General features: G+C 47.8%; 2 protein-coding genes and 2 pseudogenes across 2 annotated transcripts; all 4 read right to left on the bottom strand.

Annotated features, from left to right (window-relative positions):
- Positions 1-19,688: 19,688 nt before the first annotated feature.
- LOC103651566 (F-box/FBD/LRR-repeat protein At1g13570) lies at positions 19,689-21,940 on the bottom strand. Its single transcript, XM_008677218.4, has 3 exons — positions 20,728-21,940; positions 20,470-20,613; positions 19,689-20,336 (listed from the first exon to the last, which is right to left on the bottom strand). The coding sequence occupies exons 1-3, from the start codon at positions 21,715-21,717 to the stop codon at positions 19,953-19,955; spliced, it is 1,518 nt and encodes a 505-aa protein (XP_008675440.1). The 5' UTR covers positions 21,718-21,940; the 3' UTR covers positions 19,689-19,952.
- A 6,539-nt stretch (positions 21,941-28,479) lies between these two features.
- Positions 28,480-47,443, bottom strand: LOC109945227 (uncharacterized; annotated as a pseudogene).
- LOC103652614 (uncharacterized) lies at positions 46,904-49,702 on the bottom strand (annotated as a pseudogene).
- Positions 49,703-50,919: 1,217 nt separating this feature from the next.
- On the bottom strand, positions 50,920-55,277 carry LOC103651565 (probable esterase KAI2). Its single transcript, XM_020550579.3, has 3 exons — positions 54,870-55,277; positions 54,477-54,718; positions 50,920-51,896 (listed from the first exon to the last, which is right to left on the bottom strand). Exons 1-3 carry the CDS (start codon positions 54,987-54,989, stop codon positions 51,323-51,325), a joined length of 936 nt encoding a protein of 311 aa, XP_020406168.1. The 5' UTR covers positions 54,990-55,277; the 3' UTR covers positions 50,920-51,322.
- Positions 55,278-72,089: the final 16,812 nt, after the last annotated feature.

Genomic DNA, 72,089 nt, shown 5'->3' with positions numbered 1-72,089 from the left:
CCATCAACTAGCTCCAAAGTCTAAAGAAAAACACTGAAAATTCAGTTTCAGAGGTCTGAAACGGCATACACTAATTCTAACAGGGCAAGTTTGGGAGCAATTTTACTCACAACCTTGTACAGTACCAGGCCCACTCACTTCAAGAGACATGTTCCCCTTCATATGGACTTTGACTTTACTACAGAACGCTTAACCAAAATCTCCGTAGATTAATTATCATAGAGCTCCAAACTGGGCAACTTGCTGCCATTCAGGGTTCAGAACTGAATAAAAATTCAGTTATTAACCAACCTGACAATCCAATCTTTGAGCAACTATTTCTACACTTTTTGTATGGGATCAGGTCCACCACCCTATAAGAAAGTTGTTCCACATTATATGGTCTTCACTTATTTTACAAACACCATAACACAAAACCTTATAGAGTAGCCACAAATAGGCTTCAAAACTGCTATCAAAACACTGAAACTCAGTTTCAGTTACTGTTTCCAATCTGAAAATTCAGAAGTAAAGCAGCACCACTTGGAACCACTCTTTTTTCTGGGTTCCAAATGTTTTTAGGGTCAAGTTTCTTAATAAAGTTTATACTCCTCTAGTTCCTCTACAAGTTTGATTTAGTGACCATTAACCAAAACCTCTTAAATTCCAAACTACAATAGCCCAAAGTTTGCTCCAATTGCTGAAATTCAGAATCTGAATTTCACTAAGTCTGAAATCCACAATTTTTGACAGCTTTACTTTGGACCAGTTTTACTCAAAGTTCCATATAGTTTTAGAGCTATATGACTTAACCAAACTTAAACTCCTCATGTAGCTCTATAACTTTGTTATAATGATCATCTTCAAAATGGTTCTAGATCAAAAGTTACAAGAGTCCAAAGTTGTCTAGTTTATATTATTTTCAGCAATTCTAAAATGAACCCAAAACTGAATTTTTGTACTTAACTCCAAATTCTTCCACACAACTTAGGAATCTCCAAATAAGAAACATATCCACTTTTCCAAGCTCCACAACTTTGATATATGGACTTTTGTCAAATTATTTCCAGATTTTTGAATTCCTCTTTTGGGCTAGTTTTAGGATTTCAAATGAGTTTCATTTGTATTTCAGCTTCTTCCAGGGATTCATCCCTTTGATCCATCCATCAGAAACAAGGTTACTCTCTAGTCTAAGATCCAATCTTTGATACACATAGCTCATATCCAAAATGTTCTGGTTTAGAATTTCCTTTACTTAACCATCTATTCCAAGCAAAGCTCAAGTTAAGGTTTGGAGTTATTCCAGCTTCTTAAGCGCTTCTTCCACTTGACCATCATTCCAAAACAAGTCTACTCTAGGCTCTAAGACTTACCTTTAACATTTAAGACTCCAAGTCAACTTGTTACTTGCTTAAGAGATGACCTACCCCTGTTTAGCTTAAGCCAAGTCCTTAGACTAAACTCTAAACCCAACACACAACATCACACTTTTGAAAAAGTTTAACCTAGTGAATGCATTCTAGGTGTAACAAGCACATTAATGCAGATGCTTATGATGACATGTCAGATTTTTAGTTTACGTAACACCAGGGGTGTTACAGAAATAGAATGGTCAGGTGATATAACAATTTTACCAAGTCACTTGACCAAACCTTGATTTCCATCCCCGAATGTAATAGCTCTTTGGGGATCTTCGTTTTTCTCGTAGGAGGAGAACATCATTTTCTCCCCTGTCATGTGGTTTGTGCACCCGCTATCAATTATCCAACTTGAGCCCCCGGATGCATAAACCTGCAAAACAATTTAGGCCTTGTTCTTAGGTACCCAAATAGTCTTGGGTTCTTTGATGTTAGAAACAAGCACCTTGGGTACCCAAACACAAGTCTTGGAGCCCTTGTGTTTGCCCCCAATATATTTGGCAACTACTTTGCCTGATTTGTTAGTGAGCACATAGAAAGCATCAAAAGTTTTGAATGAAATATTATGATCATTTGATGCAGTAGGAGTTTTCTTTTAGGCATTTTAACATGTGTAGAATGCCTAGAGCTAGATGCCTCATTCTTATACATAAAAGCATGGTTAGAAACAGAATGAGATTTCTTAGCATGAATTCTCCTAATTTTGTGCTCAGGATAATTAGCAGGATATAAAATGTAACCTTCATTATCTTGAACCATGGGAGCTTTGCCCTTAACAAAATTAGACAATCTTTTAGGGGCATTAAGTTTGACATTGCTTCCCTATTGGAAACCAATGCCATCCTTGATGCCAGGGCATCTCCCACTATAGAGCATGCTCCTAGCAAATTTAAATTTCTCATTTTCAATTTCATGCTCATTAATTTTAGCAGTTAATTGAGCTATATGATCATTTTGTTGTTTAATTAAAGCAAGGTGATCATTTATAGCATCAATATTAACATATGTACATCTAGTACAAATAGTGACATGATCACTAGTAGATGTAGAGGGTTTGCAAACATTTAATTCATCTATCTTAGCATGTAATATGGCATTCTCATTTCTAAGAAAGGATACAGAATCATTGCAAACATTTAGCTCTTTAATCTTAGAAACTAAATTGTCATTTTCAGTTCTAAGACTAGCAATTGAATCATTACAAGCATTTAATTTTTCAACCTTAGCAATTAAACTAGCATTCTTAGTTCTAAGGTTTGAAATAGTGTCATGGCAAATGCTAAGCTCTTTAGACAATTTTTCACATTTCTCAACTTTCAGAGCATAAGCATTTTTTACTTTAACATGCTTCTTGTTTTCTTTAACGAGGAATTCCTCTTGACTATCCAAGAGTTCATCCTTCTCATTAATGGCTCCTATTAATTCATTTAATTTTTCCTTTTGTTGCATGTTAAGATTGGCAAAAAGAGTAAGCAAATCATCTTCATCATCACTAGAACTACCCTCATCACTAGGTGTAGTATACTTGGAGTGGTTCTAGATTGTATCTTCTTCTTTTTGCCGTCCTTTGCCATGAAGCACTTGTGGCCGACGTTGGGGAAGAGAAGTCCCTTGGTGACGGCGATGTTGGCGGCATCCTCGTCGGAGGAGGAGTCGGTGGAGCTCTCGTCGGAGTCCCATTCCCGACACATGTGGGCATCACCGCCCTTCTTCTTGTAGTATCTCTTCTTCTCCTTCTTCTTTCCTCTCTTGTCGTCGCCCATGTCACTATCACTAGACATAGGACATTTAGCAATGAAATAACCGGGCTTACCACATTTGTAGCTCACCCTCTTGGAGCGGGGTTTGTAGTCCTTCCCCCTCCTTTGCTTGAGGATTTGGCGAAAGCTTTTGATGATAAGCGTCATCTCCTCATTGTCGAGCTTGGAGGCGTCGATGGGGAGCCTACTTGATGTAGACTCTTCTTTCTTCTCTTCCGTCGCTTTGAATGTGACGGGTTCCACCTCGGGTGTTGAGGTGGCGCCTTGCTCCAAATTGACAATGTGTTTGGAGTCTTTGATCATAAGTTCAAAGCTCACAAACTTGCCAATTACTTCCTCGGGAGACATCTATTTATATCTAGGGTCTCCAAGGATTAGTTGCACTTGAGTGGGATTACGAAAAACAAGTGATCTAAGAATAACCTTGACCATTTCATGGTCATCCCACTTTGTGCTCCCGAGGTTGCGCACTTGATTGACCAAGGTCTTGAGCCAGTTGTACGTCGCTTGTGGCTCCTCTCCTTGGTTGAGGACGAATCGACCGAGCTCTCCCTCGATCGTCTCCCGCTTGGAGATCTTGGTCACCTCATCTCCTTCGTGCGCGGTCTTTAGGACGTCCCAAATCTCCTTGGCACTCTTTAACCCTTGCACCTTATTATACTCTCTCGACATAAAGAGGCGAGGAGTATAGTGGTTGCTTGGGAGTTAAAGTGTCGTATTTGGGCGACCTCATTCGAGTCATAGCCCTCGTCTCCCGTCGTAGGTACCTGCGCTCTTCAACAATGTCCCATATGCTTGCGTGGAGTGAGGTTAGGTGATGCCTCAATTTATCACTCCACATGCAATAATACTCACCATCAAAATATGGTGGTTTGCCTAATGGAACGGAGAGTAGAGGAGCACGCTTAGAAATACGGGGATAACGAAGTGGCATCTTACTATACTTTTTGCGCTCATGGCGCTTAGAAGTGACGGACGCCACGTCAGAGCCGGATGTGGAGGGTGACGAAGAGTCGGTCTCGTAGTAGACCACTTTCTTCATCTTCTTCTTCTTATCACCACTCCGATGTGACTTGACACGGGGAGGGGATTCCTCCTTTCCTTTGGCGCTGGACTCCCTTAATGGAGCCTTCCCGTGGCTTGTGGCCTTCTCGCTGGTTTCCATCTCCCTCTTGGCGGATCCTCCCGACATCACTTCGAGTTGTTAGACTCTAATGAAGCATCGGGCTCTGATACCAATTGAAAGTCGCCTAGTGGGGGGTGAATAGGCAGAATCTGAAAATTATAAACTTAAGCACACACAATAAACCGAGGTTAGTGTTAGAAATGAATTCGAGTCCAAAAGAGAGGGAAAACAAATCAACCAAGAAATAAAGCGGGTGAACATGGTGATTTGTTTTACCGAGGTTCGGTTCTAAAGAACCTAGTCCCAGTTGAGGTGGTCACAAAGACCGGGTCTCTTTCAAACCTTTCCCTCTCTCAAACGGTCACCTAGACCGAGTGAGCTTTCTCCTTAATCAAACGGGTCACTTAGACACCGCAAGGACCACCACACACTTGGTGTCTCTTGCCTTGATTACAAGTCACTTGAGAACAAGAATGAGGAAGGGAAAAAGCGATTCAAGAAACAAGAGCGCAAAGAACACGAACAAACTCTCTCTCAAGTCACTAGGTGAGTTGAATGTATTTGGGACTTGGAGAGGCTTTGATTCTATTGAAAATGTGTCTTGGAGTGAATGCACTAGCTCTTGTATTGAATGTGAAGTGTTGGAAACTTGGATGCTTGGAGTGGTGGTGGTTGGGGGGTATTTATAGCCCTCAACCACCACATAGTCGTTGGGGACGGCTGCTGTCGATGGGCGCACCGGACTGTTAACCGTTAGGGTTCGGGAGCAGTTAACCGTTAGAGGCTTGTCTTCATGCGGCACCGGACAGTCCGGTGCCGCACCGGACACGTACTGTTCACTGTCTGGTGCACCTCTGACTTCTGCGCTCTGACTCTGCGCGCACTGTTCTTCACTGTTCAGCGGTCAGCGCGGCTTTTGCAGTCGACCGTTGCGCGAGTAGTCGTTGCTCCGCTGGTGCACTGGACAGTCCGGTGGCACACCAGACAGTCCGGTGAATTATAGCGGAGCGCGCCCTGAGAAACCCGAGAGTGGAGAGTTGGACATTGTACGGTCCTGGTGCACCGGACAGTCCGGTGCGCCAGACCAGGACATACTCGGTTTCTTTGCTCCTTTGAATTTGATCCCTAACTTCAATATTTTATTGGTTTGTGTTGAACCTTTATGCACCTGTAGAATATATAATCTAGAGCAAACTAGTTAGTCCAATATTTGTGTTGGGCATTCAACCACCAAAATTATTTATAGGAAAAAGTTAAACCCTATTTCCCTTTCACATGCAAAAGCGATACAAGTAAGGATAAAAAAATAACACAAAAGGCTTCCCCATCAATTCGCTTAGGTGTGCTAGGAACTAGCCTACATATTCGTGTGTGCTTCTACCACCTTCACCAGAAAATTTGGAGAACTCTGGTATCCTTGCCCCTTGCGGGTATGGGACTGTGTCGAACTGGTGATCACATAACTTTTGCTATGTTTGCCCTACTTTGGCTATACTAACTTCGAGCCTATCTCGAAATAGTTCAGTCATCTCTTCCCTAATTTTCTCCAATGCGCCATGTGGCAGACCACCAGACCCTGGTAGGGCTGACAATGGGCTATAAATTTTGCACTATAAGATTTAAGGATCGAAGCGGGTTAGGATCGGGCTCTATTTCTAGTCATTTTTGAACTATAATTTATTTAGGGCCTTGACATTTTGTGAAAAACTATTTGGATCATGATCCATTACCACCCTTAGACCCTGGGCTATGGGGTACATTCGGTCGGGTGTTGCTATGCCGACCTTCTTGTCGTGACCGATTTATGACGTTGATCGGCCTGTGATCATACGGTGCGCTATGGTTTAAATAGGTAGGGGGACGAACATACAGATGTTGTGGTGTGTAGTAAATTGGTGCATAGTGTGCAACACTAGGTTCTACGTATGCGTATTCGGACTGTCTGGCCCAGGCGGTCGGACGGTTCGACACGATGGTGGACTATCCGATGGTAAATCCGGACTATCGAATGGTAAATCCGGACTGTCTGGTTGTGTTCGCTACTATCGGGGCGCCACGTGGTGCTCATGGTGCAGTCCCGGACTGTCCGACAGGGAAAGTTGGACAGTCTGCGTAAGGCTTGGACGGTCCGACCGTTTCTAAGGGCACCGATCTGCCAAGAACGGATGGCAGTGGTGGTATTTGCCCTAGATATGAATTCATCAGCATACCATATAATGGTTGGAGCTGCGAATCCCCATTTGTTGCCGATGTACTAGACATAGACATCCTGTTACTAGTGTTGGAAAACTAGGAGCAATAGTTTTCTTCGATGAACGTGTTAATTTTCTAATTGATTATTCAAACCCTCCAATCTGTTGTTTCATTTGATTCTGCTGCTAATCTACATACTGTTTAATAGATTGGATGTCGTCGGGTTTACTTACGTTGGGGATTTGAAGCGAAGATAGAAGAGATGCGACATCAGTCTCTCCATGTTTGGCAACCTTCTGGTGGCGATCCACCGTGAATTGTGACAAGAATTTCTCCTTCGCTTGACGCATGTAGTCTTCGTACTACTGTTGCTCATCGGTCGTTAGGCTTTCAACAACCGACTTCAGGATATTGTCTGGGAAGATATCGGTGTGTCCTTTAGAACCGACCATTTGAGGGTCTGATTTTTAGTAGATCTAGACACCTGTTCCTTAGCGGAGTCACCAAAAAGTGTGTTGACGCCGATCTGGACACTAAACGTCGGAGATGGACCGCCTGGCGGTGCTCTCTGCGGAGGCACGAACGGACCGCGACCCTGGCTAGATGGTCCACAACCTAGGCGCAGGAGCGGCTCCTCTGTGCGTACGTCCAGACGGTCCATGCCTAGGGCTCGGACGATCCGCGATGGTGCAGAGGGTCATCTTCTTCACAGCAGTCCTATATCTTGCCTCACGAGAGGTACCCCGTCAGAGAGAAAAGATTCTAGTGTGTGTCTTGGCGTCGGCAGGCCACCCAAGATGCCTCTAGTTAACGTAGAGCCAAAGTGAAGTGAAGATTCAAGGTAGAGAAAGGCTAAACTAGGGCTTACTCCTAATACATAAGGTAACAACGATAAGTGGAGTTGATTAGATCGATTGTCGAGGGTTCAATCGGATGTAACCTGTCAGGGACCATAATTAGGGGTACCCCCAAGACTCCTAATCTCAGCTGGTAACCCCCATCAGCACAAAGCTGCAAAGGCCTGATGGGTGCGATTAAGTCAAGGCTCGGTCCGCTCAAGGGACACGATCTCGCCTCGCCCGAGCCCAGCCTCGGGCAAGGGCAGCCGACCCCGGAGGATTTACGTCACGCCCGAGGGCCCCCTCAAGCAACGGACACACCTTCGGCTCGCCCAAGGCCCAGCCTTCGCCAAGAAGCAACCTTGGCCAAATCGCCACGACGACCGACCGTATCACAAGAGCATTTAATGCAAGGAAGGCCTGACACCTTTACCTGACGCGCGCCCTTCAGTCGACAGAGCCGAAGTGACCGCAGTCACTTCGCCGCTCCACTGACCGGCCTGACAAGAGGACAGTGCCGCCTGCGCTGCTCCGACTGCTGTGCCACTCGACAGAGTGAGGCTGACAGCAGCCAAGTCCGGCCTCGGGCGCCATAGGAAACTCCGCCTCGCCCGACCCCAGGGCTTGGACTCGGCCTCGACCCCGGAAGACGACGAACTCTGCCTCGCCCGACCCCAGGGCTCGGACTCGACCTCGGCCCGGAAGACGACGAACTCCGCCTCGCCCGACCCCAGGGCTCGGACTCGGCCTTGGCCCCGGAAGACGACGAACTCCGCCTCGCCCGACCCTAGGGCTCGGACTCGGCCTCGGCCCCGGAAGACGACGAACTCTGCCTCGCCCGACCCCAGGGCTCGGACTCAGCCCTGGCCTCAGCCGACGGTCTCCGCCTCGCCGATCCAAGGGCTCGGACTCGACCTCGACCTCGGAAGACAGACTCGACCTCGACCTCGGAGGAGCCTCCGCCTCGCCCTACCCAGGGCTCGGACTGACCACATCACAGGAGGGGCCATCATTACCCTACCCCTAGCTAGCTCTGGCTACGGGGAACAAGACCGGCGTCCCATCTGGCTCGCCCCAGTAAAACAAATAATGATGGCGCCCCGCGTGCTCCATGACGACGGCGGCTCTCAGCCCCCTTACGGAAGCAAGGAGACGTCAGCAAGGACTCGACAGCTCCGACAGCTGTCCTTCCGCAAGGCTCCAACGCTCCTCCGACGGCCACGACATCACACGAACAGGGTGCCAAAACCTCTCCGGCTGCCACGACGGCATGTACTTAGGGCACTAGCTCTTCTCTACTAGACACGTTAGCACACTGCTACATCTCCCATTGTACACCTGGACCCTCTCCTTACGCCTATAAAAGGAAGGTCCAGGGCCCTCTTACAGAAGGTTGGCCGCGCGGGGAAGGACGGGACGGCGCGCGCATAGGCCTCTCGCTCCCTCCCGTGCGGACGCTTGTAACCCCCTACTGCAAGCGCACCCGACATGGGCTTGGGACAAACACGAAGGCCGTGGGTTTCCCCTTTTACGCCTGTCTCCCTCCGATTTTCCCCCCTTCGCGCTCCGTATCGCGCCGACCCATCTGGGCTGGGGCACGCGGCGACAATTTACTCGTCGGTCCAGGGACCCCCCGGGGTCGAAACGCCGACAGTTGGCGCGCCAGGTAGGGGTCTGCTGCGTGTTGACGAACAGCTTCCCGTCAAACTCCAGATGAGTAGTCTCCAGCAACCTTTCCAGCCCGGAACGGTGCTCCGTTTCGGGAGTCTTGAGTTCATGTCCCTCGACGGCAGCTACGACATGATACTCCTTCCCCCGCCGCGCGACAGCGACAATGGCGGTCGACAACCCGCCCGCCAGCGGCGGAATCGACGATGTCTTCCCCACGTGGCGGAAGAACAACATTCGGGTTTGTCCCGTCGCCTCCCCCGCCGACGGAGGAGGAGGCGGGGCAACCAAGGCCAAGCAGGAGGCGGCACCTCGTCGGCTGTCGAGCGAGTCGACGGCGCCAGCGCCCCAATGGGGGACACGTCGGGCATCGACCTCGCGTATGAGACGAAGACGAGCGCCGTTTCCCCGCAACGCGCCAACTCCAAGCGGACGGACGACGCCAGCACGCTCGCAAAGGACTTGCTGGGCGTCACCTTCGTACCTGAGACGACGGTGCAGTCTGCCCCTGACGTGACTTCGTCACCGCCCGTCGACCAAGAGGTACCGACCGATTCCCATCTCGTGCCTTTTGGATTCAGCCTCGACTCACCAAGCAACTTCGCTTCGGTGGACGCTTTCATAGAGGCGAGTCCAAACCCTCCGGGGTACGGTATGCGGTCACCCTGGGACCGGCTGACAGCCGTCTCGACCTACGGGACCTCGGGTTCCGAGGAAGATGACGAGCCCGACTTTTGTTGGGATTTCTCCGGACTTGGTAACCCCAGTGCCATGCGGGACTTCATGACCGCATGCGACTACTGCCTTTCCGATTGTTCCGACGGTAGCCGCAGCTTCGGCGACGAGGACTGCGGCCCAAGTCGTGAATGTTTCCACATCGATCTAGGGGGTCCCGGCGAAGGCAACCATCTTGGTATACCGGAAAACGGTGATCCCCCTAGGCCTGCGCCTCGCGTTGACATCCTTCGGGAGCTAGCTATGGTCCCAGTCCCTGCGGGGGTCAGGACTCACAGCTCGAGCAACTCCGCGAGATGCAGGCCAGGCTCGACGAGGGAGCAGGAACACTTGAGCCGTTCCGCCGGGACATCGGTCAGGAATGGGCAGGCCAACCTCCGGCCGGAGAGGCGCGTCATCCACCCCAGGGCATCCAGCACCGCATCGCCGACGATGTAAGGGCAAGGCTGCCACCGGCTTCCAGCGGGGTCGGCCAGAACCTGGCTGCAGCGGCAATACTTCTCCGCGCGATGCCGGAACCATCAACCACCGAGGGGCCCGTCAAGCACACCCTTGAGGAGTGCGTCATGCTTCGGCGCCATTTTCACAAGGTCGGGCCACCTGCGGAGGGTGGCAGGGCCCACGACGATAAGGAGGATCACAAGGCAGGAGAGTTCCCCGAGGTCCAGGACTGCTTCATGATCTACGGTGGGCAAGTGGCGAACGCCTCGGCTCGGCACCGCAAGCAAGAGCGTCGGGAGGTCTGCTCGGTACAGGTGGCGGCGCCAGTCTACCTAGACTGGTCCGACAAGCCCATCACCTTCGACTAGGGCGACCACCCCGACCGCGTTCCGAGCCCGGGGAAATACCCGCTCGTTGTCGACCCCGTCGTCGGCAACGTTAGGCTCACCAAGGTCCTCATGGATGGAGGCAGCAGCCTCAACATCATCTACGCCGAGACCCTCGGGCTCCTGCGGATCGATCTGTCCTCGGTCTAGGCAGGGTTTAGGGTTTAGGGTTTAGGGATTATCCCCGAGAAACGTGTCCAGTCCCTCGGACAACTCGATCTACCCGTCTGCTTCGGGACTCCCTCCAACTTCCGAAGGGAAACCCTCACGTTCGAGGTGGTCGGGTTCTGAGGGACCTACCACGCAGTGTTGGGGAGGCCATGCTACGCCAAGTTCATGGCCGCCCCCAACTACACCTACCTCAAGCTCAAGATGTTGGGCCCCAACGGGGTCATCACCGTCGGCCCCACGTACCGACACGCGTACGAATGCGACGTGGAGTGCGTGGAGTACGCCGAGGCCCTCGCCGAATCCGAGGCCCTCATCACCGACCTGGAGAGCCTCTCCAAGGAGGCGCCAGACGTGAAGCGCCATGCCGGCAACTTCGAGCCAGCGGAGACGGTCAAATCCGTCCCTCTCGATCCCAGCAACGACGCCTCCAAGCAGATTCGGATCGGCTCCGAGCTCGACCCCAAATAGGAAGCAGTGCTCGTCGACTTTCTCCGCGCAAACACCAACGTTTTCGCGTGGAGTCCCTCGGACATGCCCGGCATACCGAGGGTTGTCGCCGAGCACTCGCTGGATATCCGAGCTGGAGCCCGACCCGTGAAGCAGCCTCTGCGCCGATTCGACGAAGAAAAGCGCAGAGCCATAGGCGAGGAGATCCACAAGCTAATGGCGGCAGGGTTCATCAAAGAGGTATTCCATCCCGAATGGCTTGCCAACCCTGTGCTTGTGAGAAAGAAAAGAGGGAAATGGCGGATGTGTGTAGACTACACTGGTCTAAACAAAGCATGTCCCTACCCTCTGCCTCGCATCGATCAAATCGTGGATTCCACTGCTGGGTGCGAAACCCTGTCTTTCCTCGATGCCTACTTAGGGTATCACCAAATCAGGATGAAAGAGTCCGACCAGCTCGCATCTTCTTTCATCACGCCTTTCGGCATGTACTGCTATGTTACCATGTCGTCTGGTTTGAGGAATGCGGGTGCGACATACCAAAGGTGCATGAACCACGTGTTCGGCGAACGCATTGGTCGAACGGTCGAGGCTTACGTCGATGACATCGTAATCAAGACGAGGAAAGCCTCCGACCTCCTTTCCGACCTTGAAACGACATTCCGGTGTCTCAAGGCGAAAGGCGTAAAACTCAATCCTGAGAAGTGCGTCTCTGGAGTCCCCCGAGGCATGCTCTTGGGGTTCATCGTCTCCGAGCGGGGCATCGAGGCCAACCCGGAGAAAATCGCGGCCATCACCAACATGGGGCCCATCAAGGACTTGAAAGGCGTACAGAGGGTCATGGGATGCCTTGCGGCTCTGAGCCGTTTCATCTCGCGCCTCGGCGAAAGAGGCATGCCTCTGTACCGCCTCTTAAGAAAGGCCGAGTGCTTCACTTGGACCCCTGAGGCCGAGGAAGCCCTCGGGAACCTGAAGGCGCTCCTCACGAACGCGCCCATCTTGGTGCCCTCCGCTGCCAGAGAAGCCCTCTTGATCTACGTCACCGCTACCACTTAGGTGGTCAGCGCCGCGATCGTGGTTGAGAGACGGGAAGAGGGGCATGCATTGCCCGTTCAGAGGCCAGTCTACTTCACCAGTGAGGTACTGTCCGAGACCAAGACCCGCTACCCACAAATTCAGAAGCTGATGTACGCGGTGATCCTGACGCGACGGAAGTTGCGACACTACTTCGAGTCTCATCCGGTGACTGTGGTGTCATCCTTCCCCCTAGGGGAGATCATCCAGTGCCGAGAGGCCTCGGGTAGGATTGCAAAGTGGGCGGTGGAAATCATGGGCGAGACAATCTCATTCGCCCCTCGGAAGGCCATCAAGTCCCAAGTCTTGGCAGACTTTGTGGCTGAGTGGGTCGACACCAAGCTCCCAACAGCCCCGATCCAACCGGAACTCTGGACCATGTTTTTCGACGGGTCGCTGATGAAGACAGGGGCGGGCGCAGGCCTGCTCTTCATCTCGCCCCTCGGGAAGCACCTACGCTATGTGCTACGTCTCCACTTCCCGGCGTCCAACAATGTGGTCGAGTACGAGGCTCTGGTCAACGGGTTGCGCATCGCCATCGAGCTAGGGGTCCGACGCCTCGACGCTCGCGGTGACTCGCAGCTCGTCATTGACCAAGTCATGAAGAACTCCCACTGCGGTGACCCGAAGATGGAAGCCTACTGCGATGAGGTTCGACGCCTGGAGGACAAGTTCTACGGGCTCGAGCTCAACCACATCGCCCGACGATACAACGAGACTGCGGACGAGCTGGCTAAGATAGCCTCGGGGTGGACAACGGTTCCCCCGGACGTCTTCTCCCGAGACCTGCATCAACCCTCCGTCAAGACCGACGACACGCCCGAGGCACCCTCGGCTCAGCCCGAGGCACCCTCGGCCCCCGAGGGTGAGGCACTACGCGTCGAGGAGGAGTGGAGCGGGGTCACGCCTAATCAAAACTGGTAGACCCCGTACCTGCAATATCTCCACCGAGGAGAGCTACCCCTCGACCGAGCCGAAGCTCGGCGGTTGGCGCGGCGCGCCAAGTCGTTCGTCTTGCTGGGGGACGGGAAGGAGCTCTACCACCGCAGCCCCTCAGGCATCCTCCAGCGATGCATATCCATCGCCGAAGGCCAGGAGCTTTTACAAGAAATACACTCGGGGGCTTGCGGTCATCACGCAGCGCCTCGAGCCCTTGTTGGAAACGCCTTCCGACAAGGTTTCTACTGGCCGACCTCGGTGGCCGACGCCACTAGAATTGTCCGCACCTGCCAAGGGTGTCAATTCTACGCAAGACAGACCCACCTGCCCACTCAGGCTCTGCAGACAATACCCATCACCTGGCCGTTTGTTGTGTGGGGTTTGGACCTCGTCGGCCCCTTGCAGAAGGCACCCGGGGGCTACACGCACCTACTGGTCGCCATCGACAAATTCTCCAAGTGGATCGAGGTCCGACCCCTAAACAGCATCAGGTCCGAGCAGGCGGTGGCGTTCTTCACCAACATCATCCATCGCTTTGGGGTCCCGAACTCCATCATCACCGACAACGGCACCCAGTTCACCGGCAGAAAGTTCCTGGACTTCTGCGAGGATCACCACATCTGGGTGGACTGGGCCGCCATGGCTCACCCCATGACGAATGGGCAAGTAGAGCGTGCCAACGACATGATTCTGCAAGGACTCAAGCCACGGATCTACAACGACCTCAACAAGTTCGGCAAGCGATGGATGAAGGAGCTCCCCTCGGTGGTCTGGAGTCTGAGGACAACGCCGAGCCGAGCCACGGGCTTCACACCGTTCTTTCTAGTCTATGGGGTCGAGGTCATCTTGCCCACAGACTTAGAATACGGTTCCCCGAGGACGAGGGCCTACGACGACCAAAGCAATCGAGCTGACCGAGAAGACTCACTGGACCAGCTGGAAGAGGCTCGGGACATGGCCTTACTACACTCGGCGCGGTACCAGCAGTCCCTGCGACGCTACCACGCCCGAGGGGTTCGGTCCCGAGACCTCTAGGTGGGCGACTTGGTGCTTCGGCTGCGGCAAGACGCCCGAGGGCGGCACAAGCTCATGCCTCCCTGGGAAGGGCAGTTCGTCATCGCCAAAGTTCTGAAGCCCGGGACGTACAAGCTGGCCAACAGTCATGGCGAGGTCTACAACAACGCTTGGAACATCCGACAGCTACGTCGCTTCTATCCCTAAGATGCTTTCAAGTCGTTCCTACACCTCATTCACACACAAAGTCTAACCATCAAGGAAGGGTCAGCCTTGCCTCGGTAAAGCTCGACCCTCCCTCGAGGGCTAGAAGGGGGGAACCCCCTCTGTGTCAAGATTTTCCTCGGAAAAGATCTTTTCTGCCAGAACGTCTTTCGTGCTTTTCGACTACTTCGAAAGTGGGATCCTGAAAACGACGGAGTACACGTAAGCAGCCAAGGCCGACCGAGCCGAGGGACTCCTACGCCTCCGGGATACGGATACCTCACTCGTCACCTTCGCACGAGGCAACTCACACTTGGTTAAGCGGTTCAGTTAGCCGACAGGCGAAGTCCTAGTGCTCGAAATGAGGAAAAAACACTGCTCCGTGCCGAAAATACATACATGTTCAGGCCCCGACAGCCACAATGAACAGACACCAGCACTCAAGGTGCCATTACAAACGGAACTCCGGTTCCGCCTCCGCGGGTACGAACAACCCCCCACATTGGAGGGCCCGCGGGGCGATAAAGGCTCCGGGTGGCTCACCGCCGCCCGCTCCAGCAACAGTGACAACGACCTCCACTCCAGGTGGCCAAACTGCAGCGGCGATGGCCTCAGGACTGACACCGCTGCGACAATTCCTTCGCCCGCGTCTCCGCTCGAGGGGCGAGGACAAGCTATCAAAGCCAAAGAGCCTGAGGCCCGGAGCGCGGATGGTGGCGGTGATCCCATCAGCGACGAGGACTTCTTCAGCCGCCACCACCTCGGTGCAGACGACGGAAGCCATCTGCCCGCCGGCAGATCCCCACTCGGATCCTCCCGGACGAGCGGAGCACCGACCTCCGCGCAGAGGCGCCGTACCGGGGCAAAGGCAGGACAGCCCTAGAACACGAACGCCGCCCTAGCAGCGCGCGACGTCTTGGGCGGTCCTCCGGTGCGCGCGGCGCGACAACCGCTCTTGCGGCGGGAGGGGGCACCGGGAGCCGAGCCAGAGCCAGCTGAGCCAGCAAGCCCAACGCGCTGAAGCTGACGACGCTCGCCGCCGACCAGCCCCGCGTTGTCGAAGTCCGACCCTCCCGCTAGGCCGCTGAGCGCCCTCTCCCTTGAATGCTGAGGGAGAAGGTGACCCACGAACCCGCGCGGGAGGTAGAGCTCCGGCTCAGCCCGGCCTCCGCCCCAGCCAGGATGATGAAGATCCTTGAAGCTGAGGGCGGGACCAAGATCGCAGCCCGGCTCGCTTCTCCCCACCATCGAGCTGGTGGTCACCGTCTTGGGTGACCACCAACGAGGGGATGCGGCCGGGCTGCCTGATGAAAATCCTTGAAGCCGAACGATGGCTGAAAGGTACCAACTTCCGCGAAGTTGTGTTCCTCCAACGACAAGGCGGAAGGATTGCGAGTGTTCCCCATCCGGGGGCTCGGAAGGTGGAAAGACGCGATGCATAAGGGGAGCGCGAAGACATGGTTGCCTTTCAAGGGGGTCACCCTCCTTTTAAAGGCAACTCTCCCCACTTGCGTCCTCAGCCATCGCGGGCTGAGTCTTCTCCAACACGCTCCAAGGTCCTCCCCCTACGACACGGGGGCTGGGTCCCACGCGTCATGCAAGCTGGCCCAGGGCAGAAGAAGCCAAACCGCCACGCGTGGTGCGCGCAACTGCCCAGCGGTTACGAGCATTCCTCCACTTTCGCCCAGACCAGCGGGTGAAAGGGCGGACCGCCATGCAGGCGGCATGCAACCGCACCAAGGGGGTGCACCCTTTCGACTTCGACGCGTCCAGCATGGAGGCCCAGGCCCACACGTCATGTAACCAGCGCGCCGGTTGCTACGCGCAAGAAACTGCACCGCCACTCGCGCCACTACCGTGCCTCCTCGACTGCGGAACCAGTACCGCGACTCGAGGCAACCCTGCGCATGACCCAACAGTGCAAACCAGGCACATCGGTCATGGGTCAGTCAGCCGCGGGAGAAGGCGCGACGGTCGATACGGCCAGAAATGGGTCGGTAGTAATGGCGGTGGCAGGCGGGCGGAAGCAGCGGTCACGTCGTCAGCCAAGCTCACGTCCCCTCCTGGGGCAGCGAGAGAACCCTATCCCATGGCGTGAAGACGGCGCGCCCGTGTTCCGTTCCTCGAACGGCTCGCGCATGCGCAACGGCTGCCCCGCGAACCACTCGTCCCGTCGCATTAACTCTGCGGCAGGACAGGCGGCACGTTTGGCGGCAGAAGTAGGCGACGCTTCACTTCCGCCATAATGACCGCGTCAAAAAAGGTGCGCCACGTCATTCGATTTCGTATCCTTTTCCTTTTCCTCTTTCTCTCTCTTACAACAGGGACCGGGAAAGGGGATACCTCGAATGGGATCCTTCTCCGCGAAGGAAGCGGGCCCCGAGCCCCCCTACTGATCAGAGGTTCGAAGGTTGGCCCCTCGGAAGGGTTCAACAGCCGCCTCAGAGCACTCGGGCTCCGCGCCCACTACTGGTCAGAGGTTCGAAGGCCGGCCTCTCGGAAGGGTTCAACGGCCGCCTCAGGCCACTCGGGCTCCGCGCCCACTACTGATCAGGGGTTCGTAGGCTGGCCCTTGAAGGGTTCGACAGCCGCCTCAGACGCAGAGCGAGGGATGACCCTGGGTACGTTCGATACATAACCAAGGCTCGGGCTACGCTCTCGAGGTACCCTAGGACATTTCCGAGACCAACGGGAACGATTTTGTAACGGAATCCCATCAGAGGGAGGCATCGAGCCCTCGGACCCCGTCAAAAGGGGACCGGGTCCGGCAAATCACCCGCAGATACTTTTGGAGCGCGCCTCCGGGCCACTAGCCGACCCCTAACAAATGGGGCACGGGCGTCTACTCGGATTACCCGTTAACAGCTCACTGGAGACACCATGTTTGGCGCCCTCTAAGGGCAACATGGCGCTTCCCCCCCTCCTCCTTGCGGAAAGGCGACGTAGGGGCGTATGTAAAAAAGTTGCGTCTGTCCTTGACCGTCCTCTCGCTCTGTGCGGAGGCTCGGGGGCTGCTCTCACAAACCCGGCTCCGGCCAAACCGTTGACAGCGTCAACATACCAGCCCAAGAACTTGGGACCCGACCGTGCACCCGGGCTACGGCCAGCTCGCATGAGTGAACAACCAGACCGGCCGAAGCATCACGAAACACATTAAGACCTCGAAGGAGTCAAACCACTCCTCCGAGGCCTCGGGGGCTACACCCGGCGGGTGCGCTCGCGCGCACCCACCGGAACAAAACGAAACCGAGAAAGGCCGGTCCCCTTGCAAAAAAGTGCGACAAAAGCCTCCAAGCGAGTATTAACACTCCCTTCGAGGCTCGGGGGCTACTGTCGGGGACCATAATTAGGGGTACTCCCAAGACTCCTAATCTCAGCTGGTAACCCCCATCAGCACAAAGCTGCAAAGGCCTGATGGGTGCGATTAAGTCAAGGCTCGGTCCGCTCAAGGGACACGATCTCGCCTCGCCCGAGCCCAGCCTCGGGCAAGGGCAGCCGACCCCGGAGGATTTACGTCTCGCCCGAGGGCCCCCTCAAGCAACGGACACACCTTCGGCTCGCCCGAGGCCCAGCCTTCGCCAAGAAGCAACCTTGGCCAAATCGCCACGACGACCGACCGTATCACAGGAGCATTTAATGCAAGGAAGGCCTGACACCTTTTCCTGACGCGCGCCCTTCAGTCGACAGAGCCGAAGTGACCGCAGTCACTTCGCCGCTCCACTGACCGGCCTGACAAGAGGACAGCGCCGCCTGCGCCGCTCCGACTGCTGTGCCACTCGACAAAGTGAGGCTGACAGCAGCCAAGTCCGGCCTCGGGCGCCATAGGAAACTCCGCCTCGCCCGACCCCAGGGCTCGGACTCGGCCTCGACCCCGGAAGACGACGAACTCCGCCTCGCCCGACCCCAGGGCTCGGAGTCGGCCTCGGCCCCGGAAGACGACGAACTCTGCCTCACCCGACCCCTGGGCTCGGACTCGGCCTCGGCCCCGAAAGACGACGAACTCCGCCTCGCCCGACCCCAGGGCTCGGACTCGGCCTCGGCCCCGGAAGACGACGAACTCCGCCTCGCCCGACCCCAGGGCTCGGACTCAGCCCTGGCCTTAGCCGACGGTCTCCGCCTCGCCCGACCCAAGGGCTCGGACTCGACCTCGACCTCGGAGGAGCCTCCGCCTCGCCCTACCTAGGGCTCGGACCGACCACGTCACAGGAGGGGCCATCATTACCCTACCCCTAGCTAGCTCTGGCTACGGGGAACAAGACCGGTGTCCCATCTGGCTCGCCTCGGTAAAACAAATAATGATGGTGCCTCGCGTGCTCCATGACGACGGTGGCTCTCAGCCCCCTTACGGAAGCAAGGAGACGTCAGTAAGGACTCGACAGCTCCGACAGCTGTCCTTCCGCAAGGCTCCAGCGCTCCTCCGACGGCCACGACATCACACGAACAGGGTGCCAAAACCTCTCCGGCTGCCACGACGACATGTACTTAGGGCACTAGATTTTCTCTGTTAGACACGTTAGCACACTGCTACATCTCCCATTGTACACCTGGACCCTCTCCTTACGCCTATAAAAGGAAGGTTCAGGGCCCTCTTACATAAGGTTGGTCGCGCGGGGAAGGACGGGACGGCGCGCGCATAGGCCTCTCGCTCCATCCCGCGCGGACGCTTGTAACCCCCTACTGCAAGCGCACCCGACCTGGGCGCGGGACAAACACGAAGGCCGTGGGTTTCCCCTTTTACGCCTGTCTCCCTCCGGTTTTCCCCCCCTTCGCGCTCCGTCTCGCGCCGATCCATCCGGGCTGGGGCACGCGGCGACAATTTACTCATCGGTCCAGGGACCCCCCGGGGTCGAAACGCCGACATAACCGTTCATCTATATTAAGGGAGAGGTCTAGACCCGTTATAAGTCGGTTATCGAGTTAATCCCACAGATTTAGTTAACAAATCCCACAAAAAATCTGGAACCATAACTGATTCTGCGCACGCACGGACCGTTCGCGTCTCCACCGTGGACCGTCCGATGGTTATTTTGGTTCTCAACAACCTCCCACAAGCTAGATCTTTACATTTGTTTTGAGCCCTCTCATCCCTTACACGAGGATCCACTGTCCATAGGTCAATCCATCTCATATGGACACAATCACAGGAATCAGTGAGTGCCTTTTTTAAAACCTTAACTTGGAATTCACTTCCGTTGAGATTCAAACTCAGGAACTGAGAAGTGTTACTCAAACCACCTAATTAGCTCAGCTAGAGGGCACAACAACTCAACATATAACAATCCCTCACTCAGTACTAAAATAGACAAATGTTAGTAAGATATCGGTTGTACAGTTTTCATTAACACCAAGCTGCAAGATTGTCGATGTTCTGCTAACTTCAGCCATTACAGCTTGTCATGATATATGCTACTAGAGGACTCCCTATCTATCTACATGCCCTAGTGTTAAGACAGTGGCATATGCATGCAGATACTGCAATGAACAGACTAGAGAACACCATAACCAATTGCCGAGAAAGCTAGCTTGGATCACGAGACACCCAGATGGCCATACCGAGCTCAGTAGCAGTACTCAAAAGGGTCAATAACACAAGGATCAGATGCCACCTGGCAGCTCCAAGACGAACTTCCTCTAGAATTAGAACTCTCCAAGACCTCCACATTGCAGTTCTGACTGGCCCGTTTAACACAGGTGAGATCCTTCGTCACTTTGGCGGCAGCCTCGTCCCACGAAGAGAAACTACCATTGACACACACAATCGCCATCTCCTGCAGTGCATCCGCGTTCTCCAGGATGAACTTAATGAAGGCAAGCTCGCTTCTTTTCCCCCGGTACTCGTGGAAAACGATCTCCTTGATGTGTGACTGCACGCATTCAGCACGAGCGTTCTCCTGCCAGAACTTGCGACTCAGTGTGCCAGTCGGTTGGTCAGCTTTCCTAGACTGAAAATTAAATCAATCGGTTGTTCATCAGTTAGCTACTAGCTACAGATCATTCAGTTAGCATATGAATCAGATGCTAGTGACAATTAGCATGAGTACCAAACTAACAAAGCAATCGGGATCGACGACTCACCTCAATATGCAATGTCTCGATGTTAGGAAAGCATCTGAGGAAGCTAGGGAGCATCTTGGCTTCGTTGCGGACTCCGAAACGCACCTTCAACGCCAATATCTTGACGCTTGGAATCATGGTATTTGCGCTTGCCTTTGTCCCAATCTGTAATGTATGCCATTTTCCAATGAAAAGGTCGTATACGCAGAGAGCAGACGTGTGCACACCTCAAGAATGTGTACTCCAAATGCGGAGATAAATGGGAGGAGAGCATAGCACCTTGATGACAGTGTCGCCGACCTCAAGAACATGTACTCCAGGCTCCAGAAAGCCCACTAAGCGCAGACAGGGGGCACGCCCAATCTTGATCCTGGTGCGGACTCTGTCACTGGAGAAAGCAGAAATGGTCTCCCACAGGAAGAGCCGCTCCAGTCGCGGGGCGTCCACGACCGCGACGTGATGGACGACGCACATGCACAGCTGCACGGACCACAGGCTGCTGCTGCTGATTCCGAGGTTCACTTGCCCCTGGCTCGTGTAGAGCACGAGGGTCTCCAGGACTGGACTCCTGGCCAGGACGAAGTCGAGGTCCTCGTCATCCATGGCCATGCAGCCGAGACGGAGCTCCTGGAGTCTGGGGAAGGCAACGCCACGGGAGAGTAGTGCCGCGGTGTTGGGGAACCGCCAGACGCCGAGGTGGAGGCGCCTGATGAACGGCAGGCTGAAGATCGCGACGGGGAGGGGCACGTCGAGCGGCCAGGGCCGGTTCACGAAGATGAGCTCCTCTACGCCCTTGGTGGCGAGGAGGTAGAACCAGCGCACGAGTTCGGCGTGGTGTGCGGCCATGGAGTTGCTGGTGAGGTCGACGCAGCGGAAGGGGCCCGGGTGTGCCTCCAGGACCTGAGACACCACGGCGGTCACCGCGCCGGATAGGGCGTTCCCGCCGTGACCAGCGCTCGGAACTACAAGGGCGTCGATGAGGACGAGCGGCGTGGAGCGCCAGAGCGGGAGCCAGCGCGACGAGAGCAAGGTGGTGCGCGCGGCGTCCTTGACGGGAAGACGTGAGACGATGCCGCGTAGGATACTTTCCGGGAGCGCGCTGATTCGATCCTCGGCGACGTCGCTCCCGCCGGCGGGGGACGAGAAATCGGCGGAGAGGAGGGCGCCGGCATAGACGAGCGGGTCCGGGAGCCAGGAGCTCAGGACGTCCCGTATGGTGCCCATGGCGTGGTACATCATCAGGTGCTCGTTCATCCCTTGCCTCTCCATCTAGCTAGGGAAGCATACCATCCATGGTTACACCGGCCGGAAGGGACACGGGAGAGCGGTGATGAGGGTTTTGGGGAATTCTGGAGTGGGGGCGATCGATGGGCGATGGTGACGAACTGACGCATCAGGCCGCTACTATTTGTTGCAAACTGAAAAAATGGAAAGGATACGTGTTCAATTAATTGACCACCTTTGCTGCTAAGCAATCGATTTCAAAAATCATAAGAATCTGGCTTCTGCATAGACTGTTCTAGTTCTGGCTTCTTTGGAAAAGCAGATCCTATAGTGTTTAGGACTACTTCAGATTCCAGCCTATAGTTTATAATATAAATTTGAATAATTTAAAATATATTTTTATCTAAATAATAAATAAAATGACTTATCTAAATATCTTATAAAGATTCGTAATTCCAGCTCTCTAATTTTTTGGAGCATTTTTAAAAATGGCTTGCTCTGTCAACTTTACCATTTTTTGGGAGTTGGAGCAGTTTCAAATAGAGCCGGTAACCAAGCTGATTTTTTTCTTTTGTAAAATAAGATGAAAAAGGTCAAATATCTAAATTATACCTGTCTTTAGTTGTGCATGGGAGGCATTTGGCCTGTAATTCTTATGAATTTCATTACCAATTCCACATTTATGAACGTGGGCTCCAGAAAATGCCATGGAAAGTCACGTTTGTACGATTTGGGCTTCTAAACCTAAAATGGCTTCAGCTTCTCGTCTTTTCGGATTCAGAAGCCGTTTCGTATACAACGTTGATACAATTTCTAATTAAGGTTAATGTCATTGGATCGGCTACATACACAAACAAAATATTACTCCCTCCATTCTTTTTTTTGTTATATTTTATTAGTTCAAAAATGAATTAGTCGACGATAAATATTCAAGAACGAATGCAGTATTTTATTTTTTTATTATAGATTGTATTGTGATTAAAATGAAAGACAGATAAAAATGACTAGTGATGTATGCCTAAAAAATAGGTGCAAAAGTTATGCCAAAAAGCCAGGTTTTCCGTCACGCTACCTCTATCGGTGTGATAAGGATATGGTCTGGTTACTCATAACTGTAGCCAAAATTATTGTGATTTAGGCTACTTATTATACTCCACCTAACAATAAAACATATCTACAATATTGGATCAAACAATATTGCTTATATCTAGATTATTAGTCTTTTCTACAATACAAATTACTACCTCACTATTTCAACTTATAAATCGTTTTAGCTTTTCCAAATCCATTTCAACTTGGAAAAGCGGATTCTACCAAGACCAAGCTGGCTTCTTTTACAAAAATAAAGGATGGAAAAGGTCAAATATCCAAAGTATACTTGTCTTTAGTTTTGCATGGGAGTGGCATTTTCCTGTAATTCTTGTGAACTTCATCACTGTTTCCATATTTATGAAAATGGGCTCAAAAAAATGCCAATGGACACGTTTGTGCGGCTTGGGCTTCTAAACATGAATGGCTTCAGCTTCTATATAGATCAACAAAATAATATTTTACATGGATTATATAAAAATGAAATGAAAGATAGAGATAAACGACTAGTGATGTAAGCCTAAATAAAAAAGCCGGTCCAAAAATTGTGCCAAAAAGCCAGGTTTTTCGTCACGCTACCTCTACCGGTGTGATAAGGATGCAGTGTCGTTATTGGTAACGGAAGCCAAAACTATTGTGACAGCATGTGATTTAGCTGCACATATATACTCCACCTAACAATGAAACATATCTATAATATATAGAATCAAACAATCTTGATTATATCTAGATTATTATAATCCCATCTACAATATATATAGATTACTACTCCATTCATTTCAACTTACTAGATGAGTGTTCGTGCGTTGCAACGGGAACATATAATAACATGATAACTTATATACAAAATATGTCTTATATTGTTATAAAAAATGTTTCATAATCCATTTGTAATCCTGGTCATACATAAATTTTGTTATTATTTAGCTGTTTCACTACTACATTGCAACCATCAGTATCATGCAGACTTCGATATATGCCACGATTTGCATGGTCTCATCATTGAAGAGCACGTGCCACACCTATCGGTACAAGTTCCCTCGTACATTGTTAGTCATCAGGTACGCACCATACACGCTTGCTTAAACAAAAAAGATAAGTGTATGTGTCTGCGAAAAGAATTAAAGGCAGGCCGGCACAAAAGCTACCCTGACGATGGCAAGTGGTCATTTCTGTCGGTCCTCCTCTCCGTCACCTCTGGCGCCAAGATGACGCCACATACCTTGATATAGTAGTCATCGAACGCGCACGACATGGCGAGTACCGATGACTCTTGGCTGGGCTGCCAAACGAAGTGCACCCCAGGCTCATCAGCGAGGTAGTACACCTAGTCATTGCACCACTGGATGTGCTACTCCTCTACATACATCTTGTTCGAGGACACTCACACAACGTCAGCAACGACCGTCGTCCCAGCGCACAAGAATTTATGGCTGGCCAGTAGTGACTTACGTGGCAGGTTGAGCTTCAGATGGATGATGAGCTGGACGGCGTGACAGCGCCGTCGTCGGATGTGGTGCCTAGAACAACCCGAGAGTCGCCAGCGTTGGGGACGACCATGAGGTCCCCATGTTTGAAGATGGACAGCGCGGTGCAGCCGCTCTGGACCATGTCCAAGCGGCGGCTGCGCCAAAGCTTGCCGAACACAGCAGCGCATGCGGACACGTATGACTGCTTCCAGGTCGAACTGGAAGTCACCAAGCTTCTTCTCGTCGTCGATGAGCAACGCCAACGCGAGCGCCTCCTACCAGTGGTGTTTGTTTGGGGTTTCCAAGTAAGAAACATGGATTCATCTTTGGCGTTGGTTTACGAAAATGACTTACAAGTCAGATCCATGGAAAAAATATTACAAAGAATAAATGTCACACATATAAAAAAGGAATTTAAGTTGAAAATATTATAAAAACAAAAGAAATTGCATGCAAGGCTCTTCTTTAAATACTACTGCCTCCGTCCAAAAATATAATTCAGTAATTTCGTTGATAATTATCTACTACTACACATTGTGCAAGGGTAGCAGGTGGGATTTGGGAGAGATGTAGTAGATATTTTTACTGTAACAAATATTGACATAAACACACATGTGGTGTAGTGGTAGCTACGAGCACTTTTGCTTGAGGGGTCGTGGGTTCGAATCCTATTGGGGCCATATTTGTGTTTTTTTAATTTAATTTTAGCTAGGTGTGGGATGCACATGAGAATGAGAATGAGCTTTGTGGGAGGCGGAATGAGAAAGACAGTGCGGGGAGGACGGAATGGGAATGACATAACACAGAATTGCAGCCGGGAATGGGAATGGGGGAATGGGAATGACATAACACAGAATTGCAGCCGGGAATGGGAATGGGGGAATGGGAATGACAGAACACAGAATGGCAGCCGGGAATGGGAATGGGCTTTACAGGGAGGGCGGAATGGGAATGGCAGAACACGGAATGGCAGCCTACCCCTTACCGTCTTAATAAGTAGTAGAGATAAGTCCTTTTCGCTTTTCCATATATATTATTTTTGCTATGTGCTTAGATACACATTATATCTACATATGTAAGTATGTGAATGATTGATTGTATTCCAATACTGGGAATAGGAGTACATATATACAGCGCACAGGTAGCATGCAAGGCAACCGTAGATAGCGCAATTACATCCACAAATCAAGGCCTGATTACATCATGCTAACACTCCCCCGCAGTCTAATCTGGAGCATCGCTAACAGTTAGGCTGGACCAAAACTCCTGGAACAACGAAGTAGGAAGACCCTTGGTGAAGACGTCGGCGTAATGTCGTAGGGACATGGAGAACTCGAACGTGACCGAGGGCGACCTTCTCTCGAACGAAGTGAAGATCGATCTCAACATGTTTTGTCCGCTGATGTTGCACAGGATTGCTGGAGAGATATACAGCACTAATGTTGTCACAATATACCAAAGTGGCATGGCGAGGAGGGTGTTGAAGGTCGAGAAGCAACTGTCGTAGCCTATTCGTGTCAGCGACACCGTTTGCAACAGCTGAGAGCACCTAGAGGGGGGGTGAATAGGTGATCCTGTAAAACTTGAAACTTAAGCCACAAAAACTTGGTTAAGCGTTAGCACAATAATCGCCAAGTGGCTAGAGAGGAGTCTTAACAAAACACAATAACCACAAGAGATCAATCACAGAGATAGCACAGTGGTTTATCCCGTGGTTCGGCCAAGACCAACGCTTGCCTACTCCACGTTGTGGCGTCCCAACGGACGAGGGTTGCAATCAACCCCTCTCAAGCGGTCCAAAGACCAACTTGAATACCACGGTGTTTTGCCTTGCTTTTCTATATCCCGTTCGCGAGGAATCTCCACAACTTGGAGTCTCTCGCCCTTACACTTGAAGTTCACAAAGAAGCACGGAGTAAGGGAGGGATGAGCAACGCACACAAGACACAAAATCAGAATGTCAACACGCACACAAGTCGCAACAAGAGCTCGCAACACACCCCGATGAGTTCACAACTCTAATAGAGCTCAAGATGCTATCACGAAGAAACAAATGTGTGGAATCGAAGTCTTGGTGCTTAGGAATGCTTTGAGTATGCTTGGTGTGCTCCTCCATGCGCCTAGGGGTCCCTTTTATAGCCTCAAGGCAGCTAGAAGTCGTTGAGAGCATTCCAGGAAGGCTGATCTTGCCTTCTGTCGCCTGGCGCACCGGACAGTCCGGTGCACCACAGGACACTGTCCGGTGCGGATTTCTTTCCTTCTATGGCGCAGTCGACCGTTGAAGATCCAGAGCCGTTGGCGCACCGGACACTGTCCGGTGCACACCGGACAGTCCGGTGCACCAATGTGACCGTTGGCCCGGCCACGCGTCACGCGCGGAATCCTCGGCCGACCGTTGCCCTGGCTGACCATTGGCTCACTGGACAGTCCGGTGCACACCGGACAGTTCGGTGAATTATAGCCGTACGCCGTTGATGGCTTCCCGAGGGCGACGAGTTCGCCTGTGAACGGCTCACCGGACAGTCCGGTGCACCACCAGACAGTCCGGTGATTTATAGCCGTACACCGCCGTTGAACTCCCGAGAGCAGCAAGTTCGCCAGAGCCAGTCTGGCACACCGGACACTATCCGGTGCACCACCGGACAGTCCGGTGCACCCAGACTGAGCAGACTTTGGCTGAACAAAGCCATCTCATTTCTAACTCGATTTTTCCTGTTTCCAGCACTTAGACACAATACATTAGTCCATAAAACAATGTACTAAGTCTAGAAACATACCTTTGACATGATTTGCACTTTGTCCACCACTTTGCATAGATTAACACAAAACACTTGTGTTGGCACTCAATCACCAAAATACTTAGAAATGGCCCAAGGGCACATTTCCCTTTCAACAGCGCGGTACTCGGCCTCGGCGCTGGACCGTGAGACCGTGTGTTGTCGCTTGGAGGACCATGACACCAGGTTATCTCAAGGAACACAGCATGGCCAGAAGTCGACCGTCGAGTGTCGGGACATCCAGCCCAGTCGGCATCCGTGTAGACAACCAGCTCCGATGGGGGAGAACGACGCATAGTCAAACCAAAGTCCGTGGTGCCTTGAAGATATCTCAGAATGCACTTAAGAGCAGCAAGGTGAGGCTCCCTGGGATCATGCATATAGAGGCAAATCTGCTGAACTACAAAAGCAATTTCAGGACGTGTAAAGGTTAGGTACTGAAGAGCTCCTGCCAGACTGTGGTACTGAGTAGCATCACCAATAGGAGGTCCATCTGCAGATAGTTTGGAGTGGAGATCAACAGGCGTGCTACAAGGTTTGCACGCACTCATCCCGGCGCACTCCAAAATATCCTGAGTGTACTGCCGTTGAGAAAGAAACAGGCCATGCGTTGAGCATGTGACAGAGATGCCCAAGAAATGGTGAAGCTGACCCATGTCTGTCATTGCAAACTCATGCTGGAGAGCCCCAATAACTTGACGAAGAAACTCGGTAGAGGAGGCAGTGAGGACGATGTCGTCCATGTAGAGCAACAAATAAGCAGTGTCGGACCCTCGGCGACAAATAAACAAAGAACTATCCGACTTGGTTTCAATAAACCCAATGGAGGAGAGATATGAGGCGAACCTGTGATGCCATGCACGAGGAGCCTGCTTCAGTCCATACAGAGATTTGTTTAGCTGACAAACCAAATCTGAGCGAGAGGAGTCCACAAACCCAGAAGGCTGCACACGGTACACTATCTCGGCGAGGGTGCCATGTAGGAATGCATTCTTCACATCTAATTGATGGATGGGCCAGTCCTGAGAGAGAGCCAGAGAGAGAACAACGTGAACTGTCGCTGGCTTAACAACTGGGCTGAATGTCTCATCATAATCAAGACCAGGTCATTGTGTAAACCCCTCAAGAACCCAACAAGCCTTGTAGCGATCGAGAGACCCATCTGCATGAAGTTTGTGCCGGAAAATCCACTTGCCAGTAATCAGATTGACGCCATGAGGACGTGGTACCAAACTCCAGGTGTCATTAGCCATGAGGGCATCATATTCAGCTTGCATAGCTGAGCGCCAATTTGGATCCGCAAGGGCATCCCGAACGGAGCGAGGCAATGGCGACATTGGCACAGCGTGGAGGTTGAGACGATCCACAAGATGTGTAATGCTGGATTTGCCACGGGTGCGCATGGAGTGTTGTTGACGATGGGGGCGATGGAGACCGGCTTGGTGAAGACCGTGCACCCGGTGGCCGTGGCACTACTGGCAATGACCTGTGCAAGGGGCATAGGGGCAGCAGCACCGGGCAGGGGCACAGGGGGTGCGCTGCTGGGGGCAGCGCTGGTGGACGGCCCGACGAGGCTGGGCGCCCCATGCCCAACACGCGGCTGTGGTGACCGCGGGGCAGCGCTCGGTGGCGAGCGAGGGGGCGCAAGAGCCTCAACCGCCCTATCAGCAGTACCTGCACGGGCAAACGTTGCTCCAGGAAGAGGAGCGGTGAGATCACTGTCATCTAGAAGAAAATCCAAGGCGGAGGATGTTAGGGGTGAGGTAGACATGTTGGCGAAGGGAAAGGAGGATTCGTCAAAAACAACATGTCTAGAGGTGAGAATGCGATTCGACTCAAGCTCGAGACACCGATAGCCTTTATGCTCTGAGGAGTAGACGAGGAAGACGCATAGAGATGAACGAGGAGCGAGTTTATGGGCTGCTGTAGAGGACATGTTTGGGTAACAAGCACAACCGAAAACTTTGAGGTGTTCATAGAAAGGTGTAGTGGTGTGGAGGTGGAAGAAAGGGGTGGAGGAGGCGAGGGTTTTGGTGGGGAGTTGGTTGACAAGGTATGTGGCAGTTTGGAGTGCCTCAACCCAGTAGACCGGAGGAAGACTCGCCTGAAATAAGAGTGAGCGTGAGGTGTTATTAATGATACGAAGAGAGCGCTCAGCTTTGCCATTTTGCTAGGATGTATAAGGGCACGACATGCGAAGGGCAACATTGTTGGGAAGAAAGAACGTGCGGGCCAGATAATTATCAAATTCATGGCCATTGTCGCACTGGACGCTTTTGATGGTGGTGCCAAACTGCGTGCGGACATAAGAAAAAAAGTGAGAGAGAGTGGCAAACATGTCGGATTTTAGGCGAAGCGAGAAAGTCCAAATGTAGTGTGAGCAATCATCTAAAATGACAAGATAATATTTGTAGCCCGACACACTAACAATAGGAGACGTCCAAAGATCACAATGTATTAAATCGAAATTATTGTAGCTCGAGAATTTGAGGAACCAAAAGGAAGTCTAGTGTGTCGACCGAACTGACACACATGACATAAATGGTGACTATCATCTTTATTACACGACATGGCTTTGGAACTAATGAGTTTGGACAAAACTTCATGCCCAAGACGACGATGCCATAGCAAGGTGGGTGCAACGAGGAATGTGGAGGTGCTGGTGGATGGAGGAAAAAACGGGTAGAGGTCGCCAGAGATATTGCACCTGGCAATCACGTTCCTGGTTTCCAAATCCTTCACAGAAAGACCAAACGGATCAAATTTGATGGAGCAATTTATTGTCGGTGGTAAAACGATGAATGGAAATCAAGTTCTTAATAATGTGAGGTGAAACTAAGACATTGTTAAGAACTAGATTGCGATGTGGAAAAGAAAAAGTATGTGATCTGATGGCAGTGACAGGAAGTAAAGCACCATTGCCCACAATGATAGACGAAGGTGTGGAGAATGTGGGCGAGGATAGGGTGGAAATTTTACCAGCATCCGCAGTCATATGCGAGCCGGCACCAGAGTCGGCGTACCACTCCGATGGTGCCGGGGGGGTGAGCGTCATGGTGTTGAAGTTCTGCACGAGGGAGTCCTGGTTCCATGCACCTCCATGTGCGGGATTCCAGGGGGCAACCGGCAGCTGGTATGATGCCCCATGAAACATCGGCGTCGAGGGTGCACCTCCTCCACCATAGACATACGGGTGGCCGGGGCCGTTGCCGTAGAGGTTGCCGCTGGGGCCACCACCGAAGGGTGCCCTGTACTGGGGAACAACGGCGAAGGTCGGTGGTGCCGGAGGCGGACGCCCGTAGGGCCACATCTAGAGCGTGTCGGCCCATGGGTGTGCAAAGGAGGGGTGCACGACACCCTGACCAGCCGGTGCGTCGTGGCCGTGCGTAGTCAGGGCGCCGTGGCCGCCCGTAGGAGGACCGTGGCCACCTTGGCCAGCGCCAGGATGGCTGCCCTGCCCGGGGCCACCCTTGCCGTGACGGCAGCCGTTTCGTTGGCCTCCTGGCTAGCTGGGTTGACCGGAGCGCGGTGGAGCAGAGGCCTGCACATGGCGGCCCTGGCCACCAGCAGGCATCATGGGCGACGAGGCGATGAGGGCCGCAGGCGGGGACGGTGGGAGGGCGTCGACGTCGACCTCCTCAAGGAGCAGGTGCGTGCGGGCCTCGGCGAACGTCGGAAACGGATGCTGCATCTTCAAAATAGACACCATGTGACGGAATTTACCACTGAGTCCGCGAAGGAGGGTGAGCACCATCCGGCGGTCACCGATGGGATCGCCGAATTCGGCGAGAGACGCAGCCATGGTCTCCAACTTGCGGCAAAAGTCGGTGATCGTCATGGAGTCTTGTCAAAGGTTGCGGAACTGTGTTTCCAGGAGAAGGGCACGAGACTCCTTCTGGCCGAGGAATTCGTCCTCAAGGTAGCACACGCGGGAGTCGCGTCGTCGTCGTCCGCCATGGGAGCGGTCGTGTGCTGGTGCACACGCGGCTGCTCCCCTCTGAATCTCTGACGCGCCTGAGCATGGTGATGCAGGCAGGAATGGGTCCCGACTCCCGACGGATCAGGGAAATCGCCGACGAGTAGAACAACAATGGAGCGTCATCGACCAGTTAGTCGGTCATGGGCGGAGTTTAAATGCCAACGGAGCAGCGGCGGCGCAGCGGTGGAGAGACGACGACAGCACAGCACGCGACTGCTCGCTTAGTTGAGGACACGCCCAGACGTCCTTCGCGCGATAGAAGCGGAGGCAGTGCTCGGGTGAGGACGCGCCCGCGGTTCCGGCTCGAGACGACGACGGAAGCCCTGCGCGCGATGACGGCGGCGTAAATTCTGTGCGCGATTCGGCACGGGACGGCGACGGAAGAGCTGCGCGCTATTGGAAGCGGAGGCAGCGGCGGCCGGGAGTCCTGGGCGCTCGGGTGAGACGCGCTCGCGCGCAGACGGCACGGGACGGACGCGGTCGGGAGTCCTGCGCGGCGTACAGTGGACGCAGGAACGGATCAGCAGCGCGGGCGATGAGACCGGCGACACACCCGGCGACGTGTGGTCAGCGACGGTGGTGGCGATCGGATCGGCGGCTGGCGCTGGTTAGGGTTGCGGAAGCGTAGCGGATCGGAACCGTGATAGATACCATATAAGTATGTGAATGATTGATTGTATTCCAATACTGGGAATAGGAGTACATATATACAGCGCACAGGTAGCATGCAAGGCAGCCGTAGATAGCGCAATTACATCCACAAATCAAGGCCTAATTACATCATGCTAATAACATACATTAAAATAATATATAAAAGTCCAAATAATTTACAATTTAGAATAAATAGAGCATTAGTATAATTGGGGTTCTCCAAAATTAAGGAACTGAAATAACTATTCCTCCTTTCAAAAATTATAATATTATCCTACATGCATGATGCATCTATATACAAATGAATTTGGCTTCTCCAAAAACGGTTCTAGTTGTGGCTTCTTTGGAAAAGTAGATTCAAAGATCAAGATGGCATCTTTTTTTAAAAAAAAAGAATGGAAGTAGTCAAATATCCAAAGTATACTTCTCTTTAGTTGTGCATGGGAGTAGATCTCGGTGGCATTTTTCCTGTAATTCGTATGAACTTCATCTCTATTTCCACATTTATGAAAGTGGGCTCGAAAAAATGCCGAGGAAAGTTAAGTTTATGCGGCTTGGGCTTCTAAACGTGAAATGGCTTCGATCAGCTTCTACATGGACCAACAATTTTTTTGTACTATACGTTGTATTAAAATTAAAATGAAAGCTAGAGTAAAAAAAAAATAGTGATATAAGTCTTAAAAAAACGGTGCAAAACTTGTGCCAAAAAACCATGTTTTCCGTCACGCTACCTCTACCGGTGTGATAAGGATGTGGTGCCGTTACGTACCTGTACAAATAGTTATTGTAGCAACAATTGGTATATTTGGTTCACTTGATTGCCTGCCTGCCTGCCATATTGAGAAACAAGTTTGTACATAATCAAAATGCCTTGCTATTCGGCTCAGCCAATCAATTTTGCGCCCAAGTAATAAAGAATATTGCACAATCAAACACTTGCATATAATCAGCTATACCATTTTAAGAATGCTGCACAACCAAACACTCTCCTTTCTAGGATGCTTGTGGCCAAAATGCAGATAAAAAGTGACATGAACCACAAGCTTGCAAAATTATTGAGCACATTGCAGAACAAATATGTGGCCCAATAAATATCAGGAAGTTCCAATAAATATGTGGCCCAATAAATATGGGGCAACATTATCTCACGTTCCAGGAAGTTCATGTTCTTCCCATCAAACATCAGGCTGGCAACATTATTATTCAGTACATCGCTTTTTTACTGTCACATAACAGAACTTCCAAAGATAATGGAGATGCAAATTAGTGGCCCCATGAATGGACTCAACGTAAAGTAGCTTATATGTTAATTAAATAAAAATATCTATTCTCAGTGAAAGAAAATAGTATTGTCCTTACATCTATGAGTGTACTCAGTGAAACAAAATAATAGAGTAGCATCTACGATCTGGCCAAAAATTTAAAAACAAATACAACTAATTCATGTGGCGTGCAACAATATCAGACTACAAGCAACAATATCAGACTACAAGCACATATATATAGTGCCTTTCATAGTAGTGAGGTCCTGTTGGGGGTTTTCTCTTCCGAAGTTACTAAAAAATATGACTAACAATTTGTTTCTAGCATAATGTTGATTATTGCAGGAGCTTCGTCATAAACAAAGATTCATGATAGGAGTGTTATCCTCCACCGAAGGTCTTTAAGATGGAGACATAACCTGAAAATGACAACAACTAACGTCGAAGCTATAAGCCGAAGAGAAACAGCTTCGACTTAAAGCGGTGTTGAAGACCAAACATGGTGCTACGCGAAAAAGGAAAGGACTAGCTAGTCTCTAATGATTTATATTACAGTTATGAACAAATATTAATGTCATAAATGTATTTTTATCCGGACTGCGTCTCGTGCCTATAAATAGGTGAACAGTACACTCGTACTGTTCACGCTGGATTGTAATTGCTCTCGCGTCAACACCTTCGAACAAGCTGAAGGTATCAATGTAATAGAGATCTTGTTAATATTCATATATGTTCATCATGAAATAAATAGAAGGATTGACATTTGAATACATGAATAATATTTGTCATCTCTATGAGTTATTATTCTTTCGAATGATGAAGGTGCTTCCTTCATGACCTTCGTCTGAAGATCATTATATCCAAAAGGAGATAATGCTTCGTAGGACAAAGGTCCCTAATATTTAACAATTGTGTTGTCTTGTTCTTGATTCACAACATTTGAGAACAAGTGACCAACATTGGCGCCCACCTCTAGTAAACTCAAACGACCACCTTCGACAACATCTCAAGCATTCACCTTCGTCGTGCCGCCAAAGAAGGCAATAGCGCCAGGGGCTGCCCTTGCGCAGCTGGACATCAACCAAGAGGGGCTCTCTGAGAGAAGCCCAAAACCAGAAAAGGAAGGCGACCAGCCCAACACCGCAGGAGGAGGAGCTAGACCAAGAGATCAGAGACCTAGAGACCATCCACCAATAAGTGCAGAGAAAAAGGGAGAAGATGCTTCGGCTAGCTGAACTTCAGAAGAAGATTGATGGAGCTGTCAAAGAAATGTGCCATATCACGCAAGACGAGCAAGGACGAAGGCCACATCAGAGAGAGCTTCGGCAAGAAAGTCCAAGCTATGATGATGTATGGTATGATGATTTCCATCATGGTAACTTTGCTTTTGATGATGCTTATCCTCTAGCAGTAGAGTTGCAGGCTACCCCATGACCACCATCCTACAAACCACCACAACTTCCCATGTATGATGGTCATTCTGATCTGAAGCAGTTCCTTATGAGCTATGAGGAACACATATCATCATATGGTGGCAATAGCAAGATTCCCTTAGGCATTGCCAATACGCGGCAAAGAATTTGAACGTCTAACAACCTTAGGTAACCGTGGCAAAAATATGTGGCAATTTCTAGCACCTTAAGTATACAACCAAACAAGCCATAAGTGCCTCATGGCACGAGGGATCCCGGGAGCCTCGACTATCATGTACTTCGTGGCATGAGAAGATCCTAGAACTTATACTGTTAGGTGCCGCGTGGAGGGACACGAGGGCCTAGACTGTCGGTACTCTAGGACTCGAGGGGCCCTAAGGCTTAGATTGTTGGGGGCATAGGGCACGAGGGTCCTGAAAGGGAATTAGGCTTACACCTAGTTCCTAAATAATTTTGGTGGTTGAATTGCCCAACACAAATAATTGGACTAACTAGTTTGCTCTAGTGTATAAGTTATACAGGTGTAAAAGGTTCACACTTAGCCAATAAAAAGATCAAATATTGGATTCAACAAAGGAGCAAAGGGACAATCGAAGGCACCTCTGGTCTGGAGCACCGGACTGTCCGGTGTACACCGTACAGTGTCCGGTGAACCACCGGACAGTGTCCGGTGCACCAGAGGACTCCAACTCGAACTAGCCACCTTCGGGAATTTCCAGAGGCACTCGCGCTATAATTCACCGGACTGTCCGGTGTAGACCGGACAGTGTCCGGTGCTCCTCTGAAGAGCTGCCTCAGGAACTCGCCAGCCTCGGGAAATCAGAACGGCTGCTCCGCTATAATTCACCGGACATGTCCGGTGTACACCGGACTGTCCGGTGAACCAGCAGAGCAACAGATACTTCGCGCCAACGGTCACCTGCAGGTGCATTCAATGCGCGCCAGAAGCGCGCAGAAGTCAGGCACGCCCATACTGGCGCACCGGACATTAAACAGTACATGTCCGGTGTGCACCGGACATCCAGGCGGGCCCAATAGTCAGAACTCCAACGGTCGGAATCCAACGACATTGATGACGTGGCGGGGGCACCGGACATGTCCGGTGTGCACCGGACTGTCCGGTGCACCATACGACAGACAGCCTCCACCAACGGTCATGTTTGGTGGTTGGGGCTATAAATACCCCAACCACCCCACCATTCATTGCATCCAAGTTTTCCAGCTTCCAACCACTATACAAGAGCTAGCATTCATTGCAAAGCACACCAAAAGAGATCAAATCCTCTCCCAACTCCACACAAAGCCTTAGTGACTAGAGAGAGTGATTTGTAGTGTTCATTTGAGCTCTTCCGCTTGGATCGCTTCTTTTTTCTTTGGCATTCTTTCTTGTGATCAAACACTCACTTGTAATTGAGGCAAGAGACACCAATCGTGTGGTGGTCCTTGCGGGAGGTTTGATTTCCAAGTGTTTTGAGAAAGAGAAGCTCACTCGGTCTGAGGGACCGTTTGAGAGAGGGAAGGGTTGAAAGAGACCCGGCCTTTGTGGCCTCCTCAACGGGGAGTAGGTTTGCGAGAACCGAACCTCGGTAAAACAAATCCGCGTGTCACACTCCTTATTCTCTTGCGATTTGTTTTGCGCCCTCTCTCGCGGACTCGATTATATTTCTAACGCTAACCCGGCTTGTAGTTGTGATTATTTTTGAGAATTTCAGTTTCGCCCTATTCACCCCCCCTCTAGGCGACTTTCAATTGGTATCAGAGCCAGGTTCTTCATTAGAGCCTAACCGCTCGAAGTGATGTTGGGAGATCACGCCAAGAAGGAGATGGAGACCGGCGAAAAGCCCACTACAAGCCACGGGAGCACTTCATCGGAAGAGTCCCGCACCAAGAGGAAGGAGAAGAAGAATAGCTCCTCCAACAAAGGGAAGGAGAAGAAATCTTCTTCTCACCACAAAGAGAAGAAGGAAAAATCTTCTTCCCACAAGCCGCATCGGAGTGGGGACAAGCACAAGAGGATGAGGAAAGTGGTCTACTACGAGACCGACACTTCATCAACATCGACCTCCGGCTCCGATGCGCCCTCTGTAACTTCTAAACGCCAAGAGCGTAAGAAGTTTAGTAAGATCCCCTTACACTATCCTCGTACATCTAGACATACTCCATTACTTTCTGTTCCATTAGGCAAACCGCCAACCTTTAACGGTAAAGATTATGCTATGTGGAGTGATTTAATGAAATTTCATCTAACCTCACTCCACAAAAGTATATGGAATGTTGTTGAGTTTGGAGCACAGATGCCATCCGTAGGGGATGAGGATTATGATGAGGACGAGGCGGCCCAAATCGAGCACTTCAACTCTCAAGCTACAACCATACTCCTTGCTTCTCTAAGTAAGGAGGAATACAACAAGGTGCAAGGGTTGAAGAATGCGAAGGAGATTTGGGACCTCCTCAAGACCGCGCACGAGGGTGATGAACTAACAAAGATCACCAAGCGGGAAACGATCGAGAGGGAGCTCGGTCGCTTTCGACTTCGCCAAGGGGAAGAGCCACAAGACATGTACAACCGGCTCAAGACCTTGGTGAACCAAGTGCGCAACCTCGGGAGCAAGAAGTGGGACGACCACGAGGTGGTTAAGGTTATTTTAAGATCGCTCATTTTCCTTAACCCCACTCAAGTTCAATTAATTCGTGGTAATCCTAGATATACTCAAATGACCCCCGAGGAAGTTATCGGGAATTTTGTGAGCTTTGAATGCATGATCAAAGGCTCCAAGAAGATTAACGAGCTTGATGATCACTCCACGTCTGAAGCACAACCGGTGGCATTTAAGGCGATGGAGGAGAAGAAGGAGGAGTCTACACCGAGTAGACAACCAATAGACGCCTCCAAGCTCGACAACGAGGAGATGGCTTTAATCATCAAAAGCTTTCGCCAAATCCTCAAGCAACGGAAGGGGAAGGATTACAAATCCCGTTCCAAGAAGGTTTGCTACAAGTGTGGTAAGCCCGGTCACTTTATCGCTAAATGTCCATTATCAAGTGACAGTGACAGGGATAACGACAAGAAGGGCAAGAGAAGAGAGAAGAAGAGGTACCACAAGAAGAGGGGCGGCGATGCCCACGTGTGCCGCGAGTGGGACTCCGACGAGAGCTCCATCGAGTCCTCCTCCGACGAGGACGCCGCCAACGTCACCGTCACCAAGGGACTTCTCTTCCCCAACGTCGACCACAAGTGCCTCATGGCAAAAGACGGCAAAAGGAAGAAGGTAAAATCAAGATCCTCCACTAAATATGAAACCTCTAGTGATGAGGATGATGCTAGCAATGAGGAGGATAACTTGCGCGTTCTTTTTGCCAACCTTAACATGGAACAAAAGGAAAAACTAAATGAGCTAATTAGTGCCATCCATGAAAAGGATGACCTCTTGGACTCCCAAGAGGACTTCCTAATCAAGGAAAATAAAAAGCATGTTAAGGTTAAAAATGCTTATGCTCTAGAGGTAGAAAAATGTGAGAAATTATCTAGTGAGCTAAGTACTTGCCATGACACTATTACCAACCTTAGAAATGAAAATGCTAGTTTAAATGCTAAGGTTGATTCACATGTTTGTAATGTTTCAATTCCCAATCTTAGAAATGATAATGATGATTTGCTTGCTAAGATTGAAGAATTGAACATTTCTCTTGCTAGCCTTAGAGTAGAAAATGAAAATTTAATTGCTAAGGCTAAAGAACTAGATGTTTGCAATGTTACAATTTCCGATCAGAGATAATAATGATATCTTGCGTGCTAAGATCGTTGAACTTAATTCATGCAAACCCTCTACATCTAGTGTTGGGCATGTTTCCATTTGTACCAGATGTAGAGATGTTGATATTAATGTTATTCATGATCACATGACTTTAATTAAACAACAAAATGATCATATAGCAGTATTAGATGCAAAAATTGCCGAGCATAATTTAGAAAATGAAAAGTTTAAATTTGCTAGAAGTATGCTCTATAATGGGAGACACCCTGGCATTAAGGATGGCATTGGCTACCAAAGGGGAGACAATGTCAAACTTAGTGCCCCTCCTAAAAGATTGTCCAATTTTGTTAAGGGCAAGGCTCCCATGCCTCAGGATAACGAGAGTTACATTTTATACCCTGCCGGTTATCCTGAGAGCAAAATTAGGAAAATTCATTCTAGGAAGTCTCACTCTGGCCCTAATCATGCATTTATGTATAAGGGTGAGACATCTAGCTCTAGGCAACCAACCCGTGCTAAGTTGCCTAAGAAGAAAACCCCTAGTGCATCAAGTGAACATAGCATTTCATTCAAGACTTTTGATGCATCTTATGTTTTGACTAACAAATCCGGCAAGATCGTTGCCAAGTTTGTTGGGGGCAAACACAAGGGCTCCAAGACTTGTGTTTGGATACCCAAAGTTCTTGTATCTAATGCCAAAGGACCCAAAACCGTTTGGGTACCTAAAGTCAAGAACTAAACTTGTTTTGTAGGTTTATGCATCCGGGGGCTCAAGTTGGATACTCGACAGCAGGTGCACAAACCACATGACAGGGGAGAAGAAGATGTTCTCCTCATATGAGAAAAACCAAGATCCCCAACGAGCTATCACATTCGGGGATGGAAACCAAGGTTTGGTCAAAGGATTGGGTAAAATTGCTATATCATCTGACCATACTATTTCCAATGTTTTTCTTGTAGACTCTTTAGATTACAATTTGCTTTCTGTATCTCAATTATGTCAAATGGGCTACAACTGTCTCTTTACTGATGTAGGTGTCACTGTCTTTAGAAGAAGTGATGATTCAATAGCATTTAAGGGTGTGTTAGAGGGTCAGCTATACTTGGTAGATTTTAATAGAGCTGAACTCGACACATGCTTAATTGCTAAGACTAACATGGGTTGGCTCTGGCATCACCGACTAGCCCACGTTGGGATGAAGAATCTTCATAAGCTTCTAAAGGGAGAGCACATTTTAGGACTAACAAATGTTCATTTTGAGAAAGACAGGATTTGCAGCGCATGCCAAGCAGGAAAGCAAGTTGGGTCCCATCATCCACACAAGAACATCATGACAAGTGACAGGCCACTGGAGCTCCTTCACATGGATTTATTCGGCCCGATCGCTTACATAAGCATCGGCGGGAGTAAGTACTGTCTAGTTATTGTGGATGATTATTCTCGTTTCACTTGGGTGTTCTTTTTGCAGGAAAAATCCCATACCCAAGAGACCTTAAAGGGATTCTTGAGACGGGCTCAAAATGAGTTCGGCTTAAGGATCAAGAAAATTAGAAGCGACAACGGGACGGAGTTCAAGAACTCTCAAATTGAAGGCTTCCTTGAGGAGGAGGGCATCAAGCATGAGTTCTCTTCTCCCTACACCCCACAACAAAATGGTGTGGTGGAGAGGAAGAATCGAACTCTATTGGACATGGCAAGAACCATGCTTGATGAATACAAGACACCGGATCGGTTTTGGGCCGAGGCGGTCAACACCGCCTGCTACGCCATCAACCGGTTATATCTACACCAAATCCTCAAGAAGACATCCTATGAACTCCTAACCGGTAAAAAGCCCAATATTTCATATTTTAGAGTTTTTGGTAGCAAATGCTTTATTCTTGTTAAAAGAGGTAGAAAATCTAAATTTGCTCCTAAAACTGTAGAAGGCTTTTTACTAGGATATGACTCAAACACAAGGGCATATAGAGTCTTTAACAAGTCCTCAGGACTAGTTGAAGTTTCTTGTGACGTTGTGTGTGATGAGACTAACAGCTCTCAAGTAGAGCAAGTTGATCTTGATGAGATAGGTGAAGAACAGGCTCCATGCATAGCGCTAAAGAACATGTCCATTGGGGATGTGTGTCCTAATGAATCCGAAGAGCCTCCACATGCACAAGATCAACCATCCTCCTCCACGCAAGCATCTCCACCAACTCAAAATGAGGATGAAGCTCAAGTTGATGAAATAGAAGATCAAGCAAATAAGCCACCTCAAGATGACGACAATGATCAAGAGGGAGATGCAAATGATCAAGACAAGGAGGATGAAGAACAAAGGCCGCCACATCCAAGAGTCCACCAAGCAATCCAACGAGATCACCCCGTCGACACCATCCTAGGCGACATTCATAAGGGAGTAACCACTAGATCTCGTGTTGCACATTTTTGTGAGCATTACTCTTTTGTTTCCTCTATTGAGCCACACAGGGTAGAGGAAGCACTACAAGATTCGGATTGGGTGGTGGCGATGCAAGAGGAGCTCAACAATTTCACTAGGAATGAGGTATGGCATTTAGTTCCACGTCCTAACCAAAATGTTGTAGGAACCAAATGGGTCTTCCGCAACAAGCAAGACGAGCATGGTGTGGTGACAAGGAACAAAGCTCGACTTGTGGCCAAGGGATACTCCCAAGTCGAAGGTTTGGATTTCGGTGAAACCTATGCACCCGTAGCTAGGCTTGAGTCAATTCGCATAATATTAGCCTATGCTACTTACCATGGCTTTAAGCTTTATCAAATGGACGTGAAAAGTGCCTTCCTCAATGGACCAATCAAGGAAGAGGTCTATGTTGAGCAACCTCCCGGCTTTGAAGATAGTGAGTACCCTAACCATGTTTATAGGCTCTCTAAGGCGCTTTATGGGCTCAAGCAAGCCCCAAGAGCGTGGTATGAATGCCTTAGAGATTTCCTTGTTGCTAATGGCTTCAAAGTCGGCAAGGCCGATCCTACTTTATTCACTAAAACTCTTGACAATGATTTGTTTGTATGCCAAATTTATGTTGATGATATCATATTTGGGTCTACTAACGAATCTACATGTGAAGAATTTAGTAGGATCATGGCAAAGAAATTCGAGATGTCGATGATGGGGGAGTTGAAGTATTTTCTAGGATTCCAAGTCAAGCAACTCCAAGAGGGCACCTTCATTAGCCAAACGAAGTACACTCAAGACATTCTAACCAAGTTTGGAATGAAGGATGCCAAACCCATCAAGACACCCATGGGAACAAATGGGCATCTCGACCTCGACACGGGAGGTAAGTCCATGGATCAAAAGGTATACCGATCGATGATTGGTTCATTGCTTTATTTATGTGCATCTCGACCGGACATTATGCTTTCCGTTTGCATGTGTGCAAGATTCCAATCCGACCCTAAGGAATCCCACCTTACGGCCGTAAAACGAATCTTGAGATATTTGGCTTATACTCCTAAGTTTGGACTTTGGTACCCTCGGGGATTCACATTTGATTTGATTGGTTATTCGGATGCCGATTGGGCAGGGTGTAAGATTAATAGGAAGAGCACATCGGGGACTTGCCAGTTCTTGGGAAGATCCTTGGTGTCTTGGGCTTCAAAGAAGCAAAATTTGGTCGCTCTTTCTACCGCCGAAGCCGAGTATATTGCCGCAGGCCATTGTTGCGCGCAATTGCTTTGGATGAGGCAAACCCTGCGGGACTATGGTTACAAATTAACCAAAGTTCCTCTTCTATGTGATAATGAGAGTGCAATCCGCATGGCGGATAATCCCGTTGAGCATAGCCGCACTAAACACATAGCCATTCGGTATCATTTTCTTAGGGATCACCAACAAAAGGGGGATATCGAGATTTCATACATTAACACTAAAGATCAATTAGCCGATATCTTTACCAAGCCACTTGATGAACAATCTTTTACCACACTTAGGCATGAGCTCAATATTATTGATTCCAGGAACTTCTTTTGCTAATTTGCACACATAGCACACAAGTATACCTTTGATCATGTCTCTTTTATATATGCTATGACTAATATGTTTTCAAGTGCCTTCAAACCAAGTCATAAGTATATTGAAAGGGAATTGGAGTCTTCGGCGAAGACAAAGGCTTCCACTCCACTCTACTACTCATCCTTCGCCGTCACTCCGAGCATCTCTCCAACTTTGGTATAATCTTCACTCATTTATTTTATAACCAAAGGAGGAGAAAGTATTTCGTCGGGCTCTAATGATTCCGTTTTTGGCGATTCATGCCAAAGGGGGAGAAAATATGAGCCCAAAGCAAAAGGACCGCACCACCACCTAATTTTAAAAATTTGGAGATTTTCAATTGGTCAATTTCAAATTGGTATCTTATTGTGTTCAAAAGGGGGAGAAAGTAGTATTTCAAAATGATATATCAAAACCCTCTTGAACACTAAGAGGAGGATCTCATTTAGGGGGAGTTTTTGTTTAGTCAAAGAAAAAGCATTTGGAACAAGGGGAGAAAATTTCAAATCTTGAAAATGCTTTACAAAATCTTATTCATTTACCTTTGACTATTTGCAAAAGAACTTTGAAAAGGATTTACAAAAGAATTTGCAAAAACAAAACATGTGGTGCAAGCGTGGTCCAAAATGTTAAAAACGAAGAAACGATCCATGCATATCTTGTAAGTATTTATATTGGCTCAATTCCAAGCAACCTTTGCACTTACATTATGCAAACTAGTTCAACTATGCACGTCTATATTTACTTTGGTTTGTGTTGGCATCAATCACCAAAAAGGGGGAGATTGAAAGGGAATTAGGGTTACACCTAGTTCCTAAATAATTTTGGTGGTTGAATTGCCCAACACAAATAATTGGACTAACTAGTTTGCTCTAGTGTATAAGTTATACAGGTGTAAAAGGTTCACACTTAGCCAATAAAAAGATCAAATATTGGATTCAACAAAGGAGCAAAGGGACAATCGAAGGCACCTCTGGTCTGGAGCACCGGACTGTCCGGTGAACCACCGGACAGTGTCCGGTGCACCAGAGGACTCCAACTCAAACTAGCCACCTTCGGGAATTTCCAGAGGCACTCGCGCTATAATTCACCAGACTGTCTGGTGTACACCGGACAGTGTCCGGTGCTCCTCTGAAGAGCTGCCTCAGGAACTCGCCAGCCTCGGGAAATCAGAACGGTTGCTCCGCTATAATTCACCGGACATGTCCGGTGTACACCGGACTGTCCGGTGAACCAGCAGAGCAACGGATACTTAGCGCCAACGGTCACCTGCAGGCGCATTCAATGCGCGCCAGAAGCGCGCAGAAGTCAGGCACGCCCATACTGGCGCACCGGACATTAAACAGTACATGTCCGGTGTGCACCGGACATCCAAGCGGGCCCAATAGTCAGAACTCCAACGGTCGGAATCCAACGGTATTGATGACGTGGCGGGGGCACCGGACATGTTCGGTGTGCACCGGACTGTCCGGTGCACCATACGACAGACAGCCTCCACCAACGGTCATGTTTGGTGGTTGGGGCTATAAATACCCCAACCACCCCACCATTCATTGCATCCAAGTTTTCCAGCTTCCAACCACTATACAAGAGCTAGCATTCATTGCAAAGCACACCAAAAGAGATCAAATCCTCTCCCAACTCCACACAAAGCCTTAGTGACTAGAGAGAGTGATTTGTAGTGTTCATTTGAGCTCTTCCGCTTGGATCGCTTCTTTTTTCTTTGGCATTCTTTCTTGTGATCAAACACTCACTTGTAATTGAGGCAAGAGACACCAATCGTGTGGTGGTCCTTGCGGGAGGTTTGATTTCCAAGTGTTTTGAGAAAGAGAAGCTCACTCGGTCCGAGGGACCGTTTGAGAGAGGGAAGGGTTGAAAGAGATCCGGCCTTTGTGGCCTCCTCAACGGGGAGTAGGTTTGCGAGAACCGAACCTCGGTAAAACAAATCCGCGTGTCACACTCCTTATTCTCTTGCGATTTGTTTTGCGCCCTCTCTCGCGGACTCGATTATATTTCTAACGCTAACCCGGCTTGTAGTTGTGATTATTTTTGAGAATTTCAGTTTCGCCCTATTCACCCCCCCCCCCTCTAGGCGACTTTCAGGTCCCCACGGTCTTAGATTGTCGGGTGCCCAGTGCGTGACGGTCCTAGGGGCTTACTCCTATCCTCCATGTTATGCGGTCTCGTATGATTAGTCATGAGTGCCTTTATATAAACCGATGTTAGTACAAAAATTCTTCAGTGATAAAGACTAAGGGTGGTCCTTTGTAGGGGTGGAAACGAATGTTTATTCGAATCTTAGATTTTTTTTATCATTTTTCTTTGATTACGAACAAATAAGATATAGAATTTATTATGTAAATGTGTAGCCTTGTTTTTAACATTGACCTTATAAACATTAAAACAACTAAACCTCAAATTTATCGTATATATTTAAGTGATAGATATAAAAATTTGAATACGGATACAGATTCAAATGTTTTTTCACTTTTTCCATTGTAGGGAGCAAATAATACATAAACATTGTACAGAATCTTATTCTTACGTGTAATAATATGCTTGATAATATCAAATTTGTTCTAAGGATTCGGATGTCTAGTTCCACCCCTAGTCCTTTGGTTATAAGGTATCAAGAGTGGCGACCCTTTTAATATGGGCCTAGAAATCAATCTCCTAGGTAAGGATATTTATGCGTGTATTGGCAACAATCAGGATATGTTTTTTGGGAACACTAATGAATGGTGTTGACCCTCTGGATCAAAAACCAAAAATGAAATTAAGACATCACTACGTCAAAATCGCCTAGAGGAGATAAGACTGTATATGATACTAGCTAAAAACATGTCACTATTTTTTCACAGTGACGACTTCTAAAAACATGTCACTAACGGTTGTGCACAGGCCTCCATTCCAATTATCTTTGTGACGTCTATTATACAAATGTGTCACTAGCAAAACATCGTGTTAATTCAATAACATCCTTTATTTTCCATATCTCTACTACGATCTGTTTATTGACGTGTAATTAAAGCAAGGTCACTAATATATATATATATATATATATATATATATATATATATATATATATATATATATATATATATATATATATATATATATATATATATATATATATATACTAGGTGAATGCCCGTGCGTTGCAACGGAAACATATAATATCAAAATAACTTATGTACAAATGTGTGTTATATTGTTGTGAGAAAACGTTTCGTAATCGATTTATGGTAATCGATTTATGATCCAGACATATATAAATTGTTATTTTAATCTAGCTATTCAACACTACACAGTATTATACGGACTTCTATATGATTTTAATAATGTCATGTCAATTGCATCATTTAAATGTTAAGACTATCATAAAAAACTACAAACTTATACAAATCTTCAGAAAATATTTAGGTGCCTTGAAACGATATACAAAATATTTGACAAATGTTAGTGTACAACGATTACATACATTGATCACTCTCCTGCTTACTGGATTCACATTGCAATATATATCATCGACGCTAGCCAAATGTTCGGCCAACAACGATAGCCGGTTACGACATTACACCCGACATCAAAGAAGCTTGGAGTAGCAGAGGATTCAAGAGCAACAACAAAGCAATTTGGTTTATTGTATTCGAAGTTAAACTTATGTTTTATGTGTTTGTTTGACATTTTGAGTGATTGACACATTAGAATTTTATAATTTTCTAGCAGGTATGGGTAATCCGACGGATAAATTTACCTACGCGCGAGTACGAGTATAGGTAAGATTATATACCCGCGACCTTATACGGATAACTCGATGGATAGAATTTTTTTGACAGGTACGGATATGGGATGATACTATCCGACTGGTACATACCCGTTACCATCTCTAAGTAGAAGTTAGTTGTACCAAATTGACTACTGCTGGGCCGAGAATTGAAATGTATCAGGCACATATCACCTGCTCGCCGTAGCCTAGCAGACGTTTGGCTGATAGGACCGTGGCGTCGTTTCATTTCCTTTTTGTTTTCTTTGATCACGTTCTGAACATAAGCATATCTTGGGTTTATCACCTTTTTAGCTTCAGATGACACTTTTGAGCGAATGATTTACTCAGTGGAACTAAACCACCGAAGACAGCACAACCACTTAAGGACTTGTTCGGTTTGAAATGAAGTAGTAAGATCTGGGGAGATTAAATCCATTTATATATATAAATTTATATAGAACGGGATCTAATCACCTTCAATCTCTCTCAATCTACTTCTAACCAAACAAGTGTAAAGGTTTAGGGTAGAGTAGAACACTTGCTATGTCTAGAGCACCTGTAAAAACGGGAAAAAAATTATATTGGTATCATCTTATGACCTTGAATACTCCTTGGCTCATCCCACAAATTAAGGTGGTGTTTGATTCACCGAAAAATAGATTTACAAAAGGTAGTGAAGACTAATACTTTTGTTTGGTTGAGCTCTTTCAGGTACTATCCACTATAATTACAGACAGTAACCATTACCATCTGTAAGAGATCCTATTACCAATCCTGTTACAAGGCCCGAACCAAACAACACTTAATATAAGTATGACAGACTCGTTCCCGCGGCTACTTCTTTGTCTAGCAATTCCTGCACATACTCAATAGCTTTAAGGATTTATTTCTCATATCTAACAGTTTTCAAACCGAAATAGTGGAATAAATCATTCAAACCGCATGTGTTAGTAGTATCGAAACAAAGCAATTAGCTATACAGAATTTAGAAGGAAACTGTTCTTCATTTTCCTTTATTTGGATGTGTAGTGTACATAACAACAGTTTGACACCATAGGACATTGGTTCTATCAGGCTACCCTCCTCTGATCAGCCATTCAAGATCACGAAACTTCTCAGTAAGCCATAGGACTGAGTTTGGAAAAATGTGATTTTCTAACCCACGGCAATGGTACAAAATTTACACATGAAAATAAGAACTTCTAGCAAAAAGGCAAATAAAGAAATCACAAGAAGGTTTGTCACGGCAGTAGGAACAAAAACAAGCGGCGGCGCCGGCTATCTGGAGAAGAGATTGAAGGCCCCGCAGAACAACGACTTGCTCTTGCTCCCCATCCCCGGACAGCCACCCATCTTCTTCTTCCCCGGACCTTGTCGTCGTCCGTGTTCGCCCTCTCCCACTCCCAGAACGGTCACCGACGCCCACCGCTCGCAGTGCTCCAGTTCGTACAGCGCCAGAGTGTGGCCGAGCCTGTCGTATTCTTGCGCTCGCCACAAATAAGATGAATCAAGCAGATCGTGCTTAACCGGGGAAGATATGAGCCAGAGCCCTGTACCTTGAACTCGCAGGCCATGCCGAGTCCCCGCAGGAACTTGACCCCGTCTCGCCCTTCCTGGACCGGGATCAGCGAGTCGGCCCCAGTGGATCCGCGCTTGGGGGAGCACAGGGGGGGTGCGCAGGGGATCGCGGAGCAGAGGTAACGGAGGGCGCGATGGGGGCGTTGATGGCGGCGCGGATGATGGGCGGCGTGTCAGGGGCGTTGTGTTGCCGTACAGAGACTCGGCCACACTCTCGGCATAGGGGATCGTGGAGCAGAGGTGAGGCGGGCAGGCGAACCTGATGCCTGCTCGGCACAGAGGAGGAAGCCGCCCCAGAGGCCTGCAGAGCCATCCCCTCCACTGGGCCCAAACTCGCCGAGACCCTCGCCTCACCTCTGCCGCCGAAGGCGACGGCTCCTGCCGCCCTTGCGCAGGCATCTTGGCGTCCATCATCAGGAGCGCCGCGGGTTCCTCGCCGCGGCGCGCCGCCGTCCGCACCGCCGTCCACCTGACGCGCCACTCCCCTGGCCCGATCGCCCCGTTCCAACCACTCAGGTCGACCCCGAACAGGAACAGCCCCGCGGAATTCTCGATGTGGGCGGCCTTGTCCGCGGCTACCAGGAAGGACAGCGTGCTGTCGCCGCCGGCCGTGACGACGTCGACGGCGAACGAGACGTCCGCGAGGGCGAGGCGCGGGGCAGGGAGCGCGCGGCAGCGGACGGACGCGGAGCGGAACAGCTTGAACAGGCGTCGGTGGGGTGAGGAGGAGCACCGCCGGTCGCTGTCGGTGTCGGGGAGGAGGCCCAGCGCGGAGGGGAAGTGCTACGCGCAGAGCCGCGCCCAGAGGTCGTCCGCGGCGAAGGCGGTATGCCACGAGGTGGACACACAGGACGCCGCCGCGAGGGATGCGGCGTCGAGGAACGGCGCGACGAGGTGGAGCGCCTCCCACGGGGGTGGCGACGGATCCGGCCGTTGCGCCGTTGATGGTGCGGCCGCGAGATGGAAGTGGGATCCGGCCGTTGCGCGAACTGGATGCGGCCGTTGCGGGATGGAAGAACTGGATTGCGCCGCGGGATGGAATTGGGATGCGGCCGCATCTCGCGGGAGGGACTGGATTGATTCTTGCGGCGTTAATGGTGCGGGAGCGGGATGCGGGAGGGAGGTGGATTGATTCTTGCGGCGTTAATGGTGCGGGAGCGGGATGCGGGAGGGAGGCGGCCGCGGGCGGGGCGGGTTGCGGGAGGCAGAACGTGCACCACCCCACGGGTGTGCACGCCTACGGTAGAATCATAATAGTAGTAGAGATATATATATATATATATATGACATGTATATATAAACATGTCACTGGCTTTAGACGTCTTTTATTTTGCATGTCTCTACTTTGATCAGTTTATTGACAGGTATTTAAATTAAGATCGCTACTACATATACATTAGTGACGTGTATATATATAAACACGTCACTGCTTCAACCTTCACGGCCCAGTTAAAATTTGAATTTTAAATGACCTTGGATAGAAAACCCAATCAAAATAAAAGTTATAGGTCTTGAAAAGTTATGAAACTTTGTATTTGACAACTCTTTGATTTGAAATCACCTTGTCACATAAAAATATGTTTAAGTTTTCAAATTTGAAAATTAAAATTTGTAAACGACCTCGAATGAAGAAACTGCCAAAATAAAAGTTATAGATCTCGAAAAGTTATGCAACTTTGTAGTTGATAAGTTTTTCATTTAAAATGATTTAGTGCCTCAAACAATTAATTTATAGTCGGTTTGTTATAATATATAGTAAAGAAAAACATAATATTGTGGTTCCAGAAACCAGGGGACAATAAGGTTTGTGTTCGACATGGATGCTAACGCAGACTCACTCTCAATGGTGAATCGATGGGACTCGAATGATGAACTAGGACCCGAGGTTATATTGGTCCATGCTAGAGCCATAGTCCAATGTAGTGTTGATCGTTGTATTGCGATGGAACATGTTACAACTTGTGTGCTTGTGTTTTTGAGAAGGATGGGGCCTTCTCTTTTATATCTCAAAGGTAGGACATTACAGTGGGATTTGTATTCTACTTGAGAGAGAGAGAGAGAGATTGAAATCTGCTCTCCGAGTTGGCGTGATAGGTCCTTCATAGGGTCGTGCGTAGACATACTTCTGGCATGGCGTCATCCTTTCCCGCTGCTCTGGCTCTTGTAGCGAGTCCATCACTGACGTCTTTGTAATGGGTTCCACAGATCAGTCTCAAAGTGCAGTCGTACGGGGGCGTGGCTTCTCCTGTCGTCATGGGCCCTTTGTCACCTGCCAACGTGTGCAGGGCACACTTGGTATGGCACGTTGTTCCGTCCTTTCGATGTACGGGTCATTGTAGAGACCCTAATACCATTCAGTGTGTTGTGCGCATATCCGGACGTGGCTTGATGGTGACGTGTCCCATCGTAGTTGATGTGGATCAGTAGCACTGGACTTAGATCTCTGCCTCACCGGGTTGCTCGACGGGGAATTGGTCAGCTGGAGCTGATTGTTAGAGAGTTGGTCGTCAGAGTTGGTCATCGGAGTGTTAGTTATCATCGCAGAGTTGATCATCATCCGAGAGTTGGTCATCATCGGAGAGTTGGTCATCACCGGAGAGCTGGTCATCATTTGAGAGTTGGTCATCATCGTAGAGTTGGTAATCCGTTCCGTCTCGTAGAGTTGGTCGACGGAGTTGGTCATCGGAGAGTTGGTCGTCATCCGAGAGTTGGTCATCACCGGAGAGTTAATCATCACCGGTCGTCATCGGAGAGTTGGCCATCACTGGAGAGTTGGTCATCTGGTCCATCTCGTAGAGTTGGTCGGCGGAGTTGGTCATCACCGAAGAGTTGGTCATCACTGGAGAGTTAGTCATCACCGGAGAGTTAGTCATCTGGTCCGTCTCGTAGAGTTGGTCATCATCGGAAAGTTGGTCATCTACGAAGAGTTGGTCATCATCCGAGAGTTGGTCATCACCGAAGAGTTGGTCATCACTGGAGAGTTAGTCATCACCGGAGAGTTAGTCATCTGGTCCGTCTCGTAGAGTTGGTCATCATCGGAAAGTTGGTCATCTACGAAGAGTTGGTCATCATCCGAGAGTTGGTCATCCGATCTGTCTCACAGAGTTAATCGGCGGAGTGAGCCATTTTTGAAGGGCCTATTTCGGGTTCCATATTTACCGAGTACTCGACACATAATATCGACACAAATGAGATAGATGTAGTGATAGAGGAGGTCATATGCGACAGAACGTCAAGAGTTCGAATCTCGGTTTATAAATACATGTTACTAAAGTAGTTCTATTATTAGTGATGTCGTTTGCGCGTCACTATCAGCTTCAATATCAGTGATATAAAATCTGAGATGTGTTTTATACGTATCACTAATTAACTGAAAAATGTCACAAATGGCATGATTCTGACGTATTGCATCCAAATGCATAAATGGGAATATTTACCAAAATAAATAAATAATTCTAGGAAGCCAGAATCCTACAAGGCTGCAAACCACGTCATTTACAATGCTTTAACACTCAAGTGTTTCATTTAATTCAATCCATGAAATATTTTCCAAAAAAATAAATAATTCTAGGAAGCTAGAATCCTGCAAGGCTGCAAACCATGCATGTCATTTACAATGCTTTAACACTCAGTGTTTCATTTAATTCAATCCATGATCAAACCAATAATACACGCAGTTTGGGTGACGTGATGGCTAAAAATTCCGAACGAACCATGGTAATGTTTCTACGCATTAGAAAATCCAAAAGCGCAATAATGTAAGTTAAACGTGTGGAGTGTGGACCGAAGCAAATCAACTGAGACCAGCACAAGAGCCAGCCAAGGCTGATAGATCGAGACTTCGAGAGGGATGTTGCACCAGAGCAGCAGGAGCACTATGTCGCCACGTCGATACGGCCCTTGGACTCCAGCGCATCGGCAACACCACCAGAGGATACGACCTCGCTACTCGTCGTCTCGGTCTTGGCGGCAGCCGCCGCCGCCGCGGTAGTCTCCTCCTCTTGGGAAGCAGCGGAGCCGACGAGAATGCGGTCGAGTATCCTGAGCATCTCGTCGGGCGTGACGAGCTGCGGGAAGTGTCCCACCGAGTCGATGGTATACATGGAGGCGGTGCGCATGCGGGCCTGCATGTAGCGCCCGACGCAGGGGGGCGCCGCGAAGTCGCCGGAGACGTGCACCAGCGTGCACGGCACGGCCACGTCACCCAGCAGCTCGCGCTGGTCGCCCAGGAAGATCATGCGCGCCAGGCCGTGCGCCACGCGCGGGTCCATGGCGAAGAAGCTCCGCGCCAGCAGCTCCGCCGCCGAGGGTTGGTCGTCCGCGCTGCCGCCGATGGCGAGCGGCACGAAGCCCTCGGCCCAGCCGCGGAAGTCCGACGAGATCCTCGACAGCATCGCCTTGATGTCGAGCTCGTCGAACCCGCCCTCGTAGTCCTCCGAGTTCATGTACCTGCAAAATCAATATACCGTTGATTAACGTAAAACTCTGTGCAAATTAAGGCCCTGTTTGGGAACAAAGTTTTTGAAAACCACAGTTTTTGAAATACTATATTATACTTTAGTTATGACAATACCGTAGTTTATAATACCGTAGTTTTGAAAACTGAGATCCAGAGCTAAGTTTAGAATGCCTTAAAACAGCTATAGTATTTGCAATACTTCAGTTTTGAAAACAGAGATTTTACCCAGCTTGCCAAACACCATTATGTATATAATACTGCAGTATTTGAGAATACTGCAGTATTCTTCCAAAACTGCAGAAAAACTTTGTTCCCAAACACCCCCTAAGTTCGACAATTATTGTATAAGACACTGTCAGTTTCAATTGCATGTATAGCAACTCTCAGCAAGCATGTCCTTTTCATCTATATAAGAGCAAATTGATGATAATGGTTCAGGGGTGAGAGTGATCTTCGTTCCATCAGTTATTTATGAGATCATTTCTCTGATTGATCAGTACAGCAAGTTAACCATACTAAACCAATTTATATTTAATGTACGTTGTACTCCGTGGATCCGTACTCTATTCTTCAAGACAAATTTTTGAAGAGGAAAATGTCTTAAAATTGTGACCATTTAGTTTTCTTCAGTATATTATCAACTGCCACAAATCAGTATCATATTAAATAGTTTTTGTAGTTTTTTGTGCGCTAAACAAGTTTAAACCATGATAATTAAGTGCAAGTCAATAATTATAAAGTTTCCATCTTGTTTAAAACAAAATTCTCCTTGAAATTGTGGACTGGCCAAGGAAATACCAAACGAACCAATTGTATACTTTCTCAGTTCCAAATTATAAGTTATTCTTATTTTTCAAAGAGTCAAATCATCATTTTTTTTAAAAACAAATATTTATGACAACGATATTTACATTATAATAATATCAAATATTCATGATAACGATATTTACATTATAAAAAAATAATTAATAAAAAACTAATAATTCGTCCATCCTAATTTATAATTCGTTTAATTTTTTAAAATCCTAACTTTTACCACTCGGCTTATTCAAAAGTTTGTGAAAAAGGTAAAAAAAACATTTCACTGTGATTTTGTTTATTATCAAATATATTTATATGTGACTTATTTATTTATTTTATCATGAATATTTTGAATAAGCCGAGTGATTAAGGTTGATGTTGAAAAAAATCAAACGAATGATGACATTTTGAAACGGAGGGAGTAGTATTTAGTTGGTATCATAATGTTATTATTTATTATATAGATTTTTATTGTGTAGATTTGATCAGCTTAAAATAACTTGTAGTATAGTATATATGTGTGAATAGAACCTGCCCTAGCTACGACGAAGAACGCAGACGAAGAATGAACGCGATTGGCTACCTCTTAGATTACGTCCACTTGATCCCTTGAATTTCGGCGGTACGGTGGTGCTATGACTACTACATTTCCGGATTTATTATGACAGAGAACCGGCAGCTAATCCTCACCAATATAAAAAGTTGTTGATAGCAACATAATAAATAATGAAATATGACAAAAAGGGATAACTTGAATGTATAGCATAAACAATATAGTGTTTCCTCTGTCTCTAAAAGAAACTCATTCTAATTTTATTCTAAGTCAAACCATGTTAATCTTTTGAAACAAAAACTAACCATCAATATTTATTATTAAAATATATTTACATAATAGTATACTTGTTTTATTACATAAATATCATGTACCACTTTTATGAAAGTCGTCTCTTTATTAGACTCGATACTAAAGACTTAGGGCAAAAACTAGAATGCTTTTTTGTTGTAAAAGATGCATTATTGCTGTAAATAACTTTTAGAAGTTGCATATTTCGATTCATCGCTATATGAACAGCAGTAGTCACTATTCTGTCATATACTATTATATAGTATCATCATAGTGCCATCCATGTGCTTCCCCATTCGCTTGTAACAGGAATATAGCAGCACATATAAATCAAGGATATGTCGTAAATAAAAAGAAAATAGTAGAGCATATAAATCAAGGTTATGTACGTAGATGGAACTACCAAAATCCGGTAGACGCTTTCCAACCACATAATTAATTTGGCATACAGTTCCAACAGGAAATAGAAAGCTTGCAAAAGACAAGTTATTATTGTATAGGAATTTATGTTTATTAAAAGAACATTTCTGTATGCACAACGGGTGTGCCTGGATAATTTTGAAGATAATAATAGAACAAAACTAACATCCGACAGAGCCTCTACACCTGAGGATGTACCCAGCCGAGGATGTATGGACCTTATATACACTCCATGCATAGACGATGAACCAAAATGAATCAGTATATATACTAGAAATTAATTAGCACTAACTCTGTAAGATGATACAACTCTCAGGATCTTTTTTTTTACCATTATGAAAAGAGCCTGGCTAATGGCATATACATACCTCAACAATTATTGACAAACAAAAAGGAGAAGGGAAGGATTTCAAAGGAAAACTAATACGCAATCAGGGCGGCCTGTATAGGCAGCTAGCTAGTAGCCCCGGCCGCTGTGTAGGGCGCGGTGTGCATGTTCGCTCACCTCGGGGATGCGCCGACGAGGACGAGGTGGGTGAAGAGGTCGGGGCGCGTGATGGACGCAATGCAGCCGACCATGCCGGCCATGGAGTGCCCCACGTACACGGCGCCGCTCAGCTTCATCTTGTCCATGAGCGCCACCAGCTCTTCGGCGAACCTCGAGAACGTGTAGCAGCTGTGCTCCGCGTCCTCCTCTTCTCCGGCGGCGGCGGCGGTACTCGAGAAGTCCCAGTCGAAGAGTAGTACCTGTGTTAGTATCTCATCTCATCATCAATCATATAAATATTATGTGTTGATCGATGCATGGATCAGATCATCATCCAATATAATAAGCGAGAATCAGCAGATGGATCGATCGAGCTCATCGCTGCCATAGATGCACGCGTTGACGACGCACCTTGTTCGTCCGTGAGAGGTGCGGCAGCACCTTGTCCCAGATAGCCTGGCTGCCTCCATAGCCATGGGAGAGAACCAGTGTCCTCTCCCCAGAGCCTACGATTCTTGGGTTCAGGTACATGACGCCTCTCCCTCTCCCAAGTCCCAAACACTTACTATTAATTCCCAAAGGATGGAGAGCTACCTCTAGCTAGCCTAAGCTTAGGAAAGAGCTAGCCAGAGAGGATGGGAAAGATGGCTACTGTGCCTGTCGTACGTGTTGCCTTCTTCTTCTTTGCTCGCTCTCCTGAGTCCTGATTATTATTATTAGCAAAGCAGTACTACCACACAAGCAAGCATGCATTTATAGGCCGGCAGAGCCCTTCATGTCATGCGGGTCATCAACTCATCATGCATGTGTGTGTGTGTGCGCGCCATTATTGTCCTCTGCAGCTTTTTCCTTTTCAAATACTATATATATATATATATATATATATATATATATATATATATATATATATATATATATATATATATATATATATATCCATGACAGGTGTCATTTTAAATTCAGTTTAAAGCGAAACACTACAGGAGACGCCTAAATTTTCGTAGGCCGATATATTTTCGTCGGCCGGCCCACGAAAATAGAAGGTTATTTTCGTCGGCCTTTGGGACCGACGAAAATGAAGCCTATTTTCGTGGGCCCGAGCATATGTTCGTCGGCAGGCCCACGAAAATAAGGACGCTATTTTCGTCGGCCTAGTAACCGACGAAAATAGGTGTTATTTACGTGGGCCGGGGCTGTGCCGACGAAAATACGCCATCCATTTTCGTCGGCTTTAGGGGGGCCGACGAAAATACGGCATTTATTTTCGTCGGCCTCAATGCGGCCGACGAAAATAGACGCCCTAAATCGCGCGACCGCACCTTCTCTCTCCCTCTCTCTCCTTTCGCTCGTTTCTCTGTTTTGAGCGCCGCCGCACTCCGTCCGTCGCGCGCGCCGTCACCTGCCCTCGCCGTCCGTCGCGCGCGCGCTCGCCGCCGCACTCGCCTGCCCTCGCCGCCGCACTGCCCGAGGTCTCCTGCCCGCGCGCGCTCGCCGCCCGCGCGCGCTCGCAGCCCGCGCGCCCTCGCCGGCCGCGCGCGCTCGTCCGCCGTCCTCCCTCGCCGGAACGCCGGAACGCCGCAACGCCGCCCGCCGTGCCGCGCGCCCGTCGCTCTGCGCGCGCGCCCGTCGCTCTGCGCGCCCGCCGCGCTCCACCGACGGGAATTCGACGCCATCTCTGTCACTGCCTCCACCGCCATTGAGGTATCCTTCATCTTGTCCACCTTCATCTTCGCATTCTCTAGCACCTAGCTGAACACGTGATTAGGTAGAAGTGGGAGCTTAATTGCTCGTCAGTGCATGGGCGGCGTCACCACCCCGCCACCAAAAACTGTTTTGTCTTGACTGAGGGAGAAGCACAAACCTATTTGCCTTGGCATAGCTGCCTGAGAAGGAGCTACACAGCATGAGCTATGATTTCCTTTTTGTCATTTTAGGCCCTCCACATAACCTAATACTGATACTTAAATTTGCACACGCAATGGAAAGCTAACTGACAGGATAGATGGTTCTGGTTCAATGGATTTAATGTGGACAATGACTAAAGAAGAAACAGAAACCTAATTGACTAGACTAGCACACCAATCCTTAAACGGTCTGGAGAAGGGATAAACCAAGACTACGTATCATGCCGGCCTGCCCTTCAGAATTGAATGCTCTATGTTTTTTAGTTTATATATGTGCTATACTACAATCTACAGAATAGACTCCACAACTGGAGTAACAATGAACACCTTTTTGTGGGAACAGATAGTATTGCACAAGCAGAGCATTCGACAATACAATACATTCGACAATACAATACAATACAATACATACACAGCTATTCACTGTTTCCCAGGCTCCCACTTCTGTTGGCCGCACCTCCTTGCTTGGACCTTCAACTGTTTCAGTGCTATAATATACTGGTCAACATATTGTTTAGTATATACTGGTCAGCATATTGTTTATTATGTAGCTATCATGTAGTTTTCTTGGCAACCATCGTGTTGTCGTTTATTTGCAGGTTTTAGAAACATCACTTTATAGGGGAGGTGCTGCCGAATTTTTTATTGACAATAATATTTTTTGTATATAGGTGTTCTTCCGACTTGACCTTCTCCACCGTTAGCTAGACTCGTACATTATTCTCAGGTATACATTGTTTTCGTAATTTATCATGTATACATTATTCTCAGTTTTAATCGTTAACCGTAGCGAACCTTATGCGTCACCCGTTCGGGAACGGCGAACGTCACATTGGCTTGTGAGGTTCGCCGTTCCGGAATTGTCCACGTATTTTGGACAGCCTGAGAGTGTAAGCCGATGCTTGTGATTTGTGACATGTGCCTTACGATTGACGCGGAATTTCGGTTGTGTAACCCAGTTGTTCTCCAACACACCATGTTCAGGCGTGTGCTTGGAGAGCAGCGGGGTTATGCTGCCAAAATTTCACGGCAATCGTAGGCTACACGTCACAAATCACAAGCATCGGCCTACACTCTTGGGTGGGTTTAGGGCCTTTACCTAATAGGGAGTTCACCTAAGCCACGGACGATCGTTGATGTTATTTGTCTTTTGTTTAATTAGCCTTTGAAATGGACGGTGATCGGAGGGTGATGTATGACGGGTGGAGAAAGGATGGGGCACATTCGAATGAATGGATGGTTGTAACAAAGGCTTTTCTTGAGCATGCTTTCAAAGACGCAACTGGTCGTCTAGTGAAGTGTCCTTGCAATCGTTGCGAGAACAAGTGGCCTCAGAAGAAGGAAGAAATGGAGAAACACCTTTGCAAAAGTGGGTTTATGCCGAACTACCTTGTATGGTACTGGCATGGAGAGTGTATTAGACACGTTGACGCAGAGGTGGAACTTGATGATGATCATGATAGGATGGACGCAATATATGGCTTCTTATTTTCAGGTAATCCGTCTATCTCATCACGTGTCGTCTTTGAATTCAAAGTATAATGTTGCGATTCTAACGTTGCATCCATTTGCAGGAAATGACTACTCGACTCGGCCCTGATATGAACTTGCCCGCTTTTCGCCCTCCCCAGGTAACACTATCTGAACACTTCAATTCCATAGCAACTCTTTCTTTATTATCAAAAATGGCTCGCAGGCACAAGGATGGGGACAGTGGCCAGGACAAGCTCCAGCGTCGCAGCCACAGTGGACCGGTGTTGGGTGGACGCAGCCACCTCCAGGCACTTGGACGCCTCCACCCCAAGGATCGCAGCCAGTCCCGGGATGGGTGCCACCGGTCTCGCAGCCACCGGCGGGCTCGCAGCCACCGGCGGGCTCTCAGCCATTTCAAGCGTGGATGGCACCGCCACCGATGGGGTGGGTGCCACCACCTATGGGGTGGCCAGCACAACAGTACCCGTGGATGCATGGACAACCTCCTCCTCACCATGGATCACAGGTGACGTTCCATGTTTAGTTTTATGCAAATATTGACCAAACACAGCAATGTATATGTATACAGCCTTATTTGAATGATTGATGAATTGCAGGGTTCAGCGTCACATGCTCATGGATCAGAGGGTGGTGTCAACGTCCAAGACTTCCTCGTCCATGGTGCTGGAGGGAGTGGCCACCTTCCTGGTGGCGGAGGAGGGAGTGGCCAAAACTCCCACAGCCCGCCGGAGTGATCATTGAGGAGTGAGTAGCGAGTAGTTAGTAGCTTATGGACTTATGGACTCTAGACTTATGGACTAGAGTTTTGTGAATTGTGTATTTGAATGGACAATGGACTTTTGGACTTATGGATACTCTGTGAATGTGTCTAGACTTATGGACTCTAGACTTATGTATATGTGAATGTGTTTTGTGAATTATGTATTAGGCTTGTGAATCTGTATATGTGAATTGTGATATTGTGTATATTGCTGTGAATTATTAATAGGTGCAGAAAAATCTGTTTTGGGGGGGGAACCATCAATTTTCGTCGGCCTAGATGGTGGCCGACGAAAATATGTTCCCAGGCTATTTTCGTCGGCCACCATTCAGGCCGACGAAAATATGTTCCAGGGTATTTTCGTCGGCCACCACCTATGCCGACGAAAATATCCTGAGCTATTTTCGTCGGCCACCTAGGCCGACGAAAATAAATGGTCGCCTCACTATTTTCGTCGGTTTGCTCAATGCCGACGAAAATAGGTGATTTTCGTCGGTACCGACGAAAATAGATGCCTATTTTCGTCGAAATTATTTTCGGCGGCTATTTTCGTCGGCCTGCCGACGAAAATACTGTATGTTCGTCAGTTTAGGCCTATTTTCGTGGGTTTTTGGCCCACGAAAATTTAGGCGTTTCCTGTAGTGAAAAGTTTCATACCATGCAATCAGTATGGGGCACCAGAAATTATCACATCAGTCGGCTGTAGACGTGGAGTGCTACGCTATACTAGACAACAAAAAAGATAGTTTTTTTGTCAATGCAAGGACCACTATATGTGCTATATATTATTGTGGAGAGAAGTGCCCACACTAATAGCTTTATCTTTGATGTTTGATACTCTCTTTGTCTTCTATATGTCATATTTAGTTTGTTCTAATAAGGTAAACCATATTAAAGACCACATATTGAACAAATTTAAAGGAGGGGGCAGATATTTGTGTAGCAACATATATATTAAAGACCATATATACTGATAAGAAAATGTGACACAAGCATGGTTTACACTGTCTGTGTGCATCATGACTTTTCTCAAGATATATATATGGTCATGCATGGATGACAACAAAAACAAGGAAGACATTATAACACACACATGTACAATTCAAAGATTCATAGAATGTACATTAGGTGAGACCCAAACACAACAAGCCACAATCTTTTTTCTTGCCGTGACATGAACGCAACCATTTTTTTTCTCATTGAATACTGTAATTAAAAAAAATTGGAGTGGATTAGCTAAAAGGGATCCAACCAATGATAACAAACAAAACATATATATTTATTTATGCGTGTGACACTTCTTCTATTACTATATGTTTATTAGAGGCTGACCTTCTAGTAGGAGCTTAATTAATAATAAGATTTGAGAGATTCCCAGCGCCCCATAGTTTTCAATGAACAGATATTGTTTATATGGCTACTGGCTTGGGAGGAAAAGTGGTAGTTTGTCCTCTGGCGGGGAAGGCTCCACTGAGGAGTCCAAGGTACGATGAATTGGTACTCGATCGTGTATAAGAAAAGGGAGCTAGCAGTCCACATGCATCAGTGATCATTGGTGTATAGGCCAAGCTTGATTACGCTTAACAGTTTCGATCTCCAACCCCTAGCCACAGCCAACACTATGCTGATTAATTAATTAAGCTTCCCTTAGTTTGGAGCTGAATGCTGAAGGCGTGCTGCCTATTCGGTTGCGATAGGGGTAGTATAGTTTGATCTAATTAAAATAGTAATTCACGCATCGTACATGCTACATACACTACTTGCTTTACTTGCATTTTTCAAAGAGTTTATGGTGTATAAATTTAAGTTCGCGGGTATTAGTAGTCAAAAGGTGTACTGTTCCTATGTCTAACATAGCTTCACATTACTACACTACAGGTCTCCATGTCATTTTCGAAGCGGACAAGGCGCCTGTCATCGATTAAGGGCTTGTTTATTTAGGATTATAATATATCTAAATTATATAATATAACTTATTTTAAACTAACATTTAATTTAAAAAAAATTAAATTATATAATCTAAGTATATTATAATCTCAAACAAACAGCATCTAAGTACCCACGTTAATAGGTACCAAGGCGACTACACCGTTAACGGGTTAGCAGACACGACAACCATTTATAAGGTGTTCATCTTCCTTTACTAGTATCGTATCCGTTCCAACTATAAATAAATTATTTAATAAAATGTTAGAGAATAAGGATTACATGAAACAAACAACACATATTACCATTGACCTTAACTCACAAATTATTTGCCAGCAATCAATACAAAATTAAACTGGTATAAATGAAATTATATTATGATGTAAATATCATAAAAATAAAGTCTAAGAAGCTGAGAAAATTCTAAAGGCGCACACGCATAAAACATAGTTTGCTAGGATTCATTAGGCTTTAGATTGGTATACACCATTTATTTGTTAGCGAGATAAGCTAGTCATTTTATAATGAATAATTCGACATTATGAAACTAAAATCCTTTTCTAAGCAACTTCTAGATACTTAGAGTCTATCCACACAGCCATAGACAAAATGAACCAACTCTTAGAATTTTGATCTGACAGCCACGTACTCTTCGCTAAGTTGCTTCGTCTTGAAGCACCCTCCATAATGACATCATATGCCGCCTTTGATTCCCTCTAGAACCGTGCCACCGGGTTTTGAGGCTCAAACCCAGCGAGACCCGAACTGTCACACTGGGTGGTTTTGAGGCTCAGGTAGAGTACACCATACTTGTTTCTCACATCTTAGACTTGTGTCCCTCGATTCGCAACCGCGTAGGGGACATGATCCGCTCTCCCATGTCATTGCTCCTATCAGTGTCCCTAGTTAGCCACCGTGACTAATTATCCGTCTTCTCGAGTCTCTTGGTCAAGACTCAGCGGTCGTGTTTCGCCGCTATCGGTCTATCGGCATGAAATCGTGTGATCTTCAGCTTTGTCGTCAGTCATCGTCTCCTTACTCCCCACCTGCGCACCACAAGCCAAGCGACATGTTGCAAAAACGCACGCACGCACATGTTAGCTAGTCCGCACGACTCAGCTCAAGACTCTACACTTGTAGACAACCACTCATCAGAATCCGAACCATAAAGTCACGTATGAACCTTGTGTTCACATTTAGAGTTATATATTACTAAATGCTTCGACCCACTAATCAGCAATACAACAGGCATAAGTATATGTGCGTCAACAGGGAAAGAATGGTCCCTACCTAGACCTAGTGGCAATAGTGGACGACGTGTTCCTAATTCTCTACCTCATCCCTTCATCGTGATGTTGAAAACAGCTTCTCTACAGTATGGTGTGAGCGCGCGCCACCTCATCATGATCTCAGCTCCAAACAAGATATATATACACCGACGACTTTGTGGTTGCATTGTGGCGCATATACAGTAGTATATCTTAGCTAATGGCGTTGCTCACGCAGACGGTCTAATCAAATAGGCGGGGCCGAAAAGGTCACCCGGCCCCGACGGATGATGGACGGAGCCGCATACCACGCAAGGTCTAATCAAATAGCTGCGATCGGTTTTACATGTGGACGACAGCCTGTTCCGCTGGCGGATGCTTCCAAAACTCAACTTTTCGCGGATCAAAACGGGGCCCGCCCGGCCTTGCTTGGCTAGCTTGCTTGCTCTCTCCGTCTCTCCTCTGTCTCTGTCGCTGCCTCGCGTGACTCATATGCCTATTCATGTATCAGCTAGCTAGCTGTACTACCAAACTTGGATTAGTTTTGTGCCACTGCAGTCGCAATCGCTATCTGCTAGCGAAGAGCAAGCCCGCCGGTCAGGTCAATAATACACATGAGTTTGCCGACCGTATGGCTATGGCCATGGCCATGGCCATGACCATGACACATCCTCCAGTGGTAGGCGCCACACCACACCAAGTATTTAGTTGAGCAGCAACTAGCTTTTAACGAAATCGACGATCAGCAAATCTCATATGTCATCCATGACCCTCCTTATTCAACTTCTTTTTTCTTTTCTCAGTTCCACTCGTCAGCTTCTTCTTCCTAGAAAAGGGGAAAAAATAAATCAATATCTTATAACCTGTGGTAGGTGGATATTTTTTTTAAGTTATCCACCTCCACGACAGATAAAACCATGAGAAAGGTTGTTGTAGGATTTGTACTAGAGTAAAACTTGTTTGTTTGAGTCGGCTACACCCCTTTTGTCTGCCTTTGGCTTTTTTGAGAGAGCAAAAACAGGTTGGAAACTTCACCAAAAGAGGCCTTAGTGCGTTATTATTGGACAGGCTAAGCTTATTAAGAGTAGGCCCAACCAAAGCTACCAACATCATCATGTGCCAGAGCTACAAGGTGCGCAGAGCACATTCAAAGAACATATGCTCCACCTTCTATATTATTAAACTTGCTCTTATTTATGTTGTCGTCTCTTAAAACACTGTTAACCAAATGAACCGAGTTATATGAGCCGGCAGGAGGCATGACCATTTTAGCACGACACGACACGATAAAAACTATGCCCGGGCCGACACGAGGCCCATCATGGGCTATGCTTGGGCTTAGGTACAAGCCCATCAGGTGGCACATGTACGACCTGTTTACTGTCGATCCATTTAGTCCGATGCTAGACACGAATAGCCCATCAGGACGAACATGACCTAGCACGACCCATTTGGTGCTCAACCTTACTCACCCCAATCTAGCCCATCATATATACAACTATGACCAACTCGATCCCACTTTTAAGATATTTTCGAGTTCTATTACAAAAAATAGAGAAAACAATCAATGAAAATAGAAAAAATAAATTATTTTAGCTATGTTACAAGGCGGACACTGGGCCGCCCGGCACGTCCTATTTAAAACTAGTTGGGTCGTGCTTGGGCCAGACTTTGATCCACGAACAGGCACGGCACGGCTCGCCATTTATCCGTGTCGTGCCTCGGCCCGACTCGTGACAAGCTCGGGTTGTCATGCCCAGCACGGTCCATTGGTCACGTATATATGTGAAGCTATGAAAGAATCATAGCCTGAGGTTGCATCGAGGATTAATACAAAAAAGAATCACCCTGAGACCAGCCGGGTTGCCAAGTTGTCATCACTCGGGAAACCAAGTTGCTAATTTTATTTTTACAAGCGGTCATAACCGCTTATAAAAAACATGTATTGTTAAGAGCGGTTTCTTAAGAGAACTGCTTGAATAAAAAAGACAAGCGCAACAGCTCACTAAAAGGCCCATTGCAAATATAAAATCAACCAACGATGTCGCCTCTCTTGTAACCCTAGTTCAAAATTCTTCACACTGTCGCCTCTTCCCGTTCTTATCTTCTTCTCCCTGGCAACTCGTGCAAGTCAGAATGTCTAGGGGGTCTCCTCACTGCGGATGGTGATGCAGCACACACTAGGTCATCCTACGTGGCTTGAATGTCCACTCCCTCCAGCGAAGCTTCTAACTCAGCGCGGGATCATCTTCTTGGTGATGGTAACGACATCGACTCGACGAAGGTGGTCTCAATCCGCATGACAGCAACCATCGCTCAATGATGTCGGCCTTGATCCAGGCAGTGACAACTATGGCTCGACGACGTCGGATTCGGTCCGAGCGACAGTTGTCCCGATTCATCGATAACAACCTCGACTTGGCAGTGGCCATGGCTAGCTCTCTCATGGGTTTGAGAGTCCTAACTAGAGATCTAAAGGGTGGCTTTCTCTTATACAAGAGTTCACTCTACATAGAGGGTAGCGATAAAGATGGATTAGTACCATTAGACTAGAACTCACACCACAACTAAGAGGTTAGGGGAGCTAGAAGGTCATAATGCTCAGTTGTGTTTGGGCCTGTAAGCTTCTTTACCTTGTGTACATTAATCAATGAGTAGCAACTAGACATAGGGTATTATACATAATGCAATTCAAATCTCTCTAACTGTATTGGTGTTGGCTCCTAGTTGTAATACTTAGGTTCATGACACCACTAGCCTACACTCCGCTCTCTTCTAAAATTTTCTTTTTCGGTATTTTACGTACCCTAGTGTTATTTCATAATGATATGTGCCTTTAGCACCGATTGATGGCTCCAACCGATACTAAAAGGGGTTAAGTGACCATAGTGGAGACACACTCTAGACATCTCTTTAGTACTGGTTCTAGCCATCGGCCAGTACTAAAATGAGTTACATAGCCATAGAGGATCCATACTCTAGTCCCCTTAAGTACCGGTTATAGCCACCAACCAGTACTAACAAGTTCTTTAATACTGGTTTAATAGTAATATGTATGTTACCTTGGTCTTGTTATTTAGAAAATTCCTATAAATGAGGTCAAACTTCTTTTTAAAAAGAGAGAGAGAAGTCACGTGATCATTTTAAAAATAATTTGGTTGAGAACAATGGAAAATGCGTGCATAATTACTTTGCAAAATACTCCCTCTTGTTTAAAATATAGCTACATAAATGGTGCTAAACAACACATATGCTTGCTTTGAGTTAATTTACTATATATATGAGGCCATGTTTGTTTACCCTATAGATTATATAATACAGCTTAAATAAGTTGAGAGGTAAACAAACAACACAAATTATTAGGTGGATTATGTAATCTAGATATCTAGATTGCGATAATCCATAAGCATATCAATAGATGCTTATATAATCTATAAGCTAGATTATTGAAAGGGAAATGTGTCTTTGGACCATTTCTATAATGTTTTGGTGAATAAGTGTCCAACACATAGTAAGTGAGTTGCTATGTGCCAAACAAGCAAAAAGTGCAAATCATATAACAAGGTATGTTTCTGGACTTAGTAATTGTTTTGAGTACTAACATATTTTGTCTAAGTGCTAGAAACAGGAAGAAAAGAATTGGAAAAAGACTTGGCTCTATGCAGCCAACTCCAGCTCGGCTTGGCACACTGGACTGTCCGATGGTGCACCGGACAGTGTCCGGTGCGCCAGGCTAGTCCGCGTGAAAAGGCCGCTCTCGAGACTCGATGGTGGCATGCGACTATAATTCACTGGACGGTCAGGTGGTGCACCGGACTGTCTGGTGAGTCATCCGCGGCGAACTCGTCGCCCTCGGGAAAAGCAAAGGGGCGACGTGGCTAAAATTCACCGGACTGTCCGGTGATGCACCAGACTGTCCGATGAGCCAACGGTCGCCTGCGCCAACGGTCAGCCACGCAATCTTCGCACGACGCGTGGCAGCTCCAACGGTCGGCGGGGGGCACCGGACTGTCCGGTGTGCACCGGATAGTGTCCGGTGCGCCAACGGGCCCGGAGTTGCAACGGTCGGATGTGCCTGATTTGAAAGGCAATCGCGCACAGGACAGCTACAGGGACTGTCCGGTGGTGCACCGGACTGTCCGGTGCACCACCCGACAGAAGGCAAGTTTGGCCTTCCAAGTTGGCCTCCAACGGCTCCTAGCTGCCTTGGGCTATAAAAGGGACCCCTAGGCGCATGGAGGAGTCACTCAAGCATTCACTAAGTATTCTAAGGCATCCAGACTCTGCTCCCGCGCATTTGCTTCGCTGTGTTAGAGATTTGAGCTCTATTCGAGTTCAGGACTCCCTGTGTTGTCATTTGAGCTCTAGTCTTCACTTGTGCACGTGTGTGTGCTACGTATTTGGGTCTTGTGAGTGTTGCTCTTCCCAACCTTACTCTGTACATTCTTTGTGATATCTATTGTAAGGGAGAGAGACTCCAAGTTGTGAAGATTCCTCACAAACGGGATAAGACTCTAAAGGAAGAAAGTCGTGGTATTCAAGTTGATCATTAGATCGCTTGAAAGGGGTTGAGTGCAACCCTCATCCATTAAGACGCCACATGGAAGTAGGCAAGTATTACTTGGCCGAACCACGGGATAAAATCGCGTGTCTCTTATGATTGCTGTCTCTGTGATTATTTGTGTTTGCAAGAGCTCGCCTCATAGACTTGATTAACTTGCGCTAATATCTCTATAATCAAGCTTGTTGGAATTTAGTGTTGAATTTTACAGGATCACCTATTCACCCCCCCCTCTAGGTGCTCTCAATTGGTATTGGAGCCGTACTCTTCATCTAAGGGACTAATCGCCCAAAGATATGGATCCTAAGGGAAAGGGGATGGTGGTCAACGACAAAGAAAAGGAGTCCTTCCTCAACGAGCCTAGAGACGACAAGCCAACTGACTCTAGCTCGAGTCACAAGAAGAAGGATGGGAAGAAGAAGAGGCGCATCAAGAAGATCATCTACTACGACAGTGATGCATCTTTTTCTTCACCAAGAGATGACGATGATGATGATTCTTCGTCAAAGAAAAAGACGGTTAATCAAAATTACTCTTTTGACTGTTCTTGCATGTCGTACAATTCGAATGCACATTTACTTTCTATTCCACTAGGAAAACCTCCACACTTTGATGGAGAGGACTACTCATTTTGGAGTCATAAAATGCGTAGTCATCTATTTTCTCTCCATCCTAGCATTTGGGAAATAGTGGAAAATGGGATGAATTTTGATAGCACTGATAACCCTGTATTCATTAATGAACAAATTCATAAGAATGCCCAAGCTACTACTATCTTTTTAGCTTTGCTTTGCAGGGATGAATACAATAAAGTAAGTGGCTTGGACAACGCCAAGCAAATTTGGGACACCCTCAAGATCTCACATGAGGGAAACGATGCTACAATGATCACCAAAATGGAGTTGGTAGAAGGCGAGTTGGGAAGATTTGCCATGATCAGGGGAGAAGAGCCAACACAAACCTACAACAGGCTCAAGACCCTGGTCAACAAGATTAGAAGCTATGGAAGCACAAGATGGATGGACCACGACGTCGTCTGACTCATGCTCAGGTCCTTTACCATTATTGACCCCCATCTTGTGAATCTTATCCGTGAAAATCCTAGGTACACAAAGATGACGCTCGAGGAGATACTCGGAAAATTCGTGAGTGGACGCATGATGGTAAAGGAGGCACGATATGTGGATGACGCCTTGAATGGTCCACAACCCGTCTACGAGCCACAGCCCGTTGCGCTCAAGGCAACAAGCAGCAAGGAGGCGCTACCAAGAAAGGTAACACAAGTAGAGGCTGTCGGGCTCAACGAGAATGAAATGACGCTTATCATCAAGCGCTTCAAGACCGCTCTCAAAGGACACAAAGAACATCCCTCCAAGAGTAAAACAAAGGGAAAGCGCTCCTGCTTCAAATGCGGTAAGGCTGGTCACTTCATTGCAAATTGTCCCGATAATGATAGTGACCAGGGGCAAGAAAAAAGCGGGAAGAAGGAGAAAAAGAAGAGCTACAAGAAAGCGAAGGGCGAGGCACACCTTGGAAAGGAATGGGACTCGGACTGCTCTTCTTCCAACTTCGACGACGAAGGATTCGCTGCCTTGGCCTTCAACAAGTCTTCTCTCTTCCTCAACGAACGTCATACATGTCTTATGGCCAAGGAAAAGAAGGTACAGGTTTGAGATACCCCTAAGTACACTACTTCTAGCGATGATGATTCTTCCGATGATGAAGTAGATTACTCTAGCTTATTTAAAGGTTTAGATAGAGCTAAAATAGAGAAAATTAATGAATTAATTGATGCTCTAAATGAAAAAGATAGATTGCTAGAAAAGCAAGAAGATATTTTGTATGAAGAGCATGACAAATTTATTAGTGTTCAAAAATCTCTTGCGTTAGAAACTAAGAGGAATGAAATGCTATCTTCTGAGTTATCTGCTTGCCATAAAACTGTATCTAGTTTAAAGAGTTTAAATGATGAATTAACTGCTAAGCTAGAAGAAGTTAGTAAAATAAATTCATGTGTAGAGCATGTTAGTGTTTGTAATAGATGCAAGGACTTTGATGTTAATTCTTGTGATGAACACCTTATTTCTATTGCTAAACTAAATGATGAGGTGGTAAGTCTTAATGCTCAACTTAAGACTTGCAAAATTGATTTTGATAAGTTAAAATTTGCTAGGGATGCCTACACTGTTGGTAGACACCCCTCAATTAAGGATGGGCTTGGTTTTCGAAAGGAAGCCAAGAACTTAACAAGCCAAAGGGCTTCCATTCTCAACAAGGAGAAAGGGAAGGCCCCTATGGCTAGTAGTACTCAAAGGAATCATGCTTTCATTTATAATAGGAAAATTGCTAGTCATTCCAATTATAATAGGAATTATGATCATGATGCTTTTGATTCACATGCTATGTTTGCCTCTAGTTCTACTTTTGTGCATGGTAGAAATAGGCCTAGGAGAAATCATGTTGTGTCTCATACTCCTAGAAAAATGTACAATGGACCTTCTACTATTTACCATGCTTGTAATGCTCCTTTTGTTCTTTCATGTAAGAATGCAAAAGTAGTGGCTAGGAAATTGGGATCCAAATGCAAGGGAGACAAGACTTGTATTTGGGTTCCAAAAACTATTGTGACTAACCTTGTAAGACCCAACAAGAGTTGGGTACCTAAAACCCAAGCTTAAATTCCTTGCAGGTTTATGCATCCGGAGGCTCTAGCTGGATAATCGATAGTGGATGCACAAACCACATGACGGGGGAGAAGAAGATGTTCACCTCCTACGTCAAGAACAAGGACTCCCAGGATACAATCATATTTGGAGATGGGAATCAAGGCAAGGTCAAAGGTTTGGGAAAGATAGCCATCACAAGCGAGCACTCTATTTCAAATGTATTTTTAGTAGAGTCATTAGGATACAACCTCCTGTCTGTAAGTCAATTGTGCCACATGGGCTACAATTGTTTGTTTACAAATGTTGATGTATTTGTCTTTAGAAGGAGTGATGGTTCATTAGCATTTAAGGGTGTATTAGACGGCAAGCTCTATTTAGTTGATTTTTCGAAAGAGAATGTCGATCTAGATGCATGCTTAATGGCTAAGACTAGTATGGGTTGGCTCTGGCATCACCGTCTAGCACATGTTGGGATGAAGAACCTTCATAAGCTTCTAAAGGGAGATCATGTGTTAGGACTAACCGATGTCTGTTTTGAGAAAGACAGACCTTGTGCAGCATGTCAGGCAGGAAAACAGGTGGGAAGCACTCATCACAGCAAGAATGTGATGACAACATCAAGACCACTGGATCTTCTTTACATGGATCTTTTTGGACCCGTTGCCTACCTTAGCATCGGGGGAAGTAAGTATGGTCTTATTATTGTTGATGATTTTTCCCGCTTCACTTGGGTGTTCTTTTTGCAGGTTAAATCAAAAACCCAAGGGACCCTAAAGCGCTTTCTAAGGAGGGCTCAAAACGAATTTGAGCTCAAGGTGAAAAGGATAAGAAGCAACAACGGGTCCGAGTTCAAGAATCTGCAAGTGGAGGAGTATCTTGAGGAGGAAGGCGTCAAGCACGAGTTCTCCGCTCCCTACACACCACAGCAAAATGGTGTGATAGAGAGGAAGAATAGGACGCTTATCGACATGGCAAGAACGATGCTTGGAGAATTTAAGACGCTCGAGCGGTTTTGATTGGAAGCTATGAACACAGCTTGCCACACCATAAACCGGCTCTACCTACATCGCCTTCTCAAGAAGACCTCGTATGAACTTCTTACCAGTAACAAACCCAATGTTTCTTACTTTCGTGTATTTGGGAGCAAATGTTACACTCTAGTGAAGAAAGGTAGAAATTCTAAATTTGCTCCCAAGGCAGTAGAAGGGTTTTTACTAGGGTATGACTCAAATACAAAGGCGTATAGAGTCTTCAACAAATCATCGGGTTTGGTAGAAGTCTCTAGCGACGTTGTATTTGATGAAACTAATGGCTCTCCAAGAGAGCAAGTTGATCTTGATAACATAGATGAAGATGATGTTTCGACGGCCGCAATGCGCACGATGGCGATAGGTGATGTGCGACCACAGGAACAACAAGAGCAAGATCAGCCATCTTCCTCTACAATGGTGCATCCTCCAACTCAAGACGGTGAACAGGTACCTCAAGAAGAGGCACAGGATCAAGGGGGAGCACAAGAAGAACAAGTGATAGAGGAAGAAGCACCACGTGCACCTCCAACCCAAATCCGAGCGATGATCCAACGACATCACCCCGTTGACCAGATTCTAGGTGACATATGCAAGGGAGTAACTACTCGCTCAAGATTAGCTAACTTTTGTGAGCATTACTCGTTTGTCTCTTCTATTGAGCCTTTCAGGGTAGAAGAGGCCTTGTAGGATCCGGACTGGGTGTTGGCCATGCAGGAAGAGCTCAACAACTTCAAGAGAAATGAAGTTTGGAGCCTGGTGCCACGTCCAAAGCAAAATGTTGTGGGAACCAAATGGGTGTTCCGCAACAAGCAAGACGAGCACGGGGTGGTGACACGAAACAAGGCCCGACTTGTGGCAAAAGGTTATGCCTAAGTCGCAAGTTTGGATTTCGAGGAGACTTTTGCTCCTGTGGCTAGGCTAGAGTCTATTCGAATTCTATTAGCCTACGCCGCTCACCACTCGTTCAGGTTGTTTCAAATGGATGTGAAGAGCGCTTTCCTCAACGGGCCAATCAAGGAGGAGGTATACGTGGAACAACCCCCTGGCTTTGAGGATGATAGGTACCCCGACCATGTGTTCAAACTCTCTAAGGCGCTCTATGGACTTAAACAAGCCCCTAGAGCATGGTATGAATGCCTTAGAGATTTCTTAATTGCTAATGCTTTCAAGGTTGGGAAAGCCGATCCCACTCTTTTCACTAAGACTTGTGATGGTGATCTTTTTGTGTGCCAAATTTATGTCGATGACATAATATTTGGTTCTACTAATCAAAAGTCTTGTGAGGAGTTTAGCAGGGTGATGACACAAAAGTTCGAGATGTCGATGATGGGTGAGTTGACCTACTTCCTTGGGTTCCAAGTGAACCAACTCAAGGGCGGCACCTTCCTCTCCCAAACGAAGTACACTCAAGATCTTCTCAAGAGGTTTGGGATGAAGGACGCCAAGCCCGCGAAGACACCGATGGGAATCGACGGGCATGTCGACCTCAACAAAGGAGGTAAGTCCGTTGATCAAAAGGCATACCAATCTATGATAGGTTCCTTGCTTTATTTATGTGCTAGTAGACCGGACATTATGCTTAGTGTATGCATGTGTGCTAGATTTCAATCCGACCCCAAGGAATGTCACCTTGTGGCTGTTAAGCGAATTCTTAGGTATTTAGTTGCTACGCCTTGCTTCGAGATCTGGTATCCAAAGGGGTCCACCTTTGACTTGATTGGATATTCAGACTCTGATTATGCCGAGTGCAAGGTTGATAGGAAGAGCACATCTGGGACGTGTCAATTCCTAGGAAGGTCTCTGGTGTCCTGGAGTTCAAAGAAACAAACATTTGTTGCCCTATCCACCGCTGAGGCCGAGTATGTTGCCGCAGGACAGTGTTGCGCGCAACTACTTTGGATGAGGCAAACCCTCCGGGACTTTGGCTACAATTTTAGCAAAGTCCCACTCCTATGTGACAATGAAAGTGCAATCCGCTTGGTGGATAATCCTGTTGAACACAGCCGCACTAAGCACATAGA

This window comes from Zea mays, chromosome 3 (genome assembly GCF_902167145.1).
Source record: "Zea mays cultivar B73 chromosome 3, Zm-B73-REFERENCE-NAM-5.0, whole genome shotgun sequence".
Taxonomy (NCBI): domain Eukaryota; kingdom Viridiplantae; phylum Streptophyta; class Magnoliopsida; order Poales; family Poaceae; genus Zea; species Zea mays.
This window is presented reverse-complemented; position numbering and strand designations above follow the sequence as displayed.

What these genes read in the sequence shown, in the direction of transcription:
- LOC103651566 (XM_008677218.4), bottom strand. Translation starts at nt 21,717, where the DNA reads ATGGAGAGGCAAGGGATGAACGAGCACCTGATGATGTACCACGCCATG. An exon ending in TCGGCGACACTGTCATCAAG is followed by an intron (nt 20,614 to 20,727) that starts GTGCTATGCTCT and finishes CATACATTACAG; the next exon opens with ATTGGGACAAAGGCAAGCGC. An exon ending in TCGAGACATTGCATATTGAG is followed by an intron (nt 20,337 to 20,469) that starts GTGAGTCGTCGA and finishes TTTAATTTTCAG; the next exon opens with TCTAGGAAAGCTGACCAACC.
- LOC103651565 (XM_020550579.3), bottom strand. Translation starts at nt 54,989, where the DNA reads ATGTACCTGAACCCAAGAATCGTAGGCTCTGGGGAGAGGACACTGGTT. An exon ending in ACCTCTCACGGACGAACAAG is followed by an intron (nt 54,719 to 54,869) that starts GTGCGTCGTCAA and finishes ATACTAACACAG; the next exon opens with GTACTACTCTTCGACTGGGA. An exon ending in CTCGTCGGCGCATCCCCGAG is followed by an intron (nt 51,897 to 54,476) that starts GTGAGCGAACAT and finishes TTGATTTTGCAG; the next exon opens with GTACATGAACTCGGAGGACT.